The following is a 68,152-nucleotide window of genomic DNA, read 5'->3' as shown; positions in this document are numbered from 1 at the left end:
AGGGTCCCAGCCCCCCACCCCACCCGTCGAGCCACCGGGTCCCCGGGGCAGCCGACTGACAGTTCCAAGGGGAGCTTCGGTCATCCAACCCCTGGGTTCCCATCCCAGCCTCCCACTGAGAGGCTGGGGATTTGGGGTGAGTTCATTTCTCTGAGGCCCAGTTTGGTCAAAGCTAAAATGAGGCTGATGACCCCGGTGCGGGGAGTCGAGTGAGGATTCATGAAGCAGAGGGTTCGGCGCCAGATCCAGGGCTGAGAGCCTCCTGTTTGCTTTCGATGATACTTAACACCGCAGGAAGAGCGCCAGCAACCACAGGCTACGGAACTCTGAACCAAAGGCTGAGTCATCCGGTCAAGCCTCTCAGCTCCTCAGACCCTCCTCTCCCTCATCCATAGCCAGAAACAAACCCTACCTCAGGGTCCCAAGGAGGAGGAGCGAAAACTCGCCGGGCACAGAGGGGCTCGCAGAATTGGGCAGCCGGTCCCTCCGTTTCGGCCGAGGCCAGGAGGGGGTGGGCCGAGCCCCAGACAGCAGAGCGAGTGCAGGATGGGCCTGTGCCCGGCACCGATGCCCCAAACGGGCGCCCAACCCAAGAGCCCCACTGCCTCCGCCACAGCAGAAGGCGTCCCCCACTGGGTCCGTCGGGTGACCCGGCCACGCAGGTTCCCGGGGTCCCTCCTGTGCGCAGGCTCTGCTAACTACTGTAGACCCTGCTGAGGACTGAGCCGTGTGGGCATGATGGGGGTAGAAATGGCCCCTCCAGCACGAGCCCCTGGGCTGGGGATACGGTCACTCTTTGCCAGGTGTCCCTGGAGACTCTCCCACCCACCTCCCCACACAGAGAAGGAAAGCGACCTGCCAGGGTCACACAGCCCCACTTCCTGACTGCAAGGTGCTGGAGTTCCTCCCCAGCATGGCTTGTCTCCAGCCTCCTTGCAGACCACACCTTTCCCTGCACCACTTCATCCGAGTGACAAAGTCCACGCAAGTCCAGGTTGGCCTCCAGCTTTGGTTGAGGAAACGCTGAGCGAGGGATGGTGACCACCCCAAGGACGCACAGCATCTGTCGTCCTCATCACCACATGGAGTGACAGACAGCAGCCCCATGGCCTCCGAACAAGGGGCGGGCAGGGGCCGCAGGAGGTGGGTGTGCCTGGCGCGAAGCTAGACTCTCCCGGGCCGGCCTCTCGGCCCACCTCAGCGAGAGCTAGACGCCCGTCGGCAGAGGGCCTGCCTCCCTCGTGAAGGGAAAGGCCTGTCAGGGCCAAGAAGGTGCCCCTCGGACTCTGGTCTGCCTCATCCATCCTGTGTTTTGGGGGAGTCGGCCTGTGCTTCCTGGGGCCCCCAGGGCCTGGCCTGGGCAAGGGGCTGCTGGCCACAGGCTGGGGTCTGTGCAAGTCTAGGCTCTGCCTCTCTGTGTCCCTGTGTGACTTGGAGCGCCCCGCAAAGACCCCCTGCCCGTGCCACTGAGCCTTGTCCCCCGTGTGCTCGGTGTCCTGGTGTGTGGAGGCCGTCAGGAGGTGTCCCGTGTTGGCCTGTTAGGGAGACTCACCGCAGCACATCAAACACTAGCATTTTAACAAACGGGGGTTCACGAAGGTCACCAGGTTGACGTGAGAATGAGAAGGAAGACGGACACCTGTGCCCCTGCCCACCTGGCCACGCCCTCCAGGCTCCACTAGTCCTGTGAGGCCTTGCACCAGGAAGTAAGGGAGGAGGTAGAGAGGGAAGGCCGGGGCGTCGGAGCCCAGGCTCTCAGCCAGCCCCCCGCACAGCTGCGGGTCTCCCTTCCCCCGGCAGAGGGCAGTCTCCTGGTCGGGCCCGCGCATCGCTGGGCACGGAGCTCCGCAGAGCCTTGCTCCCTCCCCGGGGCAGCCGTCTCTAACTGTAGGCACGGCCCTCGTCCGGCCACTGCTGGGCTCACCAGGCTGGCCCTCACCGCCAGCCAGAACCAAAAACATTTCACAACCTCTTCGGCTTTGGGTGGCGTCCACACAGCATCCCGGGAAGAGGGAACGTGGGGCTAGGGGTGTCTCCGGGAAACAGGGGCGTCTCTTCCAGAACTCGCAGGGTGGGCTCCGCGTCTGTGACGGCTCAGGCTTTCCTGTCTGCAGGGTGGGGGGAACCTCTCTGGGGACCTATCAATTTGGGAAGGTGGTGAGGCTAGGGGAGGGCAGGGCTGGGTTTCCAGAGAAATCCAAGGGAGGGACATGCAGCTGTGTCAGGCTCGGGAACGGGCCCCACCCCTGGCAGAGGACGGCAGGGGCGGCAGATCCCTTACCAGGACGGGCCAGGCCGGGAGCAGGCCCCTCTCCTCACATTCTGCCTCCGTGGGGCAGCTCCCGTGTGCATCTGCTCTGAGCCGGCTCCTACCCGCGCTCGAGGCCCGCGGGCCAGCACGGAGGGCCCCACAGGCTATGATCACGACTGGTGTACCCCAGGCTTCTCTGTCCAGCACGGCAGACGCACCCGTTCCCGACCCGGCCTGGATCTTGGAGCCGAGTGCGAGGTTGGACGGGCCCTGACCGAAGGGACATCTGCTTTCCAGGACACGGCCCAGAGGGTCATCTCCCACCTCTGCCTGGTCCTGGGGCACAGCCCTCCCTGTGCAGGAACGGACCTGTTGGGAGGCCAGACTGCTGTGAGCTCAGTGGCTCACCTACCCGCACACCGATCTCAGCCAACACCGTGGGGCAGACCGAAGAGAGCCCCAGGGCCCACTGAGTAGATGCAGGGAGGAATTCCGCGCCCTCCGACCCCACCTGGGATAAATACCCTCAGCAAGTGAGGAACAGAGCTGCCTCAGTGGGCGAGGGCTTTCTGCCCACCATGGAGCCGGAGCAGGTTCTGAGTGAGTCTGAGGAGGGGGCCGGGTGGTGCCCCCCACTTCCCGTCCACATGATACTGAAGGTCCCAGAAAACCAGCAAACCAAGGAAAAGAAAAAGAGACAGGTTCAAAGGGCTGATAAAGAAGAAAGGAGTGGACGTTATCCAGAGACGGTGCGATTGCTTGCACAGAAAACCCCAGTCTCTGCCAGCCTCTGGGAGGAACAGGAGGGTCCCAGGGAAACAAAGCAGGCTCTGATCCTATAGACCCGCAGCACCGAGCTGGGAAATGCAGTTTAAAAACCATACAGTTCAGACTATCAAGAATGTATACAAATATCTGGGAATAAGCCTAACCCAGTATTTCCTGTGTTCCTAAGTGGGAATAGTCAGTATGGTAAAGATGTCCATAGCTTCGTGGTGACTGCAAAATAAAAAATCCCACAGGGTTGATGTAAACCTTCGCAAATGGACTCTGGAACTAAAGGATGAATAAATGTCAGCATAGCTGCCTGCAGCTCCCCTCGAGAAGAGGACACATTTCAGGAGGGGGCCCTTTCCCTATTAGATCTGATGGTTTATTATAAAATTACTTCATGACTACAGAGCACTGTCGGGACGGGGTAAATAAATAAATATGAAAAAACGGAAATTCCTAGAATTGGGCTCGCAGACAGGTGGACATGACACGCAGCGTGCCGACCCATGGCCTGGCACCTCGGGGGCCGCATGGGCGCCCCTGCTGGTCCACGTGAGTTGTGGGAACCCCACCGCCCAGCTCCCCAAACCCCCACGCCTGTCGGTTTGAGAGCCAAAGCTGCGGCGAGCAGGAACGGTGTGACTTTTGGGAAAAGGAGCATCTTTTCATGAGGCAGATTGGGGAAGGGTGCAAGAGGGAAAGACTGAGGAGCTGGACCGCAATCCAGTTACCCGCCATCCTGCACGGAAGCAGCGCGGGCACGGCAGAGAGACAAGCCCTGGGCTCAGAGGGGGCGTCTGCGCGTGCCCCGGGCAGGCGTTGCTCTGGGTGTGTGTGCTACACGTAACACACACAGTATGTATATGCGCGTGCATAGAATATAACCCCACGCGTGCACACGCACACTTGGTGAATTATTTAAAACAAAGGGACAAAGACAGCAGCAGACCAGTTATGGAAGTGGAAAGGAAAATGGCCAACGTGCCTGCAGAGCAGCCCGGCCACACTGGCCGTTAGGATGACGCGGGTCCAGCCTTGGCGAGATGCCAGCTCAGCCCCGCGCACGGGACGCAGACTCAGGAGCTCCCAGATGCTGCTGGCCAGAGCTGACCCCACTTTAGAGAGCAGTCACCCAGCATTATCTGGTGTCATCTAGAAAACCCAGAAGTGAATTCCCCTTCCTGTGCGCAGGCGTCCGCATGTGCACACCTCCGTTCACAGCGAGCCTCACGCACGAGCCCCAGAGATGTGCGGGATGGCATGGAAGCCCCCTTTGGGATGGCAAGCGTGGCAGAAGGTTGATGGACACAGTTCCTCCCTGGAGAGGTGGCGTCCCCTCCTCTCATGCGTGGCTCTGGCTGATGAACATTAGTGCAGGGGACATGGGCGGAAGCCTGGAAACTGTGGCCGCATGGGGCTCGGCTGCCTCCCGGGTGCTGGGAGCCCTGAGCCTCTGCGAGAGCCAGCTCCACCTCCTGGAGAACATGAGGCCGCGGCAGGAGAAGCCAGGTGTCCCCGATGGCTGCTAGCCACGTGAGCGCAGCCATCCCGGGTCACGTGGTCACTCAGGCACCAGCCAGGCACCCGCACACAAGACAGCTCGGTGGCCACCGGCCACACTGGCCCAGGGACTGGCAAGCTTCATCAAAGGGCTGCTATTTAGCCACACAAGTTCATCGAATGTACCCTCTGGTGCAGGATGTTGGTAATGGGGGAGGCTCTGCATGAAGGGGGAGGGCTTTGCCTAGAAAAGGGACTCTTCTGCTCTGGGAATTGGGTCAGGGGGAGAGAAGAATGTCACCCGACACGGTTCCAGTGCTAGAGCCGCCGCGGCTGCGGGCGATGGCCAGAGAGCTCCCGCCCCCAGTTTGGGGGCCAAGGAAGTATTGGGAGGCCTCCGGGAGGCACAAGGCATGGAGTCCCCTTGAGGACAGTGCGAGCAGATGGCCACCATGGTAGGAGACCCCCGCCACCAGCACGGAGGCACAGTGACCCCGAGGCCCCGTGGCCACCAGCCGTGGGTGCCTCACTCAGTGACGTCCAGGACTGGGGGTATCTCCTCGGCAGCTGAGCGCACCCCCCCCCCCCGGACACCAGAACCCATTGTTAGCCCCTGAGAACTGAAGAAAAGGGGGAGGAGCATCTCGCGTTGGCCGAGTTCAAATCCTCAGGTGGCCACGTTTAAAACCAAAGTGACCGAGTCACTATGAGTGGGAAGCACAAGGTTTCTCTGATCACCGGAACCCCGAGTGTCTTGTTAAGTGGTCCCAGGCGGATCGAGATGACTCTGAGCAGCCACCGAGAACCCCAATCTCGTGGACCATCTGGGGCAATGCCCCCCACATGGTGGGGACGCAGAAACGGGAGGACTCTTGTCCGACCCTTTCGGCCACACGGCTTTTCCAGTGCTGGCGGGCTCCTCAGGGCTTGGTCCCAGCACGGCCCCCTCCCCCGCAGGCCCCCAGGCTCTCTGTGGATCCTTCTGGAAAAGGGCAGGGGCCAGAGAAACACATCAGGTGGATGCAGGGGGTCCGGACCGTGTGCAAGTCAGTATTTCAGGGTATTTTTTGGCTTGTTATTCGTTTATTCAAGTACAAGACTGTACTCCCGTCCTGCAGCTGCTGCAACAAATGTAACACACACAGCAGTGGGGGTGGGGGTGGGGGCGGGGCAGGGGCGTAAAAGCACAGAAATCATCCCCTCACAGTCTGAAGTAAAGGTGCCGGCAGGCTCTCCTCCCTCCGGGGCTCCGGGGAGAATGGCCTCCTGCCTTTTCCAGCTTCGGGGGCTGCAACCTTCAAGGCGGAGTCCTGGAAACCTCCCCATCTCACATCCCTGCCTGTGTGGACACTTGTGAACTTATGAACTCAGGTCGCCCCCCCACCCCCAGGTAGCCCGGGATAACCCTCCATCTCAGTATCTTAATGCAACCTCATCTCCAAAATCCTTTCTCTGCCATGTAAGGTCACATTCACAGGATCCAAGGTTAGGGTGTGGACCTTTGGGGGATCATCATCCTGCTGCTCACCCCTGTCAAGGGCAAATCAAACCCCATCCATTGCCCTATAGAGAACATCGTGAGGGAGATGGGGCTGCAGATGCAATTTTAGGAGGACCCGTGCCTGTGTGCCTCCCCCACCAGAGGTGGGCAGGGGGCGGTCCCCTCCCCATCAGCAGCCTGGGTCTCCTGGAGAGAGGGACAGGGGGTGGCCTAGATCCTGGGAAGGCTGGTCCGTGTGAGCTCCGGGGCCCTGCAGGAGGCAGGATCCCAGACGGGAGCTGGCGGTTTCCTCTGGGAAAGCTGGAGGCTCAGGGCCTCCACGGTGTGTGTGACTCCCTCTGTCCTTTACGGCGCCTTTGTTCTGGGTCTGGGGCCTCTGGATCCTGAGACCTGGGTGTCCTTTCCCCTTGGAGTCTTGGTTTCCGCCTCTGTAAAATGGGGATGATGATGTTGCTTTGTGAGAGTGTGTGTTTAAAGCACATGCCCTCAGCAAATGGTGCCATTACTGTTCTCTTTTTACTGGGAAAGGTTTTCACAGGGATGACCACATGCCCTGGGCAAAAATCTACCTACCACACCCCCGCTTGCTCATGCTCCCTCCTCCGCCTGGTGGGCTCCTACTCAGCCGGCAGGACCCATTGTGAAAGGCCCCTTCTGTAAAGCCTTCCCTCTGTACCTCCCTGTGCAGCTTGCATCACACTGGGTTGTTGCCGCCTGTTCACCTGCTGCCCCCCGCTCACTGTGAGCCCCAAAGGCCTGCGGTGGGTCTCATGCACCATTTTGCCACGATCAGCGCTGGGCTCGGAAGCTCAGCAGCTGTCTGTCGAGCGAATGAACACCTGAGGCGAGAGCGTGCGTGTGAGACGTCGTGAACGAAGGTGGCTCTGGAGGAGTGGGGAGCCCTCCCTGGAGATGCAGATGCAGCCAGAAGTCCCCCCCCAAGGGGCTGGCATTGGGGAGGGTCCCAGCCTCCCTGGGACATGGTGGGGCAGGTGTGTCCTGCTAGATTGGGAAAGAGCTCTGAAACCATGCGGAGGAAGAAGGGAATTTCTGCACTGAACCAAATGATCTTTCCTTTTCTCAAAAATCCTTAGCGCCTCTTTCCAGGGCCCTATTATTTGCGATGAGTTATTGTCATATATTTTTTCCACTGAGGATAGGCCAAGCAAGCATCTGTTGGATTTCCGCCGCAGAGAATTTTGCCCGGATGCTTTTGTCAGCTGTGTGTTCGACAGATGCATGCCATCGAATCCCTGCTCTGAACCGCCGCTCACATTCCGGTTTGGAGGAGGCCAAGAGTCTGAGTCGAGGTGCGTCTGGTCATGGGTGGAACTCAGAGGTGCGCATATTTGTTGCCTGCCCTCCAAATTCTGATGCCCTCTGGCTCAAAGCCCAGCCTCGCCCACTCCCAAGGGCACCTAGCCCAGCGCCCGGCACAGGGTCACAGTCTCCTGCAGCGGCGGGACGCGGGAGGGCACTCTGGCCTAACTCTAGGCTGACGGGACACCTGCGAGGTCTGGGAGGGGGTGTTGGATCATGTTTCAGAGCACACGGGAAGCGAGGGGGCTCCAAACAGCACCTCCGTGAGATCTTCACCCAGACCCCGGTTCTTGGGCGCACTCCGAGGTGTGGAGCAGAGGCCGAGGCTCCCTGCCCTCCTGCCGTCCCATGAGCACACAGAAGATAGAGAGTAGACACAGAGAAGGGGCAGAAATGCCGCCCGGGGACTGAGCAGGGCAGGGGCCAAGGGAGGCTGTTCGTGGGGCCACCTCTTGTGACAGTCAGCACCCCCTCCCCAACCACACTCAGCTCTCTGGGGATCGTTCATGCTTCCCAGGACCTGGGCTTGACGCAGGAGCTCGGGGCCGTGTGTGGTTGGGTGAGAGGCAAAGGAGGCGGCAGGGGAGTGGGGGGGACGGGGATTCCAGGCCGAGTGGCTAGCAGGTGAGGCCCGGAGCGGGCAGGTGTGGGCCCCAGTGGGCTGCCGGGTGGGGTGGTTGGAGCGTGAGCAGCTGCAGGCCAGACCCAGGCGTCCCCCGGAGCCCAGACGGCGTACGGGGCCTTCCGTCCTGATGTCCTCCCTGTGGCCTCTGTGTGTGCCCCTCAGAGGACACCTGTCTAGCAGCAGGGGCCAGGCCGCATGGGTGGCCAGCCGTATTTCAAAGCTCATGCTCCATGATGGCGAGGTGCACCAAGACAGGCCCTCCTTCTGCGGGAGGAAGGAGCCCCACGGACCTTTCTAGAAAGCAAGGTGGGTGGGTATCCTTTGACCCCGTGACCACTCCCATAGGACTACATCCCCAAGAAGCCGCCCCGGGTGCCCACAACCCCTTGCCCCCCAACGACCAATAAACGCACTGACCGAGGATTTCGGCGCCCGCGCCGAGCAGGTGCTCCGCGGCCCTGAAAGCATGGTTCTGGAAAACGGTGGATGCAGGCGGTGACTCTGGGGGCCGAGTCAGACAAGCTGAGGGCACAACGCTGATGTGAGCCCCCACGATGCAAGCCCTGCGGCGTTGGCCCAGGTTCTCGAACCGTGCCGTGGCTTCCCTGCTCTGCCGTGCCTTGAGCCTCGGGGAGAGCAGCTCTCCCAGGGCAGCCGGCTTCCATCCAGGCTCAGCCGGGGGACAAGCGGCAGGCGGGAGGCAGCAGGGCGCCAGTGTTTCTCCACTGGCGAGCTCCGCTCTGGCCAGGGGACCCCAGGGCCCCGGAAATCCCCACATCCCACCCCCTGGCCCCTGGGGTGGCCGTGGCTCCCCGCTGCTGTGGCATTTCTGCGTCTCCCTCACCCACCAGTGGGACAGGTGCCGGCTTCGGTGACCGGTCTGAAACGCCTAGAGCAGTTTCTGTTTCTCAGCGGGACTGGTTTTCATTGATTTTGAAAGAAGCAGGGGCAGCAGGGAGGTCCTGTGAACCCTTCCCCAAGTTCCCCCAGGGACTGTGTCTCGTCTAATGGCAGCCCGACGCTGCAGCGGGCATCTGCCGCCAGCTCAGCGAGTGTGCACGGTCCCATCCTTTCAACCGTGTGTGGATTCACGGAGGCATGGCCGCAGTGAAGACAGCTCCCTGACGTGAGTCACACCCACTCGCTGCCCCGACCACCACAGCCACGAACCGGTGCTCGGTCCCCACGATGCCACCACCCCCGGAAGGTTCCATAAATGGCATCGTGCAGGACGTGCCGAGGCCGAGCTTCCTCCCTCCACCGCCTGCCCTGGGATCCAGGCCACTGTGCGTTATCACTGGTTTCTCCTCGCTTTGGACTGGGCGACACAGGTGCATGGCAGTGGTTCTAACCACTCGCCTCGCGCACTTGGTTGCTCCCAGGCTGTGGCTGTTAGGGAAAAAGCTGCTAGGAACAATTAACGTACAGGCTGTTGTGCGGACATGAGTCTTCGCTGCCCTGGGAGGCATGCCCAGGACCTCCACAGTTGGGTGCCGTGCTTACGGTTGTGCCAAATTGTGTCCTGACAGCGTCCTGACGGACAGACATGTCTAGAAGACGGACACAGGTGATCGCTAGCCTGGGTCAGCAGGGTCAACCGTGATTGCTCTTCCTTCCAGGCACATGTCCGTATCTTCCCGACTTTACGGAACTTTGTAAGACATAGTTTGTGATCGGAGAAAAAGTAAGTTCTGCAAGGATTATTTGATAAAATGAGAAAATTCTCATGAAATCATGTTTTTATTTTTTAAATTCTTTTAAAAAGACTTTATTCATTTAGAGAGAAGGGCACGGGCACGTGAGCAGGAGGAGAAGCGGAGGGAGAGAGAGAATCTCCAGCAGACTCTGTGCTGAGCGTGGAGCCTGACACGGGGCTCGATCCCCTGACCCTGAGATCATAACCTGAGCCGAAACCAAGAGTCGGATGCCTAACTGACTGAGCCACCCAGGTGCCCCCGAAATCATGCTTTTTAAAGTGAAGGTACTATAGGGTGTATCGGCACAATCTTAGGTATGTACCGTGAACACACACATCCTCAGGCACATGCGTGTGCACGCACGCATACCCACATACCCCAGGACTCACGACTGGAGGACAGTAACTGGGTCGTCCGTGGGGCGCCCCTGACTGCTGGGGTCAAGGTCCGTATTCGGTTCCAGGGGGCTGCGAATGTCTGCGAATGTCACTACGAATGTCTGAATGTCGGGATATCCAAATCAAGGTGTGGGTGGTGTTCCCTCCGGAGCTGCAGGGGGGCTCCTTCCCACCTCTTCCAGCTCCTGGGGCTCCAGGCACTCCCAGGTTCCTGGCTGCACCCCTCCATCTGGCCTCTGTGGTCACGTGGCCTCCACCTCCTTCTCTGTATGTCTTTGATAAGGACAATTGTCGTTGGATTTAGGGCCCACCCGGGGAATCCAGGATGAGCACACATTGAGGTCCTTCACTTAATCACATCTGCAAAGAAATATTTTATAAATACATTCACGTTCACAAGTTCTGGTAGTTAGGAGGTGCACAAATGCACAAACCACTCAACCTACACTGAGGGGATGACGTTAAAAAATTTCTGCGTGCTCTTTGCTACTTTCTGAATTATCTACAACGAGAATGGGTAGCTTTTATTATTAGATGCAATCAACAATGATCATGATAACGGGCTACCTAAAAGTAATAGTTATTTTTCCCCACTTGAAAGAGAGCCAGGAGCAGCACAGGAGAGACAGTGGACAAGCAGGTTGACTGACAGAAGGAGCTGGACCCCCTGGGTGCGCGGAGGTGCCTGAGAGCTGGGGGCTGGGTCGGAGTGAGGGTGACACCATCACACAGGCATGTCCTCAGCATGGGGGACGGGCCGGGGTCCTGTGGCCCCCGAGAGGACGGGCATAGGGGCGGTGCGGTGCGGCCGCTGGGGAGCAGCAGGTGGGAGGCCCTGCCTGTTGTTCACTGGGCGCCGGGCAGGCAGCACCGCGCAGACCCCTTGCCTGTCCCTCGGGACCTCAATGCGGAGGTCGGCGCCATCACCTCTACTTTACAGGTGAGGAAATGGCATCTCAGACAGTCGGATCGTTTGCTCAAGGCTCACAGCTGGTGCATGACGGGTGTGACTCGGACAGGGGCATGTGGTCTCCAGAGCACTTGAAAACACTTGGCTGAATGTAGACTGGAAATCATGCCCCTTTGTTGGTCCTGGCTGTATGCAGTGGTGCTCACTCAATGCTCCTGGACCCCGTCTCCCTGAGTGCAGGGCTCACGTCTGCTTGGTTCTGCGTGGCCAGCATTCACTCCCAAGGAGGAGGGACCCCAGAGCAGGGTGGGGTGGTGGCAACCCTCTGAGTCCAGGAGTCCATGCCCCACAGTGCAGCTCACTTGCTCTGTGATTCGGGCATGTTTCACGCTCTCCCTGGGCCTCAGTTTCTCCATCTGTACGATAGAGGCGGATGCTTCTCCTTTTTTTTTTTTTTAAGATTTTATTTATTTATTTGACAGAGAGAGAGAGACAGCAAGAGAGGGAACACAAGCAGGGGGAGTGGGAGGGGGAGAAGCAGGCTTCCCACGGAGCAGGGAGCCCGATGCGGGGCTCGATCCCAGGACCCTGGGACCATGACCTGAGCCGAAGGCAGACGCTTAACGACTGAGCCACCCAGGCGCCCCTGGGCGGATGCTTCTCAGGCCCTGCCAAGCTCTGCTGCTCTGGTCTGCAGCGGCAAATGGGAAAGTAAGTTTTCTTCCCCGAGGCTTGTTGGTGGCCCCAGCCTTCTGCCTTCTGCCTTCCGGGAGCCGGGGATCAGTGCTGAGCTCTGAGCGTCCCAGGCCCCCGCCTGCACCCAGCTGGAGGTGGTGAGCCCCCCTCCGCCCTCCGGAAAGAGTCTCAGGACTGCTAGTCTGGGAAGAACTCTCATCCTGGCCCTGGGGAGGGCCCTAGGGACCAAGACTGTCTGCCGGACAACAGGGTGCCTGCAGTGTAGACACTAACACGCCCACACAGCGCAACACTCACACGATGCGCACACATACACAGGTGCACACATGAACGCACGCACACTCATGCCTATGTGGACGCGCATACACACGCACACACGAGTGCACGCACGTGCACATTGCTCTAAAATAACTATGAGCATCTCTACCCTCCATATGTATCTATGCAGAGAAAGGCAACCAGTAAAGAAAAAATCACCCAGTGTCCCACCAGCCAGGCGCACCTCTTGGAGAATTTCCTTCCAGAACTTGATAGAAGGGACAGGCAGGCATCTATCCTTTCTAATTTTTACAGCCATCCTACAGCCCTCCGGGTGGTAACCTCTCCACCCCAGGAGGCCCTGGGACACCTTTCGTGTAGACTGCGGAGGAGGCTCTGCGCCCCGAGGGACGCTGCTTCCTCAGACAACCACCCCGGGCGGCATGCAAAGCATCCGGATTGCTCCACATCCTGAAAGCACCGTGGGAAGTGTCCATGGCTAAACATTTGTGTGAAACCTTGACTCTTTCCTCAGGATAAGCTCCTGGGAGCTGTGGGGCCACTGGTGAGCTGCCTGTCTTTGCAGGAGAATCTGTCCCTGTCTGTCTGTCTGTCCTGCTCTCCCTGCCGCTGCCCCGAAAGGTGCCCAGCACAGGGGCACACCCCAGAGCCGGCCATGGCCAGGGGTGAGCAGGCAGGGACCTTCCCTGAAGCCTCATGTGGTTTGGTTCAAGAGATCACATGGCTCTCCTTGCACGGTGCCCACACTGAGCCACTGCACATGACTCTCCTCGCATGGTGCCCACCCTGAACCACCACCACTTGTGTTTGAGGCAGGTGCAGGGCCCCAGGGTGTGAAGGGTGCTCTGCTGGGGAGCAGCCCCTGAGGGCTGTGTTCATGGAAACATGGGCTTACAGCTTCTTCCATCCAGTGGACTCTGGCTGCAGATGAACACAGAACATAGAACACAGCTCTGGGTGCCTGACAAAGTTGAGACCCTCCTGGTGTCACCCCTCCCAAGGAACACGTGAGGACATGGGGAGAACATGGTTGTCTACACACGAAGGAGGGAGGTCTCAGGAGAACCAACCTGCCCGCACCTGGATCCCAGACTTGCAGCCTCCAGAATGTGGGAGAAGAAATGTCTGACATTGAAGCCTTGCCTGTGATCGCAAAGTCTGAGGCCCCTCTGCGGTCTGTGGGCTTCCTGTCTTCCCTGTCTACACTGCCTCCCTGGGCAGCTTCTGCCAGTCCCATGGATTCAAACACCACCACTGCGCCCGGGATTCCTCGTGGCATGCCCTGCTCCAAAATGTCCCCAACCCCAGACCCACCTGCCGCCTGGGTGACTCGGCTCCTCCACCTGGATGCGCACAGGCTTCTGGAGCCGGACTCCTGAGCTTCGCACCTGAGCCCCAACGCGGCCCCTGCAGTCTCTCTCAGGAACGGCTGCTCGAGGCTTCCGGCGTTTGGGCACAGAATCTCGTGGTCAGCCTGGGCCCCGTGCATTCTCTGTCACCCCATGGCTTCAGAGCAGACCCAGAGCCCTACCACCTGTCAGACCCCGGGCCACTTCCACCTGCCCAAGCCCTGCCCCCTCTCTCCTGTGTTAGTGCAACCACCCTTACCTGGCCTCCTGGCCTCTGCCTCGACCTCCCTCCTACATAAAATGTCAGTCCCCTGCTCAGATCCCTCGGGGGCCCCCTGCTCCCACATGGCCCTGAGGCCCCTCTGACCCCACCACCTTCCTACTCCCATCTCATTCCAATAGCTGTCCCCTTGATTGCTGGGTTCCAGAGCACCCCAAACAACCCCCTGCCTCAGGGCCTTTGCACATGTTCTTCCTGCTGCCTGGCACCCTTCTCTTCACAAACCCACAGGACCCCCCTCCTTCACTTCCTTCAATTAGGGCTGAATGTCCCCATCCCAGTGAGGCATTCCTGGCTGCCTCAACATCCCGCTCAGCCGGCTCATGCCCCCCAGCGCCGTCAGAGCGCCAGACACCTGTTATGCTAACTCCTTCGTTCTCGGCCTCTTCCATTTGATGCCACCCCCACAGAGCAGGGACCTCGCTCTGCCCACTGCAGGTCTGTGATGTTTATTATTTATGGAACAAATAAATTGTATACCTTTGCCCTTAGAAATAATGTTGACACTCGTGATTTTGTAAGCAATGCATAATTACTTAGCCCGACTCGGTGATTGACCACCTTCACATCTGCCAGTCCTCCATACCACAACCTCCTGATGGTTCAACAGATGATGTGAATCCCCTTTGTTCATCTCTAAGGGGTCTTTCTCAGGGAGAGTAGAGGGGAACACGTTTTCTGAGCTCCCGACGATCTAAAAACACCTGCACGCTTCTTTCACAAACCAAGAGAAGCTTGATTGGAATGAAATTCTTGGGGGAGGTGATGCTTTTCCTTCAAAATTCTACACGTTGTCCTGTTGCCTGCCAAGATTTGGAACCACAGAGTCCCGGCCTACAGAGCCCTGGCCAAGCCTCACAGAGCAGGTCAGAGAAGATGACTGCAGAACCCTGGTGTGCAGAACCCCAGTGTGCAGAGCCCTGTGTGCAGAGCCTCCAACTGCGAAGTCCTGGCCCAGCCTCACAGAGCAGGTTAGGGAAGGTGACTGCAGAACCCTGGTGTGCAGAACCCCAGTGTACAGAGCCCTGTGTGCAGAGCCTCCAACTGTGAAGTCCTGGCCCAGCCTCACGGAGCAGGTTAGGGAAGGTGACTGCAGAAGCCCGGTGTGCAGAACCCCAGTGTGCAGAGCCCTGTGTGCAGAGCCTCCGACTGCGAAGTCCTGGCCCAGCCTCACAGAGGAGGTCAGAGAAAGTGACTGCAGAACTCCTGTGTGCAGAGCCCCAGTGTGTAGTGACCCACCTGCAAAGCCCTGGCCCAGCCTCACAGAGCAGGTCAGAGAAGGTGTGTGCACAGCAGAGAATTATTTACAAAGCAGCATATGCCACGCTTTTGGCTGCTGGGCATCTGTGCACATTCGAGCTTCCTATGAAAACAAACCCCTGTGTTTCCACCTGACAAGATGACATGAAGAGGAAATGTGAAAGCCGTCCCCAAAATGAAAGGTAGCCTACGGAGTGGAAGAAGATATTTTCCAACCACTTATCTGGTAAGACTTTATATCCAACAAAGAAAAGGAACTCATACAACTTCCAAAGAAGACATAAAAATGACCAAATGGGCACGTGAAAAGATGCTCAACATCATTCTTCATCAGGAAGTACAAGTCAAAACCACACTGAGCTCTGACCTCACACCTGTCAGAATGGCTCCTATCAAAGACAAGAAGCAGCAGGTGCTGGGAGGATGCGGAGGGAAGCGCCCCTCGAGCCCCGTGGGCGGGAATGCAAGCTGGCACGGCCACTCTGGAGAACAGGATGGGGGCTCCTCAGAAAACGAAAACTAGAGCTGCTCTACGATCCCAGTCCTGGGTATAGATGCAAAGGGTGGGCAAACAGGATCCGGAGGAATCGCGTGTGCCCCTTATGTTCACGGCAGCGTCTTCTCAACAGCCGACACATGGACACACCCCAAGTGCCCACCAAGGGAGGGGTGGCCGAAGAAGATGAGGTGCGTGCAGACAGCGGGTATTCTTCAGCCGTGAGAAAGAACAAAATCCTGCCGCTCGCAACAACACGGATGGGCCTGGGGGGCGTCAGGCAGACTGAAGTGAGTCAGACACTGACGAAAACTGCGTGCTCTCACTCCCATGCGGGATCTGAAACAGCCGAGCTCCCAGAAACAGACGCCAGAGCAGAGGTGGCCGGGGCTGGAGTTGGGGGGTGTGGAGATGCTGGTTGCAGGACAGGGACCTTGGCTAGGAGATGAATGGTGGCTAAGGATGACAGCACAGTCCCACACATGTGCAAGCTCCAGAGGGCAGATCGGAAACGTCCTCACCACAAAAACATGAAAGGAGCAGTGACTCTGAGGCATGAGGGAGGCGGGAGTCCCCACCCGCTCCTCCTGCACGTCCTCACCTCTGGGACAGCCACCCAGTCCCCCAGGAGCGAGGAGACACAGACCCTGCGCCCTGGGCTTCGGTCTCGGCTTGGTCCTGTGGCCTCAGGGGAGATAGGTGGCAGGGCGTGAGTCCCCAGGCCTCCAGACACATCCTCCGAGTTAGCTTCAGCAAAATACGGATTCGGGTTCACTGACCGTGGGCCAGTTTTCGGGCCCTGCTGCGGCAGCCGGGAAAATGCAGGTGATGTTGCCACCCGTCTGCAAAGAAGAGCGGAAAGTGCATCCTAGGGGGACAGTTGCAAGAGCGAGGCCTGGAGACAGGAGGAGACGGAAATGTCTGCGCAGGGAGCCCGTTGAGGCTGGGAATAGAGACGGGGGTGGTGGGGGGAGCCTCGCACAGGCCCACCGGCAGGGGTGCATCAGGGGTGCGTCAGGGGACGTGTCCCAGGGGTGAGGTCACCGAGGCTGGCTGTGGCGGGGGAGGGCAGGGGTGGAAGTGCCGCATCTGCACAAAGCCACAGCTGGGCTGGGGGGGGCACACGGCCGGGCGACCTGGGGCAGGGAACCGAGGCAGCCGGCGGCTGAACCCTCCTGCCCGCAGTGCAGGATAATTACAGGGCCGCTGCCGCACGCTGGCTGAGAACATGCCACGGGCTCCTTCCTTCATGGGCCGCCTCCTGTGACATGCCTGGAGGGGTTTTCAGGGAGCACATCCACGTGGGAGGAGTGGAGGCTGAAGGGGCATCGTGCCGGCAACCCCAAGGGCCACAGAGGCTCTGCGCCCACGGTGGACACTGTCCTCTCCCGGTTCCGGCCTCCCCATCCCTTACCCACAGCCAGTGCCAAGCTTATGGACACACAGCTCGCTCGCCAGCCCCACGGTGGCCCCATCACACTTAGAATCAAATCCAAGCCCCCCACCAGGGCCTGGCATCCTTGGTCTGAGCCCACCCACTTTTCCCTGCGTGTCTCCCGCCTACACTCCAGCCACAGAGTCACCCTCGGCTGCTCCCTCCTGGCCAGTCCCTAAGTCCCCATTCCCAGGGGTGGGACATTCCAGATACTCTGAGGGCTGGCAGCTGGAGCAGTGCACTCTGGCTGGGCCTGGGAAGAGAACCCCACTCTGGACCTACATCCCGTCCAGGGCAGCACCTCTCTCCGTCTCTGTAAGCCTCGAATGCAGAGCGGATGGTGAGCCAGCCTCCTCTGTGGTGGCCACAGCCGCAGAAAGGCCGGACGTTTCCTGGTCTCCTAGCTCCTTCCTGGGCTGGGTTCCAGCCTGACCTCAGGCTCTCAGGCCAGGCACTCAATTTGTCTCACCCCATCTTGCTTGGGTTCCCCTGAAGCAGAGCTGAGTCTGACTTTGGTCATTGTGCTGTGAATCTGTAAGGGGACATGCCTGCCAAGGAATTTAGGAGTAAAGGGACAATGTGTCTACAACTCACCCTCAAACAGTTCAGAAGAAAATGTGCGTGAGGGAGAGAGGCAGAAACACTGGGGGAATCTGGGGCAGGTGTATGGTATTCTTGGGATTATTCTTACAACTTTTTTTCAAGTCTATAATAATCTCCAAATAAGAACCTCATACACGTGGAAGAAGGTGGCATCACCGGGGAGAAATGCAGTGGGAGAAGGGTCTTAGCTCGGAGCTGGGGACCCCTGCTTGGTGGTTGGGGTGAGGGGGGGACGTCCCCAGGCAGGTGAGTACAGCAAGACCCTTACCTCACGCCACACACAGAAATGACCCAGAAGGGGTCACAGACCCAAAAGGAAGAGCTAAAGCCAAAAGCTCTTAGGAGAAAATGCAGGAGTAAGTCTTTATGACCTTGGGTTAGACGAGGCCTTCTCAGATATGACACCAAAAAGCACAGGCAACAAACACAGAAACAGACACATTGGACTTCATCAAAATTAGACTCTTGTGCTTCAAAGGACACCAGTTAACAGACTGCCCTAAGAATGGGAGAAAAATATTTGCAAATCATATATTTGCTGAAGGGGCTTTTATCCAGAATATACCAGTAACTCTTGCAACTCAATATTTTTAAAAAGACAACCCAACTGAAGGATGGGCAAAGGATTGGAACAGATGTTTCTCCAAGGAAGACATGCAAATGGCCAAAGAGCACATGGAAACATGTTCCATGTCATTGGTAATCAGGGAAATGCAAATCGAAGCCACAAAGAGTTGCCACTTCATATGTATTAGAACGACTGTATTAACTTTTTTAAGGGTGGAAATAACAAGAGTTGGCAAGGATGCAGAGAAACGGGAGTCTCATAGGTCCGCTGCTGGTGGGAAGGTAAGACTCTGCAGTCACCTCGGCTGACAGTATATCGGTTCCTCCAACGGTTGAACTCAGAGGCACCACGTGGCCCAGCAATTCCGCTCCTAGGTCTGTGCTCCGGAGAACTGTGAGCCTACATCCACATACAGCTTGTACATACATGTTCCTAGCATTTTTCATAATAGCTGAAAAATGGAAACCACCCAAACGTTCACCAATGGACGGTTGGGTAAACGGCGTGGTGCGTCTGTGCAGTGGGATGTTACTCAGCTGTAGAAAGAGACAAAGCACTGACAGGTGCCACCGTGTGGATGAGCCTTGAAAACATCACACTGAGTGGAAGAAGCCAGTCACAGAAGGCCACCTCTGTAGGATTCCATTTGCACGAAATGTCTGGATTGGGCAGATGTATACAGACAGAAAGCACATTATTGGTTTCTGGGGCTGGGAGAAGGGGGAAAGGAGAGTGACTGCTAACGGGTATAGGGTTTGCTTGGGGGCGACACAAAACGTTCTAAAATGAATTGTGGTGATGGTCGCACATCTCTGTGAATTTACTAAAAACCATGGAATCATATGCTTTGTCGGGTGGATTGTATGGCATGTGAATTATATGTCAGTGAAGCTGTTAATCGTTTTCAGAACTGAGTGGGGGGTCAGTTGTTGCAGACTGAGATTTTGGAAGTGCAGTCCTTTCTGGGGATGCCAGCACCGGACGTGGAGCCAGAACCAAGGAGGGATGGAGAAGGAAGTCCCTGCAGTGAGGGTCCTGAGGACAGGGACCCCGGATGTGCGGGCCAGGACTTGCGCGGGCAGGGACGTGGGTCAGGGGTGGATGAGAGCCAAAGGGCGAGCGGATGGGGGAAGGGCAGAGACCATCTTCCAGGAAGGTGGGCGGAGTGGGGTGCATCTGCCCTCAGAAGGGCAGCACTCAGGCTGAGAGCGGTAGGGGGCCTCGGTTCTCTACCGCCTGGTCAGCTGGTCCCCTGTCAGCTGCCGGGAGAGGAGCAGGGCACAAGAGGGTGGGAGCCAAGTGTGTCCCCCTTAAGGAGGAGAGACTGGGCTCTGATAGTCACACGGCAAGATGTGGCAGAGCCTGAGCACTCGGGGTCACGGAGCTGGCTCATGGTGATGTCGTGTGCTCCCCCCGAGCACCAGGCATCAGCCATGCCCAGGCTTCCCACCTGCAGCCAGATGCTCCCCGGTTCCAGATGTCCAGGGAGGCCAGGCTCTGGGCTCCAGGCACAGGTGCAGCGCCGGGGAGGGGCTGCCTGGAGAAAGGAACCCCACAGGCTCTGTGTGAAACACACCGGCGTTCAAATCCCAGCCCTGGGAGAGCCACTTCACTGCTCTTAGCCTCAGGTCCTCACCTGTAAAGTGGGGACCTTGTGTGGGCATAAAGGACACAGTGCCCAGCACGTTACGGGCGCTCTATAAACAGTAGGTGCATAATCCCCACCCCTAGGCTGAGCGCTCCTCATCTATGTTTACTGTCGGGGTCTGGCTGAGCATGGCCTCTGTACAACAATCTAAGCTGCAGGTAACCACAGGAAACCCAACCCTGCTGCTCTCAACATCATAGGAGTTTACTGGCTTAATCCACTAAGAACAGAGTACAGCTTCAGGCATGGCATGATCCAGGCTCCAGACCTGCTTGTTTTCTCTCCTTCTCTCAGTTCCACTTTTCGTGTGGCTTCATTGCAAGGCAGACACACCCCTCAAGGTCATCAGACGCTCCTGATTCTTGCACCCAAGGAAAGAAAAAGACTGGGCTGGAGGAAAAAAATGTCTCTTCCCCATAGCGCCAGCAAACGAGTCCTTACATGGAATTGACTCTCATTGGTTATAGGACCCACCCCTGAACCAATCACCGTGGAAGGGGGCGGGACATGCCGATGGGCTGGGCCTATCAGAGCGTACCCTCAAATGTTGCTCGGTTCAGTTCCACCTGAGCTTCAAGATGAAGGCCGTGAAACTTGGTGCCTGTTGATTGGAAAAATGGGGGTCAGTTCCAGGAAGACAGCGGGATCTGTGTCCAGAGCCTGACACCGATGCAGGGTGGGCACTGGGAGGTCTGCCCAGGGTCCAGCCTGAGAGGCCCGGGGTCGCTGTGGGAGCCGAGCCTGGCAGGGGCCGCGTGGGGTATGGGGCGCTGCCGACAGAGGGGATGCTGGAGGAACGAAGCAGGTGGGCTGTGCTGGTGGGTGTGTGAGAGGGGCTCCCCTCCCCGAAGGTGTGCAAGCCCATTGGGACCACACCTGGTGGGCTTCTAGCTCTGGCTTCTTGTGACCGTGTGACCCCAGCCTCCAACTGGACACCATCACGTTCCCAGCCCACACCACCCCCAAACCAAGGCCCGCTGTGTGACATTGGGCGAGTCACTTCACCTCTCTGAACCTCAGTGTTCCTCCCTGTGATGTGGGGGTGGTAAGAGATCCTCCATAGGGACACATGAGGACCAAAACTACAGGGCACACGGTAGGTGCCCAGACAGGGCTTGGCGCTGGGACCGTTGGGGGAGGGCAGGCCTGGGGACACCTGTGTCGCGTCACAGCGTGAAGGCTTTGAGGGGCGCCCCCGATGGCCGTCAGCGCCCTCCTCACCCTCAGATCTGAGGCACAGCAGGTCCCTGGGACCCTGAGGACACAGCTCAGGGGACCCGAAGAGCAGCTTGGCCCAGGGGCAAGGAGAAAGGGGCTCCAGACCCCTGCCCACCATTCCTGACAAGCTGGCCCATGCTTAACACCTCTGGATGGCCAGAGCGATGTTTTGGGGGCATCGACCAGCCCCCCAGCTCCTATGAGGATGAGGCCTCAGGGACTGAAGGACCGGCCTCTCCTCTGAGCTGTGCCACCAGCTGAGTGGGTGGGGCTGGCCATCCCGAGACGGAGCAGACAGCACATGCCCTCCCAGGAGAGGGGTGAGGTCCAACTCCTCCCATCGGGGATAGGGTGGGGTGTGGCGATTTCCAAGAAGAGCCCAGGCTGCAAACAGTCAAAGCTGAGAATTGTTGTCTTAAAAAAGAGACCAAGCCCCTGCTGTCCAGGCAGTCCTGAGCTCAAAATTTCAATCAGCCAGACCCCTCCGCTGCCCGCCTTGTGTCTGCTCTCCTGACTGAGCCTCCCCATCAGCTAGTCCCAAACCAGCTTTTGCATAGGAGGCACAAGTCCCGCTGCCTGGGTTCTAATCCTGATTCTGTGGCTCGCTTGCTGTGTGACCTTGGGCAAGTCACTGACCCTCTCTGTGCCCTGCTTTCTAAATGTGTGAAATGGGCATGTCAGTAATAGCAGCTTCTTTGGAGGATCCGGTCAGGGTTTGTGCTGTCACGTGGTAGAGGCTCAGTCAAGGTGACCTTTTGTCCATGAGCCTGGTTGTCTTAGCAACCCATCTGCCCTTCCTGGGTCTCGGTTATGTAGTGCTGAGAACAGAACATGGACTTTGGGGTCAGATCCAACTGTTTTCTAGTCCTGAGTCCATCCAGTGGCTTAGGGGCCTTGGGAAAGCCACTCAAACTTTCCTAGCTCAGTTTCCTGCATCCACGAAATGGGTATAACCAGCACCCCTTCTGGCGTTGTTCCCAGAATTTAAGGAAACGCCCCGAGAGAGGGCAGAGCTGGGTGAGCCACTCAACCACCCCGACTGCAGTGGGGCCCCTCCCCTTCTCCAGGCCTCATCCCCACTCTTGCTGGGCCATGGCCCTACCTCCCCCGACTCACTCCCCCTGTGCCCTTAGGTTACCCCACGCTCACTCAGCCCTCACCCCGTGTTGATTTTCTGTGCCGTGTCACAAATGGTCACAAACCCAGTGGCTTAAAACAACACCCATTTAGTGTCTCACTGTCTCCTTGGGTCAAGGGGTAGCACATTTTGGCCAGTCCTCATGCAGAGTGTCACAGGGGGCCAGCCAGTGGCACCCCTGACTGGAGGTTCAGTGAAGGAGTTGTCTTCAGGTCCTTTGGGGTGTTGGCAGAATTCACTTCCTTGTGGGTGTAGGACTGAGGTTCCTATTTCCTTGCTGACTGTCAGCTGGGGGCTGCTCAGCTCTGAGACGTCGCCCTGGATGCTTGTATCACAGCCCCCTTCATGCACCCCTCACACTTCCATGCTCTGTACACTTCAAGTCTCTGACTTCAGGAAGGGACTAGTCTTTTTTAAGGGCTCACCTGATTAAGTCAGGCCCACCCACACTCAAGGGGAAAGGAATTATGTGTGGTGTGCATACCGGGGGGGGGCAGGAATCTTGGGGGACATCCTAGCACCCTGCCTGCCTCCTCCTTTGGCCCTTGGGAGCCCCAGGAGGAAGGCTCCTCCTTCTCACCCTCCAGTAGATAGGAAACTGGGGCCCCAGGTCACACAGCAAATGCCTAGAGAAGAAACAACTGGGGGCCGGCCTCAGATGTGTACAGCCTTCTTCTGTAGATGAGGGGACTGATGTATTCTCTATAGCCTTCTGGGGTCTAGCAGAGTCCAAACGTGAGAGTTACAGAAGCAGAATTTAACTCAAAGGAAGAACATTCTAGCAACTGAAGGGATTAAGTTGATGGGCAGTGAGCTCCCTGTCATCAGAGGTCTATGAGCAGAGGCCGGCTAGCCCGTCAGGAAGCCTGTGAAGAGGATGCCCAGGTCTGCTGGTGCCATTCACTGTGTGGCTTCTTCCAGCTCAGTCTCTGAGACACACCTTCCTGCCATATCGTCCTGCTGGAAAATGCGGAGCCCAGTAGGTGATCAGTGCTAGCCAGGAGGCAGCTCCCGACTCCGTTGGCTCCGTGACTGGGTCTGGGATGGACGTGAGAGCCACCAGGGCCAATAAGATGTGCTGAGACTTTTGCCAGACTGCTGGAGAAAGCCGCCCTAAAGGGGGGGCGCCTGGTTCTGCTGTGTCCAAGGTCACACTGGGAGCACAGTCCACACAGGCCGGAGGACGTCGGGAGTCCCTGGATCAGGCCACACCTGATGCTAGCTCACTGTGCACCAGTCAGGAAGGTAAGCTCCCTGTTGCTGAGGCCGGTTTGAGCTGGGCTTTCTGTCACTTGCCCCGAAGGACCTGGCCCTGAGGCACCGTCTTGCATCTGGATACCTACAGCAGCCCCTAGGGGTCCCCCGCCTTCTGTGCACCCCCTTCCAGCCAGCCCAAGCCTTCGTGTAGTCAGCACGAGCTGTCTTCAGAACAGTTGACCACGTCTGCTGGAGAGAAGTCTGCCCTCCTTCACCTGGCTGGGCCCGTTTGCACCCCTGCACCATGTCCCTGGGCTCTCTGACTTCTGCTCTGCCCGGCGAACCCTTCTCTAGCTGTCAGAGCACCTCTAGAACGCCACCCACGCGGGAAGGCGCTCTGTTCCCCTGGGCCCTGGAGCGGCCCCCGCCGGGAGCCCGGGCTCCCTTCTGTCCCAGCATCATACAGGTGTTGTGGTGTGGCCCCAGGCATGTGCTCTGGAGCCAGCCTGGGTCCAAATCTTGGCTCTTCCTCAGGCAGGCTGTGTGACCTTGACCACGGTACCCCACCTCTCTGTGCCCTGGCTGCTGCACCTGCCAAAGGGGATCCTAATGGCGCCAATGTCACAGGGTCCCCAGGGGCAGTAATGAGTGCCGGCCGCTGCTGCCCTTGCCCCCTCCCCCATCGAGGCCAGGGGGCCCCGCGTGGCACAGGAAGAGGAAGGAAGCCGGGCAGGGGTGAGGAGGGAAGTCTCCCCCTCAGAGGGACTCACGGCCTCCAAGTGTGGTGAATGCCAAGGGGAGGGGCCTGCAGACAGATATGGCCCGCGTCACTGCCCCTCACACCCCACCCTCTGAGTCACCCACTGATGTGGGCTGATGAGTCTTATCGCAGGCCAAGGTGTGGCCAGGGATGGTCTTTGAGGTCCCCAAGTGACATCAGCCATGACCTCATCCGATGGGAAGCCCAGGGCCTGGACAAGGGTCAGGTGACAAGGTAGAGGCTGCCAGGAGTTCGGACAGCTCGGCCTGAGGACCAGGGCCCAGCGCCGCCATCCGGCTCCCTGCAGAGGTGGAGGTGCGGGATGGCGGTGCCCAGGGAGAGGCAGCCCAAGTCCGGCCCGGGTGCACTCAATTCCATTCTGATCAGTGTAGGTAACATTGTCCGACGCCCAGTGTGCACCAGCCCTGGGGAAATGAGACCCTGTCCCCTCTCGGCAAGGGGCTGCCATCTGGAGCTGGATCAGACATGACCTAGATGGTGGTCAGATAATAACCCGGAGCAAGGGCACCGTTCACAGCCAGAGACCCCACCCACAGGCACAGGACCTGGAGCCCCACAGAAAGTATCCCTTTGCCCCAGAGTGTCAGGGTGTCCCCCAGCAGGCGCTCCTCATGAGCGCACAGATGAGGCAGGGTATGGGATAGGATGCCCTCTGCTGTGGCCGTGCCGGGTCCCCTCCCTCACCCATGCTGACATGGGCTACGTTTTGTTAGAGGCTGCCACGGCAGTTACACGGTTCTGAGGGCCTTCAGTCCCCACAGATCCTCTCCCCTCTTCTAGAACCTTCTGGCCCTGCTGTGTTGTATGCCCCATGTCACGTGGGCTGAGCCCAGCCCATTCACCGAACAAAGGTTCATGGAGCTCTTCCCCTGTGATTGTGTTTTCTGGGGAGGCCCAGCGTGAGGCAGGCGTGCTCATGAGTGAGCGGCTGAGGCGGCTCTCACCCACTTCAGCATCTCAGCCCCTGCTCCCGAATTAGCTTCCGGGACTTTCTGCCAAGCTCGGGCACTACAGCCGAAGCAGTCGCCTCCCCACCCACAACCCCACCGGGAAATCCAGTTCACAGTTGCTGACTGATGGAACTTCTTGTGGAAGCCCCAGGCCATCTTGTCCCTGGTCCCACCAAGGAGTATTTTATGGGGAATCCCATAGGGCTCACTGCCAGGACACTGGCCACATCTTCTTTCTGAGGCTCTCTGGGGAACCCTTCTTCCCTCCTGATGGTGAGAGAAGAGAGGCTGCTTGTTCTCATCACATGGACATCATGTTTCCCTCCTTGCCCTGGTGACTAGGAAGCTCAGAGCCACGTTTATGGGCACGGGCTAAAAAATATCATCTCATGGTAAGAGTTTGTATATCAACTTCACCTCTGGCTTTCCATTACTTTTCTACCCCTCTTTTTTGTTTTGTTTTGTTTTGCTCTGTTCTCTTTTATCTGTTGTTTGTAAAGAGCCTTAAACATGGGGGTGGGGGTAAGGGGGAGTAAATATACATGACTGAATGATAAATTTATGCAGACAAAATAGCCTCCCAGCACTCGGGGGAGATGTCGGAGGCGGGGGCGGCCAGAGCATAGCAGAGAGGGCCCGGTGGGGTGCCCCGGGGCGCCAGCCCAGAAGCCTGGACTGAGGACAAGGTGCCTCCCATCCCGCGTAGGTCCTGATGGCAGCAGAGCCTCCGCCCCTCGCCAAAGCGCCCCCCTTCAAGGAACGCACACCCACAGGTGAGCAGGGCTCCGGGAGAGATTCAGATCCCGGGAAGGGGTTCCAACGCCGTCGGATGCTCGTGGGGGTGTCCCTGTCTGCGGAGCGGGAGGCAGGAAGGAGCAGGAGCGGCAGGGGGCGCTGCTCCCACGGTCTCCCCAGCAGCTGCCCCTGACATCAGGAAATGGACATCCCTGTGAGCCCGCAGAGCACTCTGCCCGCCCCCCCCCCCGCCCCAGCCCTGCTCACTGCAGCCTCCCGGAGCCCAGCCACGTCAGGGGAGAACAGAGACGACCCCAGGGGCCACACCCCGGCTTCCAAGCACGGGAGGGAAGCTTGTATGCGTCCTTTCGCTCTGGGCCTCAGTTTCCCCATCCGTACAAGGAATGGATATCCCCTTAGCCAGGCGGTTGTAGAGGTCATAGGTGGCCATTGGGGGCAGTGTGGTCTCGAGGGAAGAGCTTGGACCTGACTGGCAGAAAGGCCCAGGGCTGAGTCCCAGCCTGCCTGCCACACGCTGTGACCTTCCCCTTCTGCAGCCTCCCCATAAGGATCCTAATAGCCGCGTCCTCGGCGCCATGAATATTGAGTCAAATGATGTATGCAGGGCCCCCCGGGGCCCAGAAGCAACAGTCGCTGTCACTCATAAGTGACAGAGGAGTGACAGAGGCTCGTATGGCTCCCGTCTGCAGCAGCTGCCAGCCCTGGAGCCTCTCTGGAGACTCAGTTTCCCCATCTGTAGACAAAGGGGTGAGAAGAAATGAGCTCCTGGCCCTGCCTGTGGTCTCTGTTCTTCTGGGCACCATAGCATCCAGGCACGCAGAAGCACTGCCCTGAGGGGTGACAGCACATTTCCAGGCCACCCTAGCCGCTGCGGGCCCCCCAAGTATCCCTTCTGCTCAGCACCGCCTGGAAGTCTTGGCTGGTGCCCCTGCCACTGGCCAGATGTTATTTAACATGCTCACCAAGAAGCCCGTGTGTATCATGGACTGATTTGTTGTTCTATACCTTTAATGCCCGTATTCCAGTAGCCCTTCTAACGCTGTGCAGTCTGTTTTATGCATTTAAAAAAAGCATCATGCTGCGAGCCAGCCTTCCCAGACTTCACAGGGTGAGGATCCGCAGGGCCAGCGTTTGCACACGTGCGTTTTCTCCTGTCCAGTGAGTCGCCACTCTGATTTGCTTCTGCTTCCGCAGCCTCTGACCAGGCGGTGACCAGCTCCTGGTGTGTCCTCTGCCAGACCCCAGTCCCATTGCTGCATAGCCCACCCCTTCCCTGGGGTCCTCCCACCAATCCTGGGAGGGAGCAAAGTGCTCTTCATTGCCCTTCTGGGCAGGGGGAAACTGAGGCACAGAGCCGTAGCCAACTCCCAGGGTCACAGAGCAGGGAGAGCTGGGACTGGAAGCCCAGACAGAACTGTCAGACACGGCAGACAGACTGTCACATCCTCCAAGCTGTAAAGAGTGAGAAGTCAGGCACAAGGCGGGCGCTTCCTGAAGGTCTGTCCCAGGTGGAGGTGGGGAGCCAGGAGGGGTGACATCTGCCCTTCCAGCGCTGGAGCTGGGGGAGGGGGCGTGCTGGGGAGGAGGAGCCGGGAGATCTGACCTGTCCATGTCCCCGGGGACAGGAGGAGCGCAGGTCCTTGGAACCCGGGGCACGGACAGGACTGGCACAGGGGCTCTGGGAGGGCCCGAGGCCTGTGCCTAGCGGACCCCTCCGCCCCGCGGACCCCTCGGCTCCGCCCCTCGGGCCCCACCAGCTGACCCATACCCCGCCTTTCCCAGACCAGGCAGGCCGGGGGCCTGGTGGGTCCAGGCCCGGAAGGCCGGGCGGGGGCCGGCGGGGGCTGGCGGGGGCCGGGGCGGGGCTGGCCCAGGGGCCGGACCGCCCCTTCCAGCGAGGGCGGGCCGCGCGCGCGCGCGCCTTTAAATGCGGCGGGGCTCCCAGGCGCGCCGAGTGTCGGCCCAGAAGGAGCTGGCTCCTCTCCGGTCCGCGCGCCCCGCCCGGCGTGCCCCTGTGGCCCCGCGGCCCGCCCGCCTGAGCCGCCGGCGCATGTGGCCGCGCGCCCGTCCCCGTCCCCTCCGCAGGCGGCCGCCGCCCGGCCCCGGCACGGCCTCGGCGTCCCCGCTGGTCCCCGGCCGGTCCCCCGCGCTGCCGCCCGGCCCCGGCCCCGCCGCTATGCCGGCGCGCGCTCTGCTCCTGGCCGCGCTGGCCGCGCTGACGCTGGCCCGAGAGCCCCCGGCGGCGTCGTGTCCCGCGCGCTGCGACGTGTCGCGGTGCCCGAGCCCCCGCTGCCCCGGCGGCTACGTGCCCGACCTCTGCAACTGCTGCCTGGTGTGCGCCGCCAGCGAGGGCGAGCCGTGCGGCCGCCCCCTCGACTCGCCGTGCGGGGAGAGCCTGGAGTGCGCGCGCGGCGTGTGCCGCTGCCGCGGGGAGCACGCTGTGTGCGGCACCGACGGGCACACCTACGCCAACGTGTGCGCGCTGCAGGCGGCCAGCCGGCGCGCGCTGGAGCTCTCGGGGACACCCGTGCGCCAGCTGCAGAAGGGCGCCTGCCCATCGGGTAAGCGCTCGGCCCGGGCGACGGGCGCGGGGTGTGAGGGAAGGCGCCTCCGGGGGAAACTGAGGCGCAGAGCTGGGGAGGAGCCTCGAGGTCCGCACTGGTTGGGCACAATGGGCAGAAACCATCTAATCCGACCCCTGGCCTTCCGGGTGGGGAAATCGAGGCCCAAAGTCACAGAAGTAGTTAAGAGTGAAACCCTGTGCCCTCCTGACCACCCTAGGGGTTTGGTCTGGCTCTCTGCTTCCCTGTCTCTCTCTGACCTCATCAGAACGTACCTTTCCTGTGTATCATTTCTGCTGGTCCCATATTCTTGCTCTGTGCGGGTGCTGGGTGGAGAGCGGTCTTTCCTGGCCTTAAATCTAACCCAGAGCGGATGTTCTCTTCAGCGACATCCAGTGTTTCCTTTCTTTTTAGCTGCACTTAGAGTTCACGTCTCTAGAGGGCTGTTTGGGAATGGTGAGCCAGCATGTGGGGTCTCTGAGTGGCTTGGGGCCTCCTGGGACAGGCTGCTGAATCAGGGACCTCCTTTGTCCCTTCCAACCCTAGGACAGCCTCCCCCCACCCAGAGCTGGCCCAGAACTGCTTCTTGCCACACAGCTTGACCCTGTGCATGGAAGAAAATGCTAGAAAACCCTGCCGCCCCTTCATCTGTTTAGGGCACCTCTTAGGAAGTTGGTTCAGTAGGTACTTGTGGTTGCCATGTGCTTGGGGCTGAGCCCCAAGTTCGCAGAGATGAGTCGAGCCCTGTGTATGCCCTCAGTTTCCAGCTGCTGGGGGGAGACGCTGACCACCGGGCCCGGCTTTGCGGGCCCTGGGAGCACCGTGGGGCGTCCAGCTGCCTGGGGTGCCAAGAAGCCTTCAGGGATAAGGAGGGTCTCAACTGAACCCCTCGGATGAGGGGGGACAGGTTCTCCAGGTAGTGGTAGGGAGCGGTTCTTTGAGAAGAGGGGAGAGCGTGAGCCACCACGTGGAGGGCACGGAGCCAGGAGCAGCTGGTGGGGAGTGGGATGCATGGGGTGGGGGGTGCAGCACCCGCGGCTGGGCAGGCTGGTGGGGATGGGGGACGAGTGGCCATAAGCGTCCTGCCATTGGCTTAGATTTCATCCTGCAGGCCAGACTTCCCCCAGTTGTGTCTGGTATTCTGAAAATAAGTGTCTCATGGCCCAAAAAGTTTGGGAACATAAACACTGTCCGTGCAGTGGTGATTCACACTACCTTGGAGTCTATCAGAAGTTCTGAGAGAACCTACAGTGAGAAAAAAACAAACAAACACACACACACAAAATCATAAAACCCAGGGTTTTCCAAGAGAATTTCAGCAGAGAGCTCTTCTTTCCTGGCAGAACACGTATGCACTCCTCCTGGCACCCTGGGGTTCTGGGGAGCCCAGTCTGGGAAGATTGTGTAGGATTAAATATTATTTGGGGGGGCAGTGAAGGGCTCTAAGGGAGGCGAGGGCCAGAGTGTCAGACTTGTGTTTAGATCATGCCCAGGAGAGTGAGGGATGAGGGCGCTGGGCCCTGCGGAGCGTCTGAGATGGGCGTTGGCATTGAATGCGCCACCATGGCTACACCTCCCAGGTGGCCCTCTGCCCCAGGGCTTGGCCCTGGGGGGCCACCTCGGGCCGTGTCGGTGGCTCCAAGAGACCGCAGGCTCAGGGCGAGGCGCGCCTGCCCACTACAGCTTGGTTGTGTCCATGGGGCCCTCCAACCCTGACTCCCCCATGTGGGGGATCCTATTAGAATAAGTTTCCAGGACCGGGGGGGGGGGGGTCCTAAGCATTTCGAAACCCTCATTTCTTGAGGACGGAGTCCACATTTGTAAAGTACCTTGTCTGTGTGTCCAGCTGGCCCAGGGCTGGCGACAAGGGAACCATGATGGTCATTCCCCGTCTGTGCCCTGGAGAAACTCGACAGCTGGGGAGACACGTGGGAGGGTGAGAAGACAGGAGGAGCCTGACCCCAGACAGGTGCAGAGGTCACTCCGCAGGCAGGAAGGGCATGATGGGAGGAGGGGCTGCCAGTGTGGAGGTCACGGGCTGGGGCTCTAAGGCTACTGACCCTCATTTCCTCTTCTGTAACGTGGGTAGGGCTGGCAGGGACCGATGAGCCAGGGTGTGTGGGCACGTGCCCCCTACTGAGCCCTCAGTAGACCACTTATTAGTTCACAGGTGACTGTCCCTGTTAGGACCACCACCGTGTCTGGTTTATGTGGCCAGGTCAGCTTCTGTGCTGAGCTGTGGAAGGTGAGTTGGAGCTCTCCCTGCAAGAGATGGGCCGAACAGGAGGGACCGGAGCAAAGCAGAGGCAGAAGGAGCGACCTCACAGGCCCAGAAGGCCACGGGCCTGACCCAGCCAGAGCCGCAGGGGCAAGGAACCCGTGAGGGAGCCGGGGCTTTAAACAGGGGGGTGGGGAGGCCTCAGTGCTGCTGGGAGGGCGCTCGGGGCTGGGGTCGGTGCCCACTGTGCACGTTATGGTCTGTGTGGCCCCGCCCTCGCTCCTGGGCCCTGTGCCATCAGCGTCGCCCCATGCACAGGGACCGTGGACATCCAGGTTTCTGCCAGTTACACTTGCTAAACCCAGTCCTTACAGAATACTTGCTGCGCTGGGTGAGGTCTCTTGCTCGCGCTGTTTATCTGCCTCTGCCAATCTGGCCCTTTGTACAGCCCAGATGCGCTCAGGGAGGCAGGGGGCAGTCAAGTGATTGGTCTGAGGTCCCTTGGCCAGGAAGTGACCGAGCCAGGCCAGGACCCCCGCTCTGGCTGGCTTTAAAAGCGGCACTGTCATGGGGCGCAGACTTTCTTCTGCCGGTGGGGGACAGCAGGGTCCCCGAGGTCTGGAGTCCGGGTCCGGCCGGGGTGTCCGGCTCCACGGGGCTCAGCCTTCATTGAGTGTCACTGACAGCGTCCACTCCACCCCCGCCCTCCCGAGGGCCCGTCCCGAGGTCACTGGGTGATGTCCACTTGTAGCGGCCGGCAAGGTGCCGCCCATCCTGGGCTTCTCCGCACAGAATTCCCGCCGGCTCCACCCTCAACTGCATCTGCCTTCAGATGTCCAGGCGCTGATGACTCGGGTCCAGTCCCCAGTGCCCGGTTTGTCCTCTGCTGGCCTGGTCCTCAGCCACACATGTTTGTCATGTCACCTTCCCCTGGCTCCTTACTGCCACCCGCAGGCAAGTGTCCTCAGCTCCACCTGGGACCCGCCCCCGAGCCTCCCTTGGTCCTCCTTGCCCCAGCACCGCTGGCCTGCACGGCCCCACCTCCATCTCCCTCCCGTCACTTCTCCACGCAGCGACCACGAGAACCTGGATGAACCCATTCTGCCCATCCCCAGCAGGAACCCCTGAGCAGCTCCCCAGCACTGATTGACCCACGAGGCCATGTGCCGTCTGGCCCCGCCCGCCCCGCAGTGCCACCTCATCCTCTGTGCTCCTGCCTGCCCTTCTGCTCCCCACCTCAGGGCCCTTGCACATGCTGGGCCTGCAGCCCCAGGTGCCCGTTCCCTCACCTTCACGGAGCCACGTCCTCCTCTGTCTGGGCCTAGATGTCCCACCACCCCTGAGCCACCTTCCCTGACCACCACACCAAGACAACCCCTTCTTCAGCCTCATGAGCACACCGCGGGGTCCCTGCAGACCCTCCCTTCACCGGTGTGACCAGGCTTCTCTGCAGTATCTCCATCTCACCGGCTCTGAGCCCTTGATTCCCTGCCAGGCCCACTGCAGCACCCGGTGCACAGTAGGAACTGTGGAATGAACGGATCATCTGTTCAATAGGTGAATCCCCTATGACCCTCCGATCCTCCTTGCATACCCCCAGTGAAGGGGGCTCACTACCTTCCGGGAGCCTTGCATATCCCCATCTCCCCTGGCAGCAGGGGGACTGCATGGTGTGGAGAAGTGTCTGTCAGTGGGATAGTGAACACGGAGATGAACGTGCTCAGCATGTCTATAGGGAGAGGAGGCTTCCTTGTTCACCTAAGCAGAGCCCCGTGACCCTCAAAGCCTCCCTGTCCACGACTCAGACAAATAGGTCTATGCGCACACAATTAATTCAAGACTTAGAGCCTGAGGGCAATTTACAACGTGGCATTTGATAATCTGCGTGGATTGTGCAAACCCAGCACAGGTTCTGACGGCGTCTCTCCCGGTTTTATCTGTTTAAGAGCTTTGCCCGGTGTTTGAGTTCTAATTGCCTTCGTGGCTTCCTGCGTCCGTCTTGGATGGAATTCAGCCCCGGGGACCAGGCAGGATGACGCCTCCCGCCCTTCTGCCCCCACCCCTTGCCCTCACGCTGGACAGCGGAGCCCAGCTGCAGCCTCTGGCGCTTCTGAGCCAGGAGCCCCGTCAGAGGGGAGCAGAGACCTGGGTACTGAGCAGCTGTGCTTTGTGACCAGGGGCCCAGGGAGCACCCCACCTTCTGTGCTCCTGCTGTCGGCCTGGAGGTGTGGCAGGGGTCCCACAGCAAGCCCTGGGGTCTGCCTGCTCAGGCTTCTCCCCTTGCCCTGCACCTCCACACAGCGGCCCGAGAGGGTGTCGTAAGACTTGGATCTCCCTGCCCGAAGCCCAGCCGTCAAGACCAAGCAAGCACAGACTTCTGATGCCGCCTGGCCTCGCCTTCCTGCCCGGCTTCATCACCGTCAGCAGATCCCTACGAAACCCCTGCTCCTGTCTCGTGAGGGACAGAAGACTCCGCGTGGAACCCAGCTGAGGGAGACACCACCGCCAGAATGGGGAAAGGGGTAGATCAGGAAGGGCGTCCTGCAGGAGGTAGCATACAGACAGCCATTGAGGGGTGGGCACAAAGAGCACCTGTGCAGAGAAGGATGGCGGGAAATGCTGTGAGGGTGACCCATCGTCAGGAGGCAAAGAGCCACCGAAGGTTTATGGGTAACAGGTGTGCAAAATGGCAGAGGGGGCCCAGCTAGCGGGAGGCCAGTGCCCTGGGCGGAGAGAGCTGATGAGGCCTGACGATGTCTGACAGAGGTTGGGCAGGGGGCTGTCGGGGCAGATGGATGGCGGGGCCTTTCCTGGAGGCAGGGCGCCTGGAGGAACAGGTTTGAAAAGGCGAGGTGATGAGTGCAGATTAGGTATGAGGGGCACCCTGGTGCGGAGGGTTTCCAGTGGGGCCAGGGTTCCCTGGCAAGAGACTGGCTGATGAGCAACTGCGTCCGCATGTCTGTGGCGGGCACCTGGCTGAGTGAGTGGCATGTCCTCCCTAGGGTCTGAGTATTGCCTCCTCCCGGGCCTTGCTTTGAGGGAGAAAAGCCACCGGGTTTACCAAGGTCAAGGGTGAGACGCCAGGCTTGTGCTTCAGGCTGCCAAAGCCTTAAACACACGTTATTTAGGTCTTGTTGTCATGGCCCTTTGTAAGAAAAAGCTCAGCAGGGGCAGGGACCTACCCCAGGTGGGGGACGGACAGCTCTGCCCAAGCCTAGGCCCCCTGATTCTCCATCTGCTGTGCTGCATGCTGGGCAGATCTCCAGCGCCTTGAGGAAGTGGCTTTCCTGTTTGATTTTGATAAGGGTGTTAAATAAGCAGGTAAGAAAGAGAATAAAGTCACAGACTCCTTGTCGTCAGCACAGAGAAGATGTGGCCGGGACGTATATGTGTGTGCCCTAAACGGAACACCAGGTCTCCTGTAGGGAGGAATCGGTGAACCCTTGGAGTTATGCAGTGCACAACCTGCCCAACTGTATGCTTTAGCCCCTATAGTGCATGATAGGCAGAGCCAGAACTGGGACTCAGGTCTGTTCTCCACGTCCAGCTGCTCAGGGGTGAGTCCCAGCCACCCCACCAGCAAGTCTCCTAAGCTCTCTGCACCTCGGATTTATCTGTGAAATGGGACCTTTCTGGCTGGGTCCCTGGATAATCAGTGAGGTGAGGAATTTAAAGTGCTTTGTACAGCGTCAAGGCTAACAGACTTTAGTGTGAACAGACCTCGATGCCGACAAGTGGGTGTTTCTGACACAAATGGAATTTGTGAGAGAGAAGGAGAGGTAGTGGAGGAAGGGAGATGCTGGAAGGCCGTGTTTGTGGAAGGGAGTTCTACTGACCTTGTGCAGCGTACGACCCAGCCAGGGAGCCTGAGCCCAGAGGAGTCAGCCGCTGGACCAGTCAGGCCAGAGAGTGCTTCCTGTTGGAGGAGGGCCTGGGGCTGACCCCACCTTGGCTTCCGTGGTGACCCAGAGTCCTGCCTGGCCTGTGGTACCCTTTTGGTAAAGGACAGACAAGCTAATGAGGTTAGCACATTACAGGAGTCAGACTGACCCCAAGCCGAAGACTCGCCAAGCTGGGTGCCCCTGGGCAGGACAGCCCATCACTGGCTGAGGACCAGCCCGGAGCAGAGGAGGTACCTGGGGTCAGCGTCAAGGGACCTGGCTCTGGGCCTTGGGTGGGGGGTTCTCCTGGCCTGGGAAATGAGCAAAGATCCTGCCTCACAGAACGGCTTCGAGGGTTCACTGGTCTCATAAACATCCGGGGCCCAGCGTATGGCAGCTGCCGGGCAGGACCCATGCAGCGGGGGGGCCCTGCATCCAGGGACAGGAGCCTGGGGCCTGAGGGCCACAGACCGCAGCACCGTGCCCCTGGAAGCCACAGCAGGATCTGGAGCCCCTGTTCCTGGCTCAGGGGTAGGCAGTCACTTGGGGACAGGCAAGTTTTCAAGAGCAAGAAAAACACAGGGAACTGTTCTAGGAACTAATTAGACCTGGGAGGCGGCTCCTGGGGCTTCAAAGCCTGCCCCTGGTGGGTGAGTGGGGCCTGCGGGTGGGGGCTGGGGCCGTGGAGGGACCCCTGAGATGGTGCATTTGTCCCCACAGAGCGTTCGCGCACCCCCTTGCTCATTCGCTCATTCTCTCACTGCTCCCTGCTCAGTGCTGTGGATTGGGGGCACCCAGGCCATGAGAACAGTCCGAGGGACACGCCTTGGGAGGGGTTACGAGGGGCTGTGGGACCCAGAGGGGTGGTTGTGGTCACTGAGCCTGCTTGAAGGATGAGAGAAGGGCAATTCCTGACAGAGGGAACCAGAGCTGGGGGAACAGGGGGAGAGTGGCAGTAGGCGAGCCTGCAGATACAGATGGAACCCGGATACCCAGCTCCTTGAATGCACTGATAAGGTGTCATCTAGTCTGCAGCCTGTGTTTAGCATTATGGACAGATGGGCACAGCCGGGGCTTTGTGGTCATCTGCTGATGGCCCTTCCATCCCAGCTCATAGCTAACCACTGGGTGACAGGTCAGGGCTTCTTCTGATAGACTAAGGGCAATGACCTCAGATTTAGTGGAACAGAACTGGGTCTCAGTCCCGGCTGCCCATTATGTGCTGGAGGGGTAGTGCCCACAGATGGGCAGGCTATGCAAGGGAAGCCAGGCACACTGTGATCTTTGTTAATAATGGACTTGTGCAGTCCCCAGCCTGCATAGCAGCAGTAAGGTGGCCCTGAGGGATGTCTGAGCTAGTCAGTTTCCCACTCCGGGCTTCGGTCTCCCCATCTGCTTCATGGCATTACGACTATCCGGAGCTGGCACATGGTGAGTCCTCTTTCAGGGTTTGCCACTGTCCCTGAGCTCTGCCACGCAAGAATGTTGGGGCGGAGCCCGGCAGCCCAGCTCCTCTCCCCTCCGCCCCTGGTCCCAGGCGCTCGCTCGCATCCTGGTTGAGCCCCTTCCCCTCCCCGGAGACGCCACAAGACACCTGGCCCTGATTGCTTTGCTCTGTGTCAAATTCCTCCCAACTAGAACTTCCAAGTCCTGGGGATTACAGTTTATTTTTGAAAACAAAACAAAACAAAATGCTAACAGCTGAATCTGGTCGGGACTGACTGTTGACTTCAGAACTTTGGCTGGAGGACGGGGTGGGGGTGGGGGTTGTCAAAACCCCAAATAAACAGAGTCTGCTTTCCAGCCGTGGGGCCCAAGGTTTTCATGTGGGAAGAAGCGGTGGGAACCGAGTCCTCCCTTCCCACTGATTCATGGGGTGATTCATCTGTGTGTGGGGAGGAGGACCAGGAAGCTGGCCCTGCCCCGCCCCACCACCCCCTCCCCACCACCCACCACGGTCGGTCTGCTTAAAGGTACAGGGCCTGGCAGGGCCCAGGTCACCAGCTGGCTGACCCTGGAGCCCCACGGGGGTGCCCCAGGCCCTGGGTCAGGGAGGGCTCGGGCTCTGAAGTCCTTGGGACCTGGATCGAGGCATCCCTGGGCTTCCCTCTGCCCCATCCCCTGCCACCCTGTGCTGTGCCTGGCTGGTCACTCGCCTGTACTTGGTGCAGAGGGCACACAGAGACACTCAGCATGCGTGGATTGAATATGCCCCATGTGAGAGGGAGTGCCAAGGGCGGGGCATTATTCTGGGAACCCCCAGGAGGGAGAGACTCATTCTGCTGGGAGAAGCCTGCCAGGGGCCTGCCTGGAGGAGGTGGGATTTGAGTTGTGCCCAGGACAAGCTGGAGCATCTTGCTAGGGAGCAGTGGGGAATGGTCTGTGTAGGTGAGGCACAGAACGGCGGGTGATGGAGCAGAGACTTGGGGTAAATGGCCCAACAGGTTTCGGGGCGGGGTGACACCTGACGTGGCCCTCGGGGACCGCCCACGCCAGCACGGCACGGCGGGTACGCACCTCGGCTGGGGTGAACCCAGCACACGAGGGAGACCTGCAGACCCTGCCAAGCCCTGACCCGTGGAAGGGAGAAGGGCCTGGGGTGGAGGTCCTCTGAGGTCCCAGGGCCACGGGAATTACCTGGTGAGGAGTGTCCCGTCAGAGACCAGAACCCGACAGGACAGCGATTTCTGTGACTGGTTTCCTTCCTCTGCCTGGAGGCAAGAGCATGGTTTGGGTTCCCAGGGGCCTCAGGGTGGGGGAGACCGAGCTGGCCTTAGCCCCCACAGCTGACTAGTGAAACTAGAGTTTCAGCGACGATTCGCAATCCTGCGTGGAAATAAATGTGTGGAACCAGAGTGGGACCAGCCCCTGGGACCCTTGTTATTGTGAGCTCTGAACCCTAAACCCCACCCCTCCGAGGGTTTTGCCACCCGGGGGAGGGCTCCCAGGCAGGTAGCCCCTGGCCGCCTGCAGTTGGATGGGCGAGGGGCCTCAACTGTGGCCGGCTACAGGCCACGTCTCCCAGCTGGGCTCCAGCCACCCCCGGACAGGCCGCCTTTGATTCAGGCTGACCACAATGGCCTGGGCCCCCGTGTCCCACGCCCGCTGCCTGGCTGAGAGGCAGACATCACAGAATTGGTGGGTGGGGCTTCCTCTCCACCCCTGACCTTGGAGCCTGAGGCAAGCCCTCTCTGGACCCGGAGTCCCAGTGCAGGCATAATGGACAGTCGGGGCATGAGGGAGCCACTGGGGATGGGCGAGGGGCCCCTAAGGAAGAGAGCCCCCAGCCTGAGCTCAGAACATGCCTTCTCCAACTCAATATGCATCTTCAGGCAGGAGGATTTATCACTCAGCCCCACAGTCACCCCACCTTTGAGAGGGAGGCAGTGACCCCCACCCTGGCTGCCCCCTGGACGTGGGGAGAGTAGTCGGGATGTGGGTGGGGCCTGCATGTGCCCACAAATGTTTATGGGGCACGCAGGGTGGCCGCACTCACCATGACACCTCCTGTCCCTCTGGACAAAACAGAAAACCAGATTCTCACTCGATCCTCATACCTCCCAGAACAACCTCAGCTGCAAAACTAGCCTTCACAGGCTGAGCCCTGTTTGCTCACTGACCCAGGTGCCAGGGGGCATGGTGGGCTCCCCTGGGCAGGGAGCTTCACACCTGCAAGTCACATTCCTACCCAGTTCCCACAGGGCAGGAGGGGTCATCTTCAGTCTCAGTTTCAGACTAGGAGTCAAGGCCCAGAGAAGGCAAGTGATTTGCCTAAGCCACACAGCTGGAGGTGGGGTGCCCAGCCAAGCCCGGCATGCGCCCAACTCCAGGCATAAGCTCATTCGGGGACCGCGGGTTCCAGGTAGCACCAGTCTCCGGGGGGAACCTGAGGGGCCTCAGCACATGCCCAAGCAAGGGAGACCAAAGGGGTATGGGCCCCGTGCCACCCACATCCCTCAGGCCTGTGGTCCTGGCAGGCGGCAGCCCCTGCTGCTGACAACAGCAGAAATCTGAGCCGGCAAAGGTTCCAGGGGGGTTCGTGAACTGCCCAGCAAGTTGGACTGGGGCATGGCCAAATTGGATAGGGGGCTCTGGCGACTCAGACATCGGAGTCCCGCAGGGCCCAGGAGGGGGTCACACCATGGCCAGACCGGGGCAGCTCAGAAGGGTGAGTCAGGGGCCCCTGCTGGACCCTTGCCCAATCACTGCTCTGGCCCCAGGGCTGGAGCAACAGGCCAGAGCCACAGGGGAGGGGACGGTTGCCTCAAGCCGGGGCACTGCTGTCTATCAGAGAAAGGGTCAGGGCCCCCGGGGGCTGGCCCAGATCTAGCTCCAATGTCACGTCACTGCTCACAGCCGAGGGCAAGTGTCCTCACTGCTCTGAGCCTCCTGGCACGCTTGGTGGTGTCCAGTGAGGTAATGTGAGGAAGCTCAGCATTAGCCATTCTTTGGGGCAAAGAAACCCCCTCCCAAACGTCTGGGTGTCACTGTGCTGCTGAGTGTGGGGCATTGCTGACGGGCTCTGAACCCGGTGGGGTCCCTGGGGGAGCTTCCTCCTGGGTGGGGGTTCAGGCACCTCACTAATGCGCCTGGTTCTTCCTGCCAGTGCAGGTCTCCACCAGCTGACCAGCCCGCGGTACAAGTTCAACTTCATCGCGGACGTGGTGGAGAAGATCGCGCCGGCCGTGGTCCACATAGAGCTCTTCCTGAGGTGCGTGAGCCCTTCCCAGGCGTCCCCCCATTCTAGCACCAGGGGCAGGCGAAGCCAGGTGCACGTGGGGTCAGGTGGGTCTCCCTGACACCTCCGTTGCGTGTACCCTTGGGGAGGGACGCCCACTCTCTGCCCCTGGTGTCCTCGCTGAGGGGAATGGATATGCACCTGCACCCTCCGGGCTGTAGGTTTGCTAAGCGGGTGTGTCCCAGGGCAGGGGGCGCCCTGGTGTCACAGAGGCTGCCTGAGCTGGTTCTGGGAAGCACTGCTGCCCCGAAGGCTGATTGCCCGTGGAATCCTGGGGTCTCCTCCCAGAGAGACCTCTACTTCCCAAAAAGAAGACATTGGCAGCAGGTCGTCTCAAGTTAAAAGTGTTTCTTCCTTCTGTCTGACTTCACCTCTTGGCCCTTGTGTGTGGAGGGGGCCACCAGTCCGCCCAGATGAGGCTCGTAGGGTCCAAACCCTTCCACGCTGATGGGGGACAGAGGGAGCCAGGCCTCTGTGCACCGGAGTGGACAGTCATCCCGAGGCCTCGGGCCAGGGCACTGGGGCCTTGTGCGTTTGCCTGGCACTTTCCCCGGGGGCTTGGAGGCAGGCCGGTGCCGTGATGCCGACACTGAGGCCCATGGGGGGTCCCTGGGGGGTGGGCAGAATCACTCACTCTTGTTCTCCAGCCCCAGTATGGGGCTCCCAGCTCACTGGGCATGGTGCTTGCCCAGTGGGAGCCCTTGCCACGGGGTGTCACTGCCCCACATCTCTGGAGGGCAGGGACTGTCTTCACCCCTGATGGTGCTTCACGGGGTGAACAACCAATAGCACGAGCCCCCCATCAGAACAGCAGTGCCCTTGGACCAACTGTGTGCTCCGAGCCCTGGTGGCCGCTTTGCCAACATGTGTCTCAATAGCCCTGGTGAGTGCCCACCTCTTAGAGGAGGGAGCTGGGCACAGGCACGACTCACCCTGAGTCAGGACCGGGGGCCCAGCCCTCCGTGCTGACTGACGCTCTGCACCCCGAGGCCCTTTCTGCTCTCACGCACGGCTAAACCCCAGATGCTAGGCTTTGATGTTCCCATTCCCTGGGTGTGGAGTGAGGCAGGGGACCTTCTCCAGGCCCACAGAGCTGCCGAGTGCCGAGTTGGGCTTTGACCCCAGGTCTCTCAGGCCCCAGAGCTGACCCCTTACCTGGCCTTTCTGCGGGCTCCAGACCCGGAGACATGTCGTTGAGGAAATTACAACTGGACACGCTAAGTGGCACATCCCTGGCCTTGCCAGTGGCTCAGATGGGGCCAGTGTCTTTCTAGAAGGCTCCGGGCACCAGCCTCCGAGCCAGCTAATTGCTGACTGCAGCCCAGCCTGGGCAGGTGGCATTGCCTTTGCCACTTCAGCCTTGGAGGCCCATGTCCCAGTGGGCGGGTGGGCAAGACCAAGCAGGCCAGATCCCAGACACAGATGAGATGCTCATCGAGCCTGGGAGCCTCGGCTGTAACCCCTGACCTGGGGGAGGAGGCTGCCGGCAGCCTTGGGCCCCTCCTGCAGCCGGCTCCTACCGTGGGTCCAGGAGGCGGTCAGGTGCAGCCCCCACCCCGGGCCACACTCAGAGCTGGGCGGCGGTGGAAGGTGACCGTGAGAGTGGACAGAGGCTAGGGTCCCCCCGGGGCCGAGTGGCCAGGCTGCCTGACCCAGACGAGTCCCTCGTGTCCTGGGCCACAGCGTCTGTGCCTGTAAACTCGAGGCCTGCTACCATGTAGGGTGATTGTGGGCATTAAATCACTTTGTGTCTGGCTTGGAGGGCTCGGTGACGTGAGCCCCTGACACTGGTCCTGCCCGCGAGGCAGCCTTCTGCACTCCCTCACGTCCCTGAGACGTTGCCCCTCGTGTTCTTTCCCTCCTGCATGGTCCCAGACCCCTGGGGTGCCCTTTCTCCCTCACCTCTGCTAAGCAGCCTCAGACACTGAGTACCTGCTCCGTCCGGGCCCCTCTGGGGTGGCAGAGAGGGTCCGGAGCTGCATCCGGACTCCCTCCTCCCTGGCATCCTGGCCATGGGCCGGGGTTCCTCTCGGCTCTGGTGAGGCTTGGGCATTGTCACGCGTCCGTGAATTCTGATCTCCGACCATTGGACCCCATGTACGGAGGCAGAAGCCGTGTGTGTGTCTGAGCGCGCGCCCCGCCCGGCTCCGTCCAGTGTCCCCTGCCCCGAGTCTCTGGGAGGACGGTGCCTGGTGCAGCATTCACGGAGCAGAGCCTGCCATCGAGCTGGGGGAGCACGCCACCCCCCAGTGCTGCCCTCTCCGTGCATAGGCAGATATGCCACCCCCCCCCGGGAAGCTACCCCCTGGGACCTGCCGTGGGACAACCCCAGCAGAGGCTACGTGCCCATTAGTGCCAATAGCAGCCCTATTTGCTGAGTGACTTCCTGCCTCCAGGCATCACACGCGGCAGGGTACGTACCCCATTTCCTCGCTGGGGAGATTGAGGCCTGCCCACGGCCAGGCAGATAATAAGTGGGACGGGCTGAGATTAGAGTCCCGGCCTGTCTGGCTCCAGTGCTGAGTTGTCACGGCTGTGAACGCCTGCCTGTCCCAACAGGCCCGATGCACAGGGGCCTCCCGTCTCTTCCCAGAAAGTTGCAAGTCACAGATGGTTGTCCCCTCCGTCTGGCTGTGAAATGGGCCCAGGCGTCAGGGACCTGGGCCAAGGCCACAGCTGGAGGAAGCAGAGCTGGGGTCGGCCCCGGGCCCGGGGATTCCAAACCCATCATCTTTCACCCCACGTTGGGCTCTGCTTCTCACCAGCTGGTGCATGGCTGCGGCCGGCCCCACGTCCAGGCCCCCGCGACCAGGTCCCCACGTCCAGGCCCCGCATGTCCAGGCCCCCATGTCTCACATCCAGGCCCCCACGACCAGGTCCCTGCATCCAGACTCCGCATGTCTAGGCCCCCCACGTCTCACATCCAGGCCCCCACATCAAGCCCCTGTGTCCAGGTCCCACATGTCCAGGCCCCCCACGTCTCACGACCAGGTCCCCACGTCCAGGCCCGACATGTCTAGGCCCCCCACATCTCACATCCAGGCCCTGCATGTTCGGGCCCCCCATGTCTCACGTCCAGGCCCCGCATGTCCAGGCCCCCCACATCTCATGTCCAGGCCCCCGTGACCAGGTCCCCACATCCAGGCCCCACATGTCCAGCCCCCCCCAGAGTCTAGGCCCCCTGCATCCAGCCCCCACATCAGGCCGCCACGTCCAGGCCCCCGCGACCAGGTCCCTACGTCCAGGCCCTGCATGTCCAGGCCCCCCGCGTCTCACATCCAGGCCCCCACTACCAGGTCCCCACGTCCAGGCCCCATAAGTCCAGGCCCCCCACATCTCACGTCCAGGCCCCCATGACCAGGTCCTCACATCCAGGCACCACATGTCCAGGCCCCCCACGTCTCACATCCAGGCCCCCACGACCAGGCCCCACATGTCCAGGCCCCGCATGTCCAGGCGCCCCGCGTCTCACATCCAGGCCCCCACTACCAGGTCCCCGCGTCCAGGCCCCATATGTCCAGGCCCCCCACATCTCACGTCCAGGCCCCCATGACCAGGTCCTCACATCCAGGCACCACATGTCCAGGCCCCCCACATCTCACGTCCAGGCCCCCCACATCTCACGTCCAGGCCCCCACGACCAGGTCCTCATGTCCAGGCCCCGCATGTCCAGGCCCCCCATGTCTCATGTCCAGGTCCCCACATTAGGCCCCTGTGTCCACACCCCGCGTGTCCAGGCCCCCCCCGTCTCACGTCCAGGTCCCCCATCCAGGCCCCCCGTCCAGGCCCTGCATGTCCAGGCCCCCCATGTTTCATGCCCAGGCCCCCACATCAGGCCCCCGCATCCAGGCCCCGCGTGTCCAGGCCCTCCATGTCTCACATCCAGGTCCCCCATCCAGGCCCCCCGGTCCAGGCCCCCACCTGCCCTGACGGCCCGCCTGTGCCTGCCTCCCCGCAGACACCCTCTGTTTGGTCGCAACGTGCCCCTGTCCAGCGGCTCAGGCTTCATCATGTCGGAGGCCGGCTTGATCATCACCAACGCCCACGTGGTGTCCAGCACCAACACCGTCTCCGGCCGGCAACAGCTCAAGGTGCAGCTGCAGAACGGTGACAGCCACGAGGCCACCATCAAGGACATTGACAAGAAGTCGGACATCGCCACCATCAAGATCCACCCCAAAGTGAGTGGGCGGGGCAGGGCAGCACCTTCCCAGACCCCAGAGCTCGGAGCGGCGCTGGCCCGACCTTCCCGCGGGGCGCTTGGAGGAACCGAGGCCCAGGGAGCACCCGGCAATTTGCTCCCAGTCACGGGTCAAGTCAGACTAGAACCGGGGTCTGCAGACCCCCACACCATTCTTCCCCGAGCTGCCAGGCGCAGAGCTGGGCTGCCGTCCCCCCGCCATTCCCGCAGGGAGGCCCTGCAAGGCCCAGGGACGGTCCCGGTGTCCCTCCTGGGCTGACTCCGGATGTGGCTGTCCCTGTGTAGCCGACAGAAGCCGTGGGGAGCCCAGGGACATATGCCCCGGTCCCTCCATACGCGGTCCCCTCAGCTGGCCGGACAGCCCACAGCGGGGCCACCCTCCCCCCCCGTCAGTGCCAGCAGCTGTGTCCGGAGGCCCCCCACAGCCCTTGGCAGAAGGGGGTCAGTGTCCTGCTATTTCAGAGGGGAAACTGAGGCTCAGAGAGGTTAGGCCATTGCCCAAGATCGTGCTGACCTGGGGTAGGGCTGGCCCAGGGTCGTGGTTAGGACTGTCAGTGAGGGCCGCCGTGGGCCACCCGCGCCGTGAGGTCGGCGACCCGTGGGGCCGCCTGTGCCGGTGAGTCTGGCTTGGCTGACCTTGAATCTGGTTTCTGCTCTCTCTGAATAAAAGTGTACAGTTTGGGTGATAATGAGTCTCTTGTGAGGAGGTTCCTTCCTGCCCCATCAAGGGAGAAGAGATTGACCCTAACGTGGGCCCTTCCCCACGTTTGACCCTTTGATGGCAGTTACGGAGCCTGGGGACGCCGTGTCCATTCCAAAGATGAGGACACTCAGGCTGGGGGGGGGGCAGGGCAGGGGGCGTGCTCAAGGGCGGGGGTTGGCAGCGTTTGCGGTGAGGCTCCAGGTAGTAAATACTCCCGGGCTTTGTGGGGCCTGCGCTCTCTGTGGACACCTCCCAACTCTGCAGCAGCCGCAGGTGATACAAACACGTGGCTGGGTTCCAATAAAACTTTATTTACAAAAGCAGCCCGAGGGCCACAGTGCGCAGCCCCTGCCAAGGACCCCCACAGGATGATGCAGAGCCAGCCTGGACCCCGGGTCTGGCTGCCGCTGGGTCTCTCCTGTTCCCAGGGCTGCGGCCGAATCCTGGGGCGGGGCACACCCCGGTGGCCCTCGGTGGCCACAGATGCTGGTGGAATCCGTAAGGCCCATGTGCCCTGGTGCCTGCAGGCACGATCAGCACCCACCGCTTCTCCTCGACAGCAGGAACTGCCCCTCAGCTCCTGAGTCCTGTGCGTGGGCGCTCCCCCAGCTTTGGGGAGAGCTGCTGCCCTCAGCCGCTCAGGTGCAGTGAGGAAGAGCATCCCCAAGGCCTGGGCGTTGTCATCCCTCCCTCTGTGGCCGGCCGGTGATGGAAGTGTCGTCCCTGTGGGTCCTCACCTTCCGCCTGGGACTCTCTGTGCCAGGCCCCCCGCCCTCCCACCAGATGGAATCGGGCAGTCAGAGGGTTGGAGGTGTGCGGTCCTTGTCCAGAGCCAGCGTGAGGCCCCTGTGATCGGGGCACGATGGTCACCAGGAGCTTCTTATAAAGCTTTGTGTCTGCAATCATTCCAGACCCCCAGAAGCCTGCAGACGTAGTGCCCCGCACCTGGCCACCCCAGTGGTGGCATCGGACGTAAGTGGTACGACACCAAATCCCCAGATTGACGGGGGTGCTGGTGAGAGCGCCCTGGCTCCCGTCGATGTCATGGACACTGGTGCGTCCACTCAGCACCTTAACCAGGGCTCGGGAGTGCCTGCTCTGAGCATGCTCTCTGCAGCATCCAGACCATGGAGGCAAACCCAACACGGCCAGCTCCCAGAGCTCCCAGTCTAGCTGCAGAGTGGACAGACAGACTGGCTCCACTGGCTCCACGTGGAAATGGAGCGAGCAGGTGTCTCGGTGTGCAGGGGGTGATGGCAGAGCTTGGCTAAGTCACTTTATGGCTCTGGGCCTCAGTTTCCCTGTGTGTCTATACTGGGAGATCAGGTTGAGCTGGATCAAGGATTCCAACAGTAGGGTTCTGGGTCCTCACCTGGACTCCAGGCTTCCCACAAGACTCTGGTCATATGCATCATCAGTTTGCGTGTGATGCATTTTGGATGGTATTCATAGCTCCTATCAGATTTCAGAGGGACCTGTGACCATTGAACTTCTGGACTCCAGGACCAGAGAGGCCATGCCTGGCTGTGCCTTCTGTGCATCCTCCCTGTGTGCGACCCCTGCAGCTGCCTGGGGAAACCCGTGGTTGGTCACAGAGCGGCTGAGCCTCTGTTGCAAGAACTCCAGCCTGAGTCTCTCCTACTACGGGTCAGCTGGAGGCCAGCCTGGCCTCCGTCTGAGTTGGCGACTTGCCTTGGCCTTCGCCCCTGACAGCTCTATCCAGCTGCTCCTGCCTTCCTGGGACCACCCCGCTGGGGGCCTGGCCTTGATCTGGCTCCGGTCCCACCAAAGGCAGTCGGCTGAGCCTCCCTCCCCGTGTCCCCCCTCCAGAAAAAGCTGCCGGCCCTGCTACTGGGCCGCTCGGCAGACCTGCGGCCCGGCGAGTTCGTGGTGGCCATCGGCAGCCCCTTTGCCCTGCAGAACACCGTGACCACGGGCATCGTCAGCACGGCCCAGCGGGACGGCAAGGAGCTGGGCCTCCGGGACTCAGACATGGACTACATCCAGACGGATGCCATCATCAACGTGAGTCCCTGTCCCCAGAGCCCGCCCCATCACTGAGCACATCTAGAAAGTTCCTTCTTTACGTTCAACTGAGCTTGGACTCCCTGTGACTTCTGCACCTGGGTGCCGGGTCTGCCCTGGGGGTTAGAAGCTGCTGCCCTTGAGCTGGGAGAGCCCTTCAGGGACGCAGAGAGTCTCTGCCCAAGTCACCCCCCCACCAGCATTCCTTTTGTCGCAGTTAGTATTGTTACTGTAGCTGAGGGCACCTTTCACGCTCACAGAGCGCCCACCCTTCTGGGTTTGCCGTGGTTCGGGCTCTTCTGGAAATGTGAGCCTTTGTAGAGACGCTCGCGGCCGGTGGGATGTAACCGAGCCATGGAGCGAGCCTGGAGGCAGCCTATGAGTCTGTGTGGGGCGCACGGGTCATCTGACAGCCGTCCGTGTGGCCTCTGGGGCCCAGGCTCCCTTACCTGTGAAATGGGGGTGCAGTGAGGCCTTTCGATGCCATTGGGGGTGAAATTCGATGACCCATCTCTGGGCTGGTTGGAACGAGGGTCGGAAGACAGAGCTTCGGGGACCCTCGGGTGGGCTCAGGGCTGGGCTCACGTCGCGTTTCCTCCCCCTGCAGTACGGGAACTCCGGGGGACCACTGGTGAACCTGGTAAGTGTCCCCAAGAGCAGAGGCCTCTAGTTTTCCGGGACTCTGCTCACATGGCAGTACAGCCTCGAGGCGGGGTTAGAATCCCAAAGATGGGCCTTGAATCTTCAAAGCCGACAGCGAGGCCGGAGGTCTGGGAGGAGGACATGACCCCAAGCACATGCCGCCCTGGGCCCCCCATACCCCGTACACCCCAGAGATGCTGGGCTGTCTGAGGAATGAGGCTGACCCGGAACAATGGCCAGGCAGGGCCACGTGCCCAGCGAGGACCTGGGGCAGGGGAGACACTGGTCAGGGCTGCTCACTGCTCTGGGCCCCCCATCTTTGTGTTTACGTGTGAGGTGAGGGGGCATCCCTGTCCGTGTTCCCAATCCTCTTGGGTCCCCCCGCCCCCCACGTCTGTCCTGGGCCCCAGAGTCAGGCTCATTCTCATCCCAGGTGAGATTTCCAGAATAAACCAGGAGTTCAGGTCAGAAGTCAGTTCAGCTCCTGGGCCCCAAAGTATCGGATGCCGCCCCCACCCCGGGAGCGCCCATCCGTGCTGGAGCGTGTCGGACATGAGCACGCCCGGGTGACGTGAGCAACAGTGAGGGGCCTCTGGAGGAATCGCAGGCAGGGAGGGCTTCCTGGAGGCGGGAGCATCTCATCTGGGCCGTGGAGACTGTGGGTTTGGGGTTGAGGGGACATGCAGGAGAAAGCTAGGCCGGGGAGAAGGCACAGCATGAGCGGGAGGGCTCAGAGGGAGCTTCACCCTGCCCCCGAGCAGCCCCGGAGGAGTGCACCAGGACCAGAGCCCCAGCATGGGCGTTCACAAAAGCTCATGCCCATGGGCTTTATGCTGGAGGCCGGAAATCAGGGGTACGTGCCAGGCTGGGAGGAGGAGCACCTTCCTGGGAGGGTGTCAAGAACGAGGTGTCTGGTGACCCAGGCCGTGGCCTTGAGGGGGTGCAGGGCAGGGGTGGGGTGGGAGGCCAGCTCCTGGGGGACAGACAGGGTGGGTGGGTGCTGGAGAGCTGCCCTGGCCACGTGCTCCCAGCTCCACTTCTGGAAGCACTGGGGAGAGAAGCTCCGGTCCCAGAGGCCTTGTGACGCCCTCTCCGGGCTCCAGCCCCTCTGGATGCTGCCAGGGTAGGGGGTGTCCTCCTCGGTGGGCACTGCCTAAGGGGCAGATCTGAGCAGGGGAGAGGAGGGGCAGGTTTGGAAGGAGAGGTAGGGAGGTCCCTGACCCAGAGGTGAACCCCAGAGGGCCTTTCCAGGACAGCTCGGGACTGCCCTGGGAGCCTCGGGGCAGACGCGGGACTTGGTACTCGGGCTCCCGGGTGATCGCCCCTCTGACCGCCCCGCCCAGGACGGCGAGGTCATTGGCATCAACACGCTCAAGGTGGCGGCCGGCATCTCCTTCGCCATCCCCTCGGACCGCATCACACGCTTCCTCACGGAGTTCCAGGACAAGCACGTCAAAGGTACAGCGCCGCCCCGGGGGCTGCTGAGGCAGGGGACCCCGTGCTTCCCTGCTCACCTCGTGCCCGTCCTGAAGTCCCCAGAACTCCACACCCCTCAGCCGTGGCCTCCTCCTCCCCTTACCTCATGGCCGCGTGAACCCCCACCCCTCCCGATGCTCCCCTTCTGGCGGGGGGAGGGGGTCCCCCGCCCACCTCCCACCTCCCGTCTCCCACCTCCAGCGGCCTGGGCCACCAGGCTCCACTTCTCTGGGCTGCTGCAGACAGAACGGGTCTGTCCTTTCTTCCTCCCTCTCTCCTTCCTTCCATCCATCCATCCATCCATCCATCCACCCATCCACCCATCCACCCATCCAGCCACCCATCCACCCATCCGCCCATCCACCCTCCTTCCCTCCTTCCCTCCCATCTGCTCATCCCTAAGGACTCCCTCTTTTAGCCTGTTGGTCATGTAGCCTGTCCAGGAGGGTATTCTCTACTCCCGGGGAGCAGAGCCCAAGCCCCTGATCCTTGGAAGGCATCTTCATCTCAGCCCCATCTCCCCATTCGCACAGGGGTGTCCAGCTCTCCCTGCCCACGCCTGGATGGCCGTGAGCACCCACCTGGGGGAGGCCTTAGCCAGGCACAGGTTACTCTCCCCAGTGAGGGCCTGCCCATCACCTTCTTAAAGTTGGTGGTCACAGCTGCCTTCCAAAGGAGGGTCCTACGTCTCCTGATCTCAGGAGGTTTCCTGGTGCCCTCCACTTTCCCGCCTTTCATTTTAGCCCAAGTGAACGTCTCCCGCCATTTTGTCTTCCATGCCCACCTGGCCAATGCCCAGACTTGCCTCGACCCCACTACTCACACCTTCAAATTGCTTCCATGTCTCCTCCCAGCCCCCTCACCAGCAGTTCATTGAGAGCAGGGGGCTTCCTCATGCTTGCCTGATCCTCCACGATCCCACCAGCCAAGCACATGGAGCCCAGTGCAGCCAAGACCAGTGCCATGAGGACTGGTCACGCGAAGAACCGCTGTTGAGGACTCCGTTGGGTTCATCGGGGTCCCTCATGTGAAGATGGCCTGGAGCCAGGGTAGAGCCCATCTTCCCTGAAGAAGCTCAACGCTTCTTCTATTGGATGGGGGGGCGGTATCTAACCCCACATCTTTTCTCCTTGGCTGCTAGGAAGCTCAGAACTTAACCCAGGGTTGCACCTTCACACCTGGCATAGCCTTGGTGCTTTCTCTAATAACTGAGCTTTTCTAGTGTGATTATCCTCTGCTCCAAGGGTGCCTTTCACTTTGGCTCCCTTCCTGGAAATCGGTGGAGCTGCATTTTGCAGACTGAGCTGTCAGGTGACTGTTAGAAATCGGATGATAGCAGCCTCTTGCTTCTTGCCTCGCTTCCTCTCCTCTCTCAGAACCCACCAGGGGCCAGCAGGGTCCGTTCCTTTGTGGTGCAGAGACTATCCCTGTCAGTGCTGACCTCACCCCAGATACCCTGGGAAACTCTCAGGCCCTGTCCCCAGAGCTGTCACCTCCCCCAGGACATGTGGACTCATCAGAAAGCCCAACAAATCTTAGCTGGATGACTGAATCTATAATTTAAAGCCCTTCTGAAGCTGACTGGTGTTTACTCCTGCTTTTTTGTCTTAATAAAATGATCAAAATACTTAAACCCAGTTAATCTAAAGTTCTTTAAAACAAGGCATCCTTAAATTAAACCAAGGAGACATTACAGTGCATTTCTTGTTCCTGTCTAGGTATGGGGTACAGAGGCCTCTGGGTGGCTCTCAAGGGAAGAGGGGCCACCATGCTGGTCCAAGGGAAGCTCCGCTTCAGGCCACAGGAGAGTTTGGGGGCTCAGCCAGGTTTAGGACTAGAGCGTGCCCCCAGGGGTGTTTGGGTCAGTGCGGCTGGTTGGCTATGGATACCTGGCCCTCCGTGAACCGTGGGGTCCCATCCAGCCTGGGGAGTGGAAACGTCACTCGTCTCCTGCCCCAGGGGTCTCTGTGGCCTATGCGCCCAGGGAGAGCTGCAGGGAGGCGCTGGGGTTCCGGCAAGAAGAGACTGGAATGCCCATTCCCTGGCCTCCAGGTCACAGGCAGACTAGGGACACCTGTGGGCTAGAGTGTTCCCCCCAGGCCTGGAGGCAGCAGCCGGAGGCAAGGGTGTGGCGGGGCAGCACCTGTGCTCTGCAGCCCCCTGTCCCTTCTCCAAGGTCCACCTAGGCTTTAGTGTCCCCGAAACCTGAGCTCGGCTCTCCGCAGCCCGGGGCTAGGACCGGGGCTAGGACCGGGGCTAGGACCGGTGCTCAGCGCTCGGGGCTGCAGCGCGGGGCTGGGGCCAGAGGGGCCCACAGCGGATGTGCGCCTGCGCGGAGCCTGGACTCCCGCGGGCAGAGAGCCCAGCTCACGGCAGCCGGGAGCTTTTACTCTAGACGGGGCGGCGGGCTGCAGGAGCCCCCTTGTATCCCGTGAGGGGGGCAGGAGAGGGGTGCAGGGGTCCGGGGGCACGGGGGGGGGCAGCGGGCTGCGGGAGCCCCCTTATGTCCTGTGAGGGGGGCAGGGAGAGGGGGCGGGGGGGCGGCGGGCTGCGGGAGCCCCCATATGTCCTGTGAGGGGGGCAGGGAGAGGGATGCGGGGTACGGGGGGGCGGCGGGCTGCGGGAGCACCCTTATGTCCTGTGAGGAGGGCAGGGAGAGGGGGCGCGGGGTGGGGGCGGCAGGCATGGGCTGGCGGGGAGCCACGGGTGCTGGGGGGGATTCTGCTGAGGGAAACCAGCGGGGCCGAGGCAGGGGTGACGGCGGCTGCAGGGTGAGGCGTGGTTGGGTCCCGGTCAGTGTTGAACTGGGAGCCAACAGGGCTTGCTGGAAGGCGAGATGCAGAGTGTGAGCGAGGTGGAGGGGCAGCTCCTGGGATGGGGGTTCAGGGGGCAAATCAGGGGTCAGCCCTGATGCCCGCAAAGCACCAGGCGTGAGCTTCTCTCTGGCTTGGTTTGGGGTTTTGTTGAGGTGAAACTCACGTTCCGTACAGCGAACCCCTTTCAGTGCCCTGTCCAGCTGCGTTAGTGCCCTCGCAGTGTGGGGGGCTGCCGGTCTCTGAAGGGAGCGATCGGTACCCAAAGCCGGCTCTCTTCCCCCTTCCCCTCCCTCTCCTCGGTCCCCCAACACCCTCCCCTTCCCTCCTCCCCCTGCCTATCATTTCATTTCCTTCACTGGCTTTCTTGCCTCACGTGGGTCCAGAGTGTTTCCGTGGCCTGTGTAGCAGGAAACAAAGTCGGGACCTTCAGCCCACCTCCATGTTCCCAGCACAGCCCGCGGGACCCTCCGCATTTCGGTGATCTTCCGTGAAGGAGGAGACACAGGGTTGTCTGCTGACCCGGAAACTCAATCAGGCCACCCCGCACCAGCCCCACCCACCCGGGTTTCTGGAGAAGCCACATCTGGCTGAGCCTGCTGGCTCTGGGGTGGGCCGTGGGCTTCCAACCAAGGTCTCTAATAGGATGGCCTCTGCCTCTGGGGGGACAGGGCTGCCCCTCTGCCTAGCCAGGGCGCTGCTCACACACAAGCACGGGAAGCTCAGCCTCCTTCCTGTTTTGAAGCATGACCTTAGGGTTCTGAGCGATGCTGACGAGGGGCCAGCACCCATGTCAGGAGCAGGATGGTGGGCCTTTCTCCAAGCTCTGAGAACCTCACCCCGCCTATGGACGGAAATGCCTTCTAGGGAGTGACTCCCAGATTTCCATCACCAGCCTGGCCCCGTCGTGGAGCGCTGCACTGGGATGAGCAGCTGCCCTTGCCCTACAGATGCTTCCCAGCCGAGGGGTCCTTTCAAAACGTAGGGCGGACCACGTAGGGCAGACCGCACTCTGCTCCAAAGCGTCTGGGGCTGCACTTGCTGGGGGTAAACACGAAAGCCACCGACCCAGCGGAGCCATGGGCCAGCCCCTCGCCCCCGTCCTGCAAAAATGTTAGTTGAGATATTTTGCCCACTTTAAAAACTTGGGTTTTTTGTGTTTTTACAAGGTTTTGAGAGGGTCTGGGTGCATTCTGGATGGGGGCCTTTGTCAGAGAGACGAGCTGCAAATGTCTCCTCCCGCCGCTTAACTTCATTCCCCTGACGGGTGCCTTCAAAGAGCGGGTGTTTTGTCAATTTTTATGAAGTCTCATTTGCCAATTATTTTTTTAATGGATCGTTGCATGTGGAATTGTATCTAAGAAATCTTTGCTAACCAAAGGTCAGGGATATCTTCTCCTACCTTTTCTTCTAGCAGTTTACTTTCTGAGGTCTTCGAGTTAGGATGACAATGCAATTTGAATTAATTTTTTAAAAGGGTGCAACGTATGAATCAAAGTTCTTTTTTTTTTCCCCCGCTTTGGAGAGTCAGTTGTCCCGACATCGTGTGTTTTTCTCCACTGAATGGCCTTTACTCCTTTGTCGAAAATAAAATGAGCCCATTCTGTCCCACTTGTCTGTCTGTCCTGATTACTGCAGTTCTGCTGAGTCTTCAAGTCAGGCGACATCAGCCCTCCGGCTTTGTCCCGCCTCCAACGTCATTCTGGTTTTGGGGGATCCTTTGCATTTCCACATGGATTTTAGAATCAGCTTGTCAATTCCTGATTTCAATTTCAGTTGTTTCAGTTGTTTCTATGTTGAAGTTCAATTTCCGATTGTTCGTCACCAGAATATACAAGTAACGTTGATTTTCGTATGTCGACTAATCATGAGAGATCCCGTGACCTTCGCAGCTTATGCTGGTAGGACTTTCTGTGGGTTCCATCAGCTTTTCCACACAGATGATTCTGCAGTCTGTGCACAGAGTCAGTTTGGCTTCTTTCCAGTCTGGATGCCTTTTCTCTTGTTCTCGCCGGGATGGAGCCTCCGTAAGATATTAAATAAGTGGTGAGAGTGGATGGGCTGGCGTCTTTCCTGCCCTTGGGGAGAAGTCTCTATCTCTCACCAGCAAGGAGGATGCTCGCTCAATGTCTCTTGCAGGCGTCCTTCATTAGGTGGAAAAAGTTCCCTTGCATTCGTAGGTTTTTCAGGAACAGATGTTAGAAGATTTTGTCAGACTCCTTTTCTGCACCTTTTGAGATGGCAACTTTCCTTTGTAGTCTGTTCATGTGGTAAATTGCTTTGGCTGATTTTTGAATGGTAAACCATCCTTGCATTCCTGGGATAAAGCTCCCTCAGTCGTGATGCATTATCCTTGGGATATGTTGTTGGATTTGATTCACGGAACATGTCTAAGGGTTTTCTGCAGCCGTCTTCGTGAGGGGTGTTGGTCTAGTTTTCTCTCCTGGTTTTGGCATCAGGATGATGGTTGGGAAATTTTTAGGAAGAACACTCCTCCTGTGCCTCTTGTCTATCCTCAGTTCTCTGCTATGACACCGTTTCACTTCTGACACCCTAGTGACCAAATGCAAGGAGCTTCCCCACACCAGCTGGCTGTCCTACTGTTTCACCCAAGTCTAACACTGTCTACATGGAGGTACTGTCAGAACTCACAGTTAAGGTCGCACAAGACCGCCCCCCACTCCAGATGCCAATCACAAGTTCAGCCTGTGCTTCTGACCCACCGGCTAGAGATTGGGGGTTGCCACGGCCACTTCCTTGGGTTTGATCATTTGCTGGAGCAGCTCACAGAGCTCAGGAAAACAGTTTACTAGCTAGATGACCAGTTTGTATATAAAGAGGTATAATTCAAGAACAACAATCGGAGAGAAGCACAGGGTAGGTCTGGGAAAAGACACAGAGCACCTCCACGTCCACCAACCTGGAAGCTCTCTGATCCCTGCTCTTGGGGTTGTATGGAGGCTTCTTCATGTAGGCACAATTAGTTCAAATCACTGCCATTGGTGATTATTTGCACGTCCAGCCCCTCACCTTTCCCCAGAAGGGGTGTGGAAGTTAGGGCTGAAGTTCAACCCCGTAATCACATTGTAGGTTTCCTGGCAACCAGACCCATCCTTAGGGGCTTCTCAAAACCACGGCAGTTACATACACTCGGGAGTGGTTGAAAGGGGCTTCTTGTAAGAGTAACAGAAGACGTCCTTCACACATGTATCACCATGAGGCTATTTCAGGGGCTGGCAGCAAAAAGATGTCCCCAGAGTGCTTGTCACAGGGAATTACAGAAGTTTTAGGGGCCGTGTGCTGGAAACCATAAACGAAAACCAAAACACATATTTCTTATAAATCACAACATCCCAGAGGTGTTCACTCATTTTCAGTTTTCTAGAAGAGTTTCTGCAGAGTTGATACTATTTCTTTCCTAAACATTAGGTAGAATTCTCCTGTGGGACCATCTGGCCCTGATGTTTTCCTTGTAGGAAGATTTTTAACTACAAAATAAAGGCAGGGCTACTGTGGTTATGTGCTTCTTCTTGAGTGAGATCTGGCAGTTTGGAAACTTCAAGAAATGTATGCATTGTATCTGAGTTGTCAAATGTGTTGGCATCCAGTTGTTCATAATTACATCTTACTACTCTTTCAGTACTGTAGGGTCTGTGGTGATGTCCCTTCTCCCATGCCTGATCCTGATGTGGATAATTGTCTTGTCTTTTTCTTTTTTATTCTTTTGGCTGATAAGTCTGGCTGAAAGCTTATTGATTTTATTGATCTCCAAGAGTAAGCTTTTGCTCTTCATTTATTTTCTGTATTGAATTTCTGTTTTCTCATCTCACTGATTTCTAGTCTTTATTATTCCCTTTCTTCCTCTTACATTGGGTTTCATTTGGTCTTCTCTTTCTAGTTCTCAAGGTGAAAGCTAAAATCAGTGATGTGAGACCTTTCTTCTCCGATATTAGCACTCTGGTACTATTAATTTCCCCCATGTACTGCTTCACCTGTACCTCACAACTGTTGATATGTCATTTTCCCATTTTTATTGGTTTTAAATACTTTCTAATTTCCTTTTTTCTTTCTTCTTTGAAGATGAAGAATTCAGAAGTGTGTTATTTGGTTTCTAAGTTGTTGGAAATCTTCTAGATACCCTTCTATTACCGATTTCTACTTTAATTCCATTGTGGTCAGAGAGCATGTTTTTGTAAGACATTTTAATTGTACTGAGACTTGTTTTATGGTACTAAATAGGTAAATGCTATTTCTGGGGTTAAATCACTTTTTAAGTCACAGGCTGACGCAGCCTTGGAAAGTTGTGTGTTTAAGTCTCCAACTGGAGGGCCTGGCACATGGCTAGTACTCACTGGGCATTATAGGCTAATGTTATAATTTATGGGGAAGGCAGGAGAAGGTAACAAGTTCAGATCTGAGCAGATGAGTTTGGGGAGCCTGTGAGATGGAGGCTGGAGAGGAGAGCCCCACTGGCCATTGGGGTTTGAGTGTGGGGCTCAGCGGCCAAGCAGCTGTGGGAGCTGATGTGGTTGCATGGGGCCTGAGAGCAAGGGTGAGCATGAAGTTACCAGACTAGGCAGGACATCTCCCAGCTCCTCAACAACAGCCTGGAAGATAGAGGCAGCTCTAGCCTGTGACCATATAGGATGGATCCTGCTGCTTTTTGCTCCTGGGGGGAATTTCGGCCCCCCACATGGCTCTTCAAGGAGGGCAGAGGCTTTCATAGTGGCTTTAATGGAGTCCTGCCCTGTTTTGTTCCCAGACTGGAAGAAGCGATTCATTGGCATACGGATGCGGACCATCACACTGAGGTGAGTGTCTGAGGATGCAACCCTGCTGCCCCTCCATCCTCATCCCTCTCCTCAGCTCTCCTCCCAGACCCTGCCCAGCTCTGTCTGGCCACCTGCAGGTGTTCCCGAGGGCCAGACACTCAGACTCCCAAGCCTCTGCTCAGGCAAGCCCTCTGCCTGCAATGCCTTTCCCCGCTTTGTCTGATAGGTTCCTTCAGCTCCCTCAGGACTCCATTCAGGTGCCCCCTCCTCCAGGAAGAAAGCTTCTATGGCTGCCATACGAATTACCACAAACTGGGTGGCTTAAGACGATAGGAATTCATTATCTTGCCGTTCTGGATGCTAATAGTCCAAAATCAGAGCATCAGCAGGTCTGTGCTCCCGCTGGAGGCTCTGTGGGGAGTTCTTCTTTGCTCTCCCTGCTTCTGGGGGGCTCCAGGTGTTTCTTGGCTTGTAGCCACATCACCCCAATCTCTGCCTCCATCTGCAGATTGTGGCCTCCTCTGTCTGTGTTCAAATCTCCCTCTTCTTTCTCTTATGAAAACACCAGTCCTTGGATTTAGGTCCCACCCTAAGTCAGGATGACACTACCTAGAGATCCTTAATGAGTTAGATCTTTAAAGACCCTATTTGTACCAAAGGTCACATTCTGAGGTTCTGGGTGGACACGAATTTTGGGGAGACACTGTTCTCCTCACCATGCCGCTCAAGTGCGGGGAGTTCCACCTTTTCCCCCTGCATAGCTGTGCTTCTTTTCCAAGCATTGCCCTGGCCCCACGGGTTGGAATTGCCTGTTTGTACCCTACACTCCTCAACTTTGAACCTGAGCTCCTTGGGAGTGAGGACTCTGTCCTGCTCATCAGTATCATGTCTGTAGCAGAGTGGGTGGCTGGAAACACTGATAGTGAAATAAAGGGTGGGGTGTGTAAGGAAAAGGAGAAAGAGGGGGAAGGAAGGGAATCAGGGAGAGAAAAATATGCAAAGCCAAGTCCAAGGATTTGGAGAAGGAGGAGCATTGGGTGCTCTGGGGAAAACTAAGGCATGCTCAATTGATTATACCCTCAAAACTATACAGTCCCTAAAATGATCATTCTTCCATTTGATCAACTGCTAATCTAGGGATTAAATCTAACAGTCATTTGTAATCAAGACCAATATACCAACTTTTATCTATTAAATGTGTTCTTTCTTTCTGACTGTCATCCATTCATCCATCACACCATCTGTCCATCCATCTATCACACCACCCTTCCATCAGTCTATCACACCATCCGTCTGTCCATCCATCACACCATCCATCCATCCATCCATCCATCTATCCATCCATCATGCCACCTGTCCAGCCTCTGTCTATCCAGTCCATGACTCACTCATTGCTCATCTTTCATCTGTCCATTTATCCATCCTTCCTTCCATCCATCCATCTGTCCATTTGTTCATCCATCCTTCTACCTTTCCTTCCTTTCTCTCATCCCTCCTCCCACCCACCCTCCCGTCTATCCATCACCCTCCCTTATCCACACTTCTCATCACCTACCTTCAGTAAACTTTCTCTTGAGGATCCCATGTCAAGTGGGGGACACTGAGAAGAATCAGTGACAACCCAGAGTGGTCAGTGGTAGGACAGAGCAGTGGCGGGGTCCAAAGATGCCTCTTCTGGCGTGGGTGGTGGGGGGAGGGAGGGCAGCTTTGTGCCACGGAGGCTCAGAAGAAGTGTGTTCATTGTGGAACTTCCTTTTCAGTTTGGCAGAAGAACTAAAGGCCAGCAACCCAGACTTCCCATCGGTCAGCAGTGGGATTTATGTGCAAGAGGTTGTTCCAAACTCACCTTCTCAGAGGTAGGCTGCACTATGGGAAGCAGGGACACTGGACAGGAGGCAATCAGACATCCTGGCAGGTGGAGTTGGGTGGGCATGAGGCCTAGGGTGGGCCCGCTTCAGTGACCTTGCTTGACCTTGAGCCACCATTCCCCCCCCCAGCAAATGACATGGCACGGAAGTGGCAGGTGGGATTCCGGCCTATCGCCTAAACCGGGGGCAGGCTGAAGAGATGAGGTACCCCTTAGAGCATTGGCAGTGCCCTTCCTCAGCCCAGTGTGTCCTCTCCTTTGGGTCTAGAGACAGAGTAGTGGAGACCCCACCAGAGCTCAGTCCCCAATCCAGCCCAACTCCCACCAGCTCGGTGGGCACACTGGGGTCTTCCTGGGCCTGTTTCCTCATCTGAAAAATGGGCACAATTCGGCCTCCCCTTTCTCCCCTCAGGAGGCTTTGTCAAGATCAAATGAGACAAAGCACCTTTTTCTTTGAAACTGCCAAGTATCGGAGAACAGTTGACTGTTTGCAGCACCGTGAGCTGAGCCAGCCCGTGTAGTGTAGGTGCTGCATGCTTGCACGGCTGATTCAGGCCCCAGAGGGGCTCTGAGCAAGCCCCTCCCTCCTCTGCCCCAGGTGTGTGTCTGTACGGTATGTGAGCTCATTCGGTCAGTGGTCTACACAGTAATCCCTGGAGCTGGAGGTCGTGCACAGGGGGTCTATGAGGGGCGAGGGCAGGATGTGGAGTGGAGAAGAGCCAGGCAGGCAGGCCTCCAGCCCCGCAGGGCCCCCGCCACCGAACAGGACCCCTCTTCCTGTTTTCTGTCATGCTGCTTCAGAGGCTGTGCGGGAAGATGCAGTCCCCATAGCGCAGGTGCTCGGTCCACAGCTGGCCTGTAGTAGAACTTGTTGGAACATAGGTCTGTGAAGCCAATGAATAGCCACCAAACTCAGGCCCCTTATTCAGGGTTTCAGCAGTTACTGGGAGGGACCCCAGGCAAGCCGCCTCAAGAACTAGAGCGGTGGGCTCAGTGGCAAGGGTGTCTGCTGCCTCATTAGTCAACCCTCACCGCAGCCTGGACCTCGTAATCCGCAAGCCTGTTCCCACATGGGACCGCAGATATGGAAACTGAGGCTCAAAGGGGCCAAGTGCCTGGCCTGTGGCAGCCCAGCCAAAAAGGCTACAGCCAGAACTTGAACCCAGCCCTTGTAATGTAGAGAAGAAGCAGGCTCACAAAGCACTAGCCCATTGGAGGACATCGGTTTCCATCTGGTGTAAGAACCTTGCAGTCAGGATGCTGTTCTTACCTGTTGAAATGACTTTTCTTAACTGCTGCTGTTTAACCGGATCGTCCCCTGAGCGGGGTCCCAGCCTCTCAGGGATGTGCGGTGACTGGGTGTCTCTCCATTGGCAGAGGGGGCATTCAAGATGGCGACATCATCGTCAAGGTCAACGGGCGCCCTCTGGTGGACTCGAGCGAGCTGCAGGAGGCCATCCTGACGGAGTCCCCTCTGCTGCTGGAGGTGCGGCGGGGGAATGATGACCTCCTGTTCAGCATCGTGCCCGAGGTGGTCCTGTGAGCATGGGGCCCCTCCCCACGTCGCCGCGTGCCAGAGCCTGCAGCCCGGGACAGGTGCCGGCCGAGAGGTCCCGTCCAGAGCTGTTGCCGCGCACAGGGTCAGGACGAAGGACCATGAACGGTCCTCAGCAGGGCTGGTGGCCTCCTCCTGGCCATCCAGGGGCAGAGACACAGGCAGGGCTTGGCCAGGGACCCACTTCAGCCTTCGGGAAGGTTGACACTCCAACATCACTGTGCCACAGGGGCAGCCGGTGTCCCCCTCGTACAGATGCTCCTGACGGCCACCTTCCAAGTGCCCGGGATATCCAGAACACTCCTCCGGAGTTCCCCACAGGTCCCACCCTCCCTTCTGCTCCCCTGCCTTTATACCTGTCCAACCTCTGTCGAAATGCCCAACCTGCACCTACCCCACCCTCTGCTCCCACTCACCTGCTCAGGTCAGTTCCCCAGCCCGTCCTCCCCGACGAAGGCCTCCCAGCCCCTGCCCCAGACGCTACAGTGCCCACCACAGTGAATGACCAAGGCTGTCGCTCCGCCAGCCTGGAGGACCTGGACGGCGGCCGTGTCTGACCCCCTTGAGGCATCAAGTGTGGGGACCTGGCCCAGAGCAGGCCCCGGGGGGAGGTCCCCTGGCTTCCCAGCCCAACCCTGTGGCTGGTGATGAGGTTCACCTTCCTGGGCGGGAGAGAGACTGGCCAGGAGCAGAGTGTCTGGGAGGCCGCTTGTCCCCCTGGAGGTGACCATGGGCCGGCGGGCAGAGGAAGCGTCCTGATGGGGGGAGGGCTTGCGAGGACTGAGCCGGCTTCGCCTCCCCTGTGCCGTTCTGCACGGGGCCACCGGCTCACAGAATCGGCCCCTAGAGCAGCTGGGGAGCACGTGTGTGTTGAGGTGTATTTGTGAGCTTCGCTGTACAGTGGACCCCCATTTGCTTTTACCATATGTTTCTCTACTGTGTGGAAATTAAAGTTTACGAGCACATGGTCCTTAGCCAGGAGGGGCCTCCGGGTAGCCCACCCCCCGGCCACAGCCTCTCTTGGATCCACAGCTCACACGCCAGCCAGCCGAGGGCCGGGGACACCACCCTGAGCTCAGGGGCATTGGGCTGGCTCCCCGACTTACTCCTGGCCTGTGGTCTCAGGCAAGATGCTTCCCTGCCCCTGCCCTGTCCTCTCCCCGTGGGAGGAGGGACATGGATGCCACCGCCTCGGAGGCGAGGGGGCCGAGCACTTGGAAAGGTGCCCGGCTTACAGGAGCCCCAGCTAAGCCGTGCTACATGTCCCCTAAAGCTTCTCTGTATCTGCTCCAGGTCACCTGGACCACAGACCACCCAGCGGTGGGGAAACGAGGCAGGAAGAGACCAAGCAGATTGCCAGGGGCGGGGGGCTGCAAACAGGGCGTCGAGAGCTATGATGTGCCCGGGGCAAGTCCCCCAGGTAGCAAGTGGGGCCACCAGGGTGAGGGTGAGGGGCGCCAGCAGATCTGAGAGCAAGGGGCCCGGGCCTGGGTTCTGGACCACCAAGCCCAGAGGGGGATAGAGACCCCCCTGGTCCAAGCCTCGCAGGGCGGCAGGGTCTGCCCCCAGCTGGCCTCTGGGCAGCCGTGTGACCCCTGGCCACCTTCCCCTTAGGGAGGGGTGAAAACCGCAGGACTAAAGTCCTGCTCCGAGAGGACTAAAGCTCCGAGAGGCTGAGGCTTGACAGGTCCAGGTATAAATGAGCCCGCCACAGGGCAGTTTCAGGTGGCCTCAGCCAGCGTGGCAGCGGTGGGAATTCTGTGTGGTACCTGGAGGGACTCACGGGACATCCCTGGAGACAGGCATGCCCGGCATCGGTGATTCTGGATCCCGCCGGCTGTGTGCCCTGTGGCTGGCCAGCAAGATGGGGAGAATCGGACCCTAGAGCCCCTGGCACCCACACCCGGAGAAAGACCAGAAACTCTCGCAAGCAGCTTTTAATGAGGATGCTGTGCTCTGGTTCAGCACCCCAGTTGTGCAGTCCGTGGGCTCCGATTACCACGTGCACTGAGCAGTCGTCCCCATGCCCAGGCCGCACCGAGGCCGCGGGTCTGTCCTGGGGGGGGTGAGGTCCTGGCACCCAGCTGGCTTGCACGAGCCTGAGCTACTGGGTTCAGCGCGGGAGAAAACCCCCAGGCTGAGGAGCGGCATGAGGGCCGCAGGTCCCTGAGCTACCGCTGACGGCTGACAGCCCAGAACTGTCCCTTGCAGCGGCAGCAGACCTCAAAGGTGGCGGGGGTGGGGGGGTCGCGGGCAGGGCACCAACGGGTCCTGCTGTCTGGGATCTCAGGCATTTCAGGGACTTCGCCCCCAAGTCTGGAACTGGGATAAACCGGGCTCCCCGAACATGGCCTCCGAGGGCATCGGTGGGAGCCGAATTGTCAGCTTCACTCCTTCCCCGCTGCTGCCACCCCAAAACCCTTGAGTTTGGAGGGGAGGGCCAGAAAGGGGGTGGTTGTTGCCCTGGTAGGAGCAGGGCTCGGCCGGAAGGCACCGGCTTTGCTGTAGTCAACATTGAATTAAATGCCATATAGAGGCTCCTGACTCAGGGTCTGGCCCCCAAAGTGCCCCCAAATGTCACTTCCCATCCCCTCACTCCCTGCCAGCAGCCTCCTGGATGACCAGGGCCATCCCCTCCAGCTTCAGGTTGTCCATCTGGGAGGTGGGATGTGGGAGGTTGGGGTCTCTGAGCTCAGGGGTCAGCCCAGCCTGGACTGTGGTCTTGGCTTTGCCCCTTTCTGGCTGACCCATGCTGGGGACTTCAGCTCTGGGTTTCTGCACCCAGGAAGGCACCCTCGCCCGGTGCTGGGGGCTGCAGCGGTGGGAGTGGGCTCTGCGGCAGGCAGGCCCTCCGTCCTCCACCAGCCACCCAGCCCTGCCCCCCACACCCCTAGCTGGGAGGAGCTGACTTCCCCGATGTTCCTCTAGCTGCACCCCGTGAAAAACAACTTTTCCAGAGCCTGCCAGGAGCCAAGCGCTGTTGTGCAACCTTCATGCTCCTGACGCAAGCCCCGGTGGCTGGGTTTGCAGCCCACCCCTCCACTATCTGTCCTGGGAGCTATAAACGGGGGTGCTGACAAGGGCAGCGCCCTCAGGGAGGAGCACCGTGTTCCAGCCTTGGGGGCCCTTGCAAACACCTGGAACCCAGGAAGGACAGGGCCAGAAGGAGCATCACAGGTCTCTGGCTCCAAATGCCCCATTGGACAGGGGGCGGGAACTGAGGCCCAGAAAGTAGGACTTGGGGTCCCATGTGATCTCCTGGCTGGCCTACAGGGGACCAGGGCTGGGCTGGAGCAGACAGCTGTGGTCACAGCTGCAGCAGGACGAACATCCGCCACCTGAGCACATGGGGCCGGGCCAGGTTCTCCGGGAGGGGCAGATCCTGAGGGTCACGGCCTCGTCCTCCTTCCAGGGCCCCTTTCCACCCCCAAGGGGATTAGTGGATCCAGAACACGGGTGACGAAAGATGGAAGCTCTGGAATGGGTCGGACGCCAGGAAAACCACAGGGCACCTGCCACTGTTACCCTGGCTTGAGCAGTGCCTGGGGACACCTGCCCCAGCCCTGTGTCTATGTGGACACGCCTGTTCCCCTGCTCTTGGTCCACGCCGTTCAGGTCTTTTGGGGTCCGACTCTGCACTCTCTCCCTCCAGTCCACCTGCTTCCTCCAGCCTTCACTGGATGCTGCCCACGCTCCCTCGTGCCTGCTCTGTTCCCTCTGACCATCTGCATCCTAACCCCGGAACCGCACACACAGCCAAGGAGACCTCACAGCCACGGTCAAGTGAAGGCTCCTGACACGGGAGGTTATCCTGGATGATCCGGGCAGGCCCTGGGGTCACAGGGTCCTGATCGGAGGGAGGCAGGAGGGTCAGAGTGGAGGATGGAGGGTCGGAAGCAGAGGCTGGGGAATGTGAGGAAGGGGCTGGGGTACACAGGGAGCCCCTAGAAGCTGGAGGACAGGGTTCTCCCCTGGGGCCTCCAGGAGGACCCAGACCTGCCAACACTCTGACTTTAGCAGAGCACATAGAGGCGTATACACGACACACATCCGTGAAACCGTTCAGCCCTCAGTTGCACCAATTTTTGGCAGGATGCATACCTCTGGACATTTTTTTTCACTCCACACATCAGGGTTACACCTACTTTTCCTGATTCAATTTCTTCCCTTTTTATACATTTCTTTTCCATTTTGGTTGAACCGTTTCCACCAGGAAATGGTTTCACAAAGAAGTACAGGGGCGGGGCGGTGAGTGAAGAGATGACATGCTTGAAACGTTTTCATTTTTTTCAAATCATTTTTATCGTGAAGTGTGACTCACATACAGAAAAGTGCCCAAACCTAACACTTGAATATACAGCTGACCCTTGGACACTGTGGGCGTTAGAGACGCTGACCCTCCATGCGCTCAAAATCCACATATAACATTTGGCTCCCCCCAGAATGTAACTACTAATAATCTACTGTTGACCAGAAGCCCTACCAATAACAAAAAACACTGATGAACACATATTTTGTATGTTAAATGTATCATGTACTGTATAAGAAAGTAAGCTAGAGAAAAATATGTCACTGAGACAATTATAAGGAAGAGAAAATGCGATTACAGTGTTGTTCCGTGTCTATCGAGGAAAATCCGCGTCTAGGCAGACCCTCAGAGTTCAAACCCGTGTCACTCAAGGGTCATTTGTATTCTCAGAAAGCAAAGGCACATCACCACTCCCAAGTCGAGAGCCAGAGCCCTGACAGCCGCCCACACTGCCACATCCCCCCCAGAGGATCCCAACAACCCCGCTCAGTGGTAACCATCCCTCTGGCTCCTTCCTGTCCCGGGTGCCTACCTTCCTGTTAGCTTCCTGACACTTGATTATTTCACGTTTTACACTAGATGACTCGTGTGTGGAGCATAGGAGAGGTCAAATTTCACTTGTTCCATGTGGATATATGGATATCTAATTGTCCCATAAACAATTTATTTGAAAGGCACGTCTTTCTTCCTTTGCCATAAACCAAGCTCCCATATGCCTGTAGATCTGTCTCTAGGCAGATCTAGGGACTCCTTGTGCCCTATTGATCTTTCTCTGTGTCCTTGCCCCAACACCACCCCAACCTAGTTATTTCAGCTTTAAGATAGAATTTGTTATCCAGTGCAGTAAAGCCACCACGCTGGGCTTTTCCTTCAAGAGTGCTTCACTATCTTGATTCTTTGCTTTTCTGCATATATTTTGGAATAAATTACCAAGTTCCACCCCTTGTGAATTTGGTTAGAAAGGCACTGAATCTATAGGTCAGTTCTGAGAGAGGTGACACTTATGATATTCAGGCTTCTAATACATGAACTTGGGTGTTCCCCTATTTATTTACATTTTCATTAATTTCTGCAAATGATGTATAGTTTTCTGTGTAAATAGCTTCCATCTAATATCATAAATGGTATTCTTTAATTTTTGTTTTAATTTCCCACTTTGCTGGTATATCAATTTGTTTTTAAGATTTCTTATTTTTCATCATGTTTTATACTGGCCTTATAGACAACGATCTTGCCAAAATCACTTGTTAATTCTCACAATTGATTATTTTGGATTTTCTACATACTCAATCACATCACATACAAATAATGAGTTTTATTTCTTCCTTTTCAATCCTAATACCTTCTACTTCTTCTTACCTCACTGCGCTGGCTAAACCTCTAGTTCAAGGTCATGCAGAAATAATGAGAATGGACATTTTAATCTTGTTCTTGATCTCAAAGGGAAATCTTTCAACATTTCACCATTGAAAACAACGTTTGCTGTAGGTTTGTTGTAGTTACCCTTTGTCAGCTTAAGAAAGTTCCCTTTTATTCCTGGTTTGCTAAGAGCTTTTATTATGCATGAATACTGATGTTAACAAAGCCTTTTCTGCTTCTACTAATATGATCAAATGATCTCCTCCTTGTTCTGTTATTGTAGGAAAATGCATTGATTTTGAAATATTTTACCAACCTTGAATGACTGGACAAAACCAGATTTTATTATGATATCTTATCCTTTTTTATATTCTTGCTAATATTTTGCTTGAGATTTTTGTGTTCATAAGTGCACTAGGTCTGCAATCTCCCTTTTTCCCAAGGTTCACATAGGAGTTTGCTCCTAAAATAGCCTTCTAACATGACTTAGGCAGTTTCTACTCCCTTTCTCCTCTCTGAGAAAGTTGGTATAAGATTGGCACTTCTTTCCTAAATGGTGATAGAATTTTAGAATAGGTATCTATTCCTGGAGTTATGTTTGTGGGAAGGCCTAAATAGTGGATTCATTTTCTTTAATAGCTACAGGACTATTTTGATTTTCTATTTCTTCTTGTGTCAGCTTATGTAAGTTGTATTTCTCTGGAAATGTGTTCATTTCATCTAAATTTCAAAGTATTGGCATAAAATTATTCATAATTTCCTCTTTTTATTTTTTTAGTTTTGTTTATTTTTGTAGTAATCTCTGTACCCAACATGGGGCTCAAACTCATGACCTTGAGATCAAGAGTCGCATGCTCCACCAACTGAGCCAGCCAGGCGCCCCTCCTCTTTTTATTTCTTGAATGTCTTCAGTTTCTACAGTTATGTCCCTGTTTTTATTCTTGACATCACTATTTGTGTCTTCTCTCTTTTTTTCTTGCTTAGTCTTGCCAGGAGGTTATAAATTTTACTACTCTTAAAAAAAACAAACAAACAAGATTTGGATTTGTTGATCCTTTCCATCATGTATTTGTTTTGTTTCCTATTTCATTCATTTCTGCTCTTACCCTTATTATTTCTTCTACTTTCTTTTTTGGGTTTAATCTACCTCACCCCTTCTTCAATATATGCACCAGAAGATAGAACTTCTCCCCAATGCCACTTCAGCCTGCATCACCCAAGTTGTTTTTTCTGGAACTCCTTTTAGGTGATGCTGCACATTGTGTTTGGAGCACAGTCTGGGACCAGACAACCTGCATCTGAACTTCCGCTTTACGACTTTCTAGCTGGTGGCCATGGCCAGGTGACTTCTCATTCCTCAGTTTTCTCATCTGTAAAATGGGGATAATCATAATTCTCACCTGGGGATTAAATCATTAAAACACTTTACATAGTGCCTGGCACAGGGTATTCACTCAAAATATGTCATTAGCTGTCACCCCTCTATTACCCCCTGCTCTCCATTTCTTTGTCTTTGGCTATCTAAACTCAAGAAGATCTCTTTGACTTTTCCTTCTATTTATTCTCTGGAACTCTTCCATAAATTCTTTCTTGTTCTCCGACTGGCTCTTTTTTTTTTTTTTTCTGTAGTAACCAATTCTTGCTTTATGGATGCCACATCCCTCCAGGATAGTAATTACGATGTTTTTAGGTCAACCTGTTTGAAAACAGCGTGAACTCCATTCTCTTTGGATTCAGCTCCGTTTCTCCACCTCGATCCTTCTGGCTACTCCTGCTTCTCCTCTAATATCAGCTGGTCCTTGTTGGTCTGCTGGAACATGTGACTTAGGGACTTGGCTAATTAATGAAAGTGCATTGTAGCTGTGCAGGTTTCTCTGCCGAGAGAGAAGTGGGCCATGATCTGTGGGTCCCTGGCTCTGCAGGTTTCTCTGCCGAGAGAGAAGTGGGCCATGATCTGTGGGTCCCTGGCTCTGTGCCTCCTGGCAGGCTTCACAGAGGGTGTGCAGAATGGGGCAGCCGGGATCCTCACCCCACTGACAATACGAAGAGGCTTTCCTCTGGAGTGCCACACTGCCCTTGGAGACCTCACATCTGCAGAGGAGCTGGACGGTTTCCTCTGCCACCAGCTCGGTTCACCAGCAAGCAGGCCTCCATCCCTTCACTTCCTCTCTCTCTTCTCTGCAAACCCAGGTGGCTCTCCTGGCACCTCGGGTCTCCCTTGGCGTGTTCCCTCAGCTGTGACCCCTCTGCTCCCAGCAGAGATTAGTCTCCCAGAAACTTGTTAGAATCTCCTGTCAGTTTGTGGCCACTGCTCAGGCCCAAACAGCTTTTTAAATTGCTTCACTCTGTACCTCCCTCCTTTCATTTCCCTGGGACTAGGAGACAGGAGGGGAATAAATGCACACCTGGGTCCAAACTAAAGATAAAAATGTCTTTAGTTTAATTTCTAGATTTCTTTACTGAGGTCCCCTCCCCAGGATCCAACATGAGACTGTGGGGGTTGGCATAACACAGGGAAGGAGCAGACTCCTGCTCGGACCTGGCTGCAAATCCTGGTTCTGTCATGCATGGTAAACTCTCTGAGCCTCAGCACCTTGAGGCCGTTAATATGCATGTCCCAGAGTTGTCAGAACACCACCTGACCATTCCCTCCAGCCCAAGTGTGTCCTGGTGGAATTAGGAAAAGCCTCCTGATCCTCCAGAAGCTTTACTGCTGCTTCCCAGGAAGTACAGCCGTAGGCAGACAAGTCTGCTCTGACCTGGGATTTGAGTGGCACTGTTTAGAAATGGGTTAACCACGGGGTGATGCAGCACACAGACGGGTCCCAGGGTCCAGCCCACAGTGGACACCCAGAGCCACCAGTCCCAGTTCTGGTTCTGAAAACAAACCTTCCAAATGGACTCAGTTCTGCTCCTCTCTCCTGCTTCAGCCGACAGGGTTCCCAGGAGCTCCTGGCCCCCACACAGGCACGGGGACAGTGTTCCTTCAGGTGGCAAGGGGATGGCTGAATCTCAGTGGCAGAACTTCGGCGAGGCAGGTTCCCCACCCTATACCAGTAAACTCGCACACATGGAGAATGGCCCCACATGGCTTCCTTCCCACCTGCAAGGGCTAAGCTCTGTGCAAACCTCCTGACAAAACAGGAGCTTAGTAAACTACAGGCCAGTCCAGGCAACGGGGGCAAACAGGGCCCTTTGTGTGTTTTTGCATTCACTGGAAAAAAAAAACAAACCAGCAAAGACCGCCTTTTAGATAAACAGAATGTCCATGACCCAAATCACTGTGTTACTGAGAAACACAGAGTCTTTACAAAGCCTGCCCTTTGTGTCTGCCTTCCCCCCCAGCTCACCTGCTCTGCAGCTGGTCACACAGAGACCAGGCCTTCCTCTATGTTACTCCTC

The 68,152-nt window shown here is 58.2% G+C and overlaps 1 protein-coding gene across 4 annotated transcripts; it reads left to right on the top strand.

Annotated features, from left to right (window-relative positions):
* Positions 1–27,601: 27,601 nt before the first annotated feature.
* Positions 27,602–60,049, top strand: HTRA3 (HtrA serine peptidase 3). 4 transcript variants are annotated; one of them, XR_003520970.2, is made up of 9 exons: positions 27,602–28,191; positions 38,902–39,001; positions 42,987–43,209; positions 45,763–45,957; positions 46,565–46,597; positions 47,851–48,057; positions 55,651–55,699; positions 57,421–57,516; positions 58,905–58,950. XR_003520970.2 is itself a non-coding variant. In XM_027599929.2 (9 exons), exons 1-9 carry the CDS (start codon positions 27,681–27,683, stop codon positions 59,068–59,070), a joined length of 1,488 nt encoding a protein of 495 aa, XP_027455730.2. In that variant the 5' UTR covers positions 27,605–27,680; the 3' UTR covers positions 59,071–60,049. The 4 variants fall into 4 exon arrangements, 3 of the variants coding, with proteins under 3 accessions (XP_027455731.2, XP_027455730.2, XP_027455732.2); XM_027599929.2 differs by having other exon boundaries at positions 27,605–28,191; positions 47,943–48,057; positions 58,905–60,049; XM_027599930.2 differs by lacking the exons at positions 55,651–55,699; positions 57,421–57,516; positions 58,905–58,950 and adding an exon at positions 48,930–49,703.
* The last annotated feature ends 8,103 nt before the right edge of the window (positions 60,050–68,152 follow it).

The sequence above is a fragment of the Zalophus californianus genome, chromosome 2 (assembly GCF_009762305.2).
Source record: "Zalophus californianus isolate mZalCal1 chromosome 2, mZalCal1.pri.v2, whole genome shotgun sequence".
Taxonomy (NCBI): domain Eukaryota; kingdom Metazoa; phylum Chordata; class Mammalia; order Carnivora; family Otariidae; genus Zalophus; species Zalophus californianus.
This window is presented reverse-complemented; position numbering and strand designations above follow the sequence as displayed.

Excerpts from the sequence above, each read along its gene's own strand:
- HTRA3 (XM_027599929.2), top strand. The coding sequence starts at position 27,681 with ATGTGGCCGCGCGCCCGTCCCCGTCCCCTCCGCAGGCGGCCGCCGCCC. Across the intron at positions 28,192-38,901 it reads GAAGGGCGCCTGCCCATCGG|GTCTCCACCAGCTGACCAGC; the intron begins GTAAGCGCTCGG and ends CTGCCAGTGCAG. Across the intron at positions 55,700-57,420 it reads ATGCGGACCATCACACTGAG|TTTGGCAGAAGAACTAAAGG; the intron begins GTGAGTGTCTGA and ends CTTCCTTTTCAG.